The sequence below is a fragment of the Nycticebus coucang genome, chromosome 5 (assembly GCF_027406575.1).
Source record: "Nycticebus coucang isolate mNycCou1 chromosome 5, mNycCou1.pri, whole genome shotgun sequence".
In the NCBI taxonomy this organism is placed as follows: domain Eukaryota; kingdom Metazoa; phylum Chordata; class Mammalia; order Primates; family Lorisidae; genus Nycticebus; species Nycticebus coucang.
Genome location: NC_069784.1, coordinates 10,951,952 through 11,024,040, shown reverse-complemented (window position 1 = coordinate 11,024,040; position 72,089 = coordinate 10,951,952). Strand labels below are relative to the sequence as shown.

The 72,089-nt window shown below is 39.5% G+C and overlaps 1 protein-coding gene across 3 annotated transcripts; it reads right to left on the bottom strand.

Moving 5' to 3' along the window:
- Nucleotides 1-23,218: 23,218 nt before the first annotated feature.
- On the bottom strand, nt 23,219-62,802 carry PTGFR (prostaglandin F receptor). Of its 3 annotated transcripts, none has more exons than XM_053592701.1 (3): nt 62,692-62,802; nt 60,182-61,054; nt 23,219-27,062 (listed from the first exon to the last, which is right to left on the bottom strand). In XM_053592701.1, the coding sequence occupies exons 2-3, from the start codon at nt 60,980-60,982 to the stop codon at nt 26,772-26,774; spliced, it is 1,092 nt and encodes a 363-aa protein (XP_053448676.1). In that variant the 5' UTR covers nt 60,983-61,054; nt 62,692-62,802; the 3' UTR covers nt 23,219-26,771. The 3 variants fall into 3 exon arrangements, with proteins under 3 accessions (XP_053448676.1, XP_053448675.1, XP_053448677.1); XM_053592700.1 differs by having other exon boundaries at nt 62,504-62,755; XM_053592702.1 differs by lacking the exon at nt 62,692-62,802 and adding an exon at nt 62,018-62,052.
- Nucleotides 62,803-72,089: the final 9,287 nt, after the last annotated feature.

Below are 72,089 nucleotides of genomic sequence, written 5' to 3'. Positions count from 1 at the left end.
TACATACCCAGGATGTACATTCTCTCCATGAATGAGCCTTATCTTTCATTCAATGAGTTTCAAGCTCTCCAACATTGCTTGACCAGTACTAGTTTTTGAAAAAATTGGCAAATTCCTACCCTAACCCATTATCCTTCCTTCTGAGTGATAGAGTCTTAGCTGAGCACACTGTCACTTGAAATACACTAAAAAGACCGCCCAACATTCCTCACAGCTACTGAGGACCCTATGACTAAATCCTCGTCGACAGATACCAGTAGAAGTGTTTTGTAGAACTTAAGGAAAATCGCTTGCCTAGAGTTGCCACTGCTAGTTGAGGCCTGTAGGTTTCATAATGCCTTTCTTCCTTCTGCAAAGGAATCAAGACTGAAGCCAGGCAGCATGATGTGATGACCCTGAGGAGGGAAACCACACCTTGCATGGTAAGACAGAAGCAAGAGTTTGGATTCTTAACAAAATGTACTCAATTTTGATATGAGGACAATTAATGACAATTAAGGTTATGGGGGGGAAGCAGAAAGAGGGACGGATGGAGGGGGGTGGGGCCTTGGTGTGTGTCACACTTTATGGGGGCAAGACATGATTGCAAGAGGGACTTTACCTAACAATTGCAATCAGTGTAACCTGGCTTATTGTACCCTCAATGAATCCCCAGCAATAAAAAAAAAAAAAAAAAGAAAACCATGGTGTGGCCCTGCCACACTAACCCTAGTTCACCTATCCCCAGCTTTCTTTTACATGAAAGTAAAACGTCTTTCATCTTATATGAGCCATTATTACTTCGAGAGGTTTTTTTTTTCCTGGTATACACATATTATCAAACCTAACCCAAATTAATACAGTTTGGATTACACACTCCTTAATAGCCAGTTTTGAAAGCTAAACTTAGTTTCCGTCAGCAACAGTAACGCTGATTACTATTGTAAGCCAAAGATTTTCAAGCAAGAACTATTAAACTAATCAAGGGGAGGAGACATTAGCACAATGCCTAAAAGACTTCAAGAGATCACCCCCACCTCATTGGAAACAGTCTCTTCCTTTGCCACCAAATTTTGTGGACTGAGCCCTTCCTCTGGGGATGCGGTGGGGTGAAGTAGAGCTCTTTATTCTGGACAGGACAGTAATGCCACTTGCAGGGAGCCGGGGGAGCAGCATGTCCCAAGCCAAGCTCTCCAGGATTTTTCCTTCTACCTCCTTCCTTGAGTCCTTCTGTGGCCCAACCAGCATGTTCAGCAGGAAATGAGGCACAGCAAGGAGGCCTCGGCCAAGTTTTCACCTTGGCCCGGAGTTGAGTTCCATACTGTGGGGATTGAGTAACGTAACAAATACATTATGAATAGAAGGACCAGGTTTCTAAATGTCAGAGGAAGGACTTATAAATATGAGAAAGGGGGGAGAGGGTAGATTATGCTGATCACAGACTAACAGTTGATGAGAGTCTGTCTTGAGATCTGCTAATAAAGGGCTCTCTTTATATATACACTACACTTATGATACTTATCATGCTATATAATGTCAGCTGTGTATAAGTTCCATTTATCACTCTTTCGATGAGCCACTGAGGATTACATCCATGACTTTCTCTTAGAGTCAATCTTTTATTTCCCTGGTCTCTTTTCTAGAACTCACCTTTATCCCTCCTTTCCATCTTTTCTTTCTTTCTCTCTCTCTCTTTCTCTCTCCCTCTCTCTCTGTCAAATCTATCCAACATTGTCCACCTTGATTGCAAGCTAGCCTGGACTGACTCTTTCTCATCCAGAATTAATTAACCTAACAATATCACACCAAGGACAGAGGTAGGAGTTCAGGTCCTGACTTCACCATTTACAATCTACGTATGGCAGACTCCTTAACTTCTCTGAGCTGGATGTCTTCATATTTAAAACATAGCTCTTAGTCCCTGGAGAAGACCTATCATTTTCCATGTTTCCCCACCCTTAGCTTATGTCCCAGCAACTGACATGGGTGAACTTCTCATGGAGAGCTTTGCTAGTTTCACTTATTGGGAGACACCAATAGAAGACCAGAAGGTCAGAAAAGAGGGAAGCTGGGGGATTTTTCTTCTTCAGTCCTCCTCACAACCCCCAACTTTTGCACCATGAAATTCAGGAAGTGGTTGAATGTATCTAGGACTTCAGCTCTGGTCAAACTCACTGTCCTCCATGGCTCCAGCTTCCACTGAACTCTGGTGACACTTGTCTTGACACTGCCTTTAAGCCCCCTTGAGTCATAATGGTTTGCCACTGCTCGCAGGTTCTAGGACCCTCAGTCTCATTTTTTTGGCTCTCTTTACTTTATTCCTACATATCTGAGTAGAATTCTATTTTCCAACAAGATTCAACAACACAGGAGGATTAAAAATAATGGGTGCAAATTTTTTACTAGAGCACCTTAGCACAAAGCACATAGCTTTTAGTAATAGTATTATAATTGAGAGAAATTCCATTACCTTTCTATATTTTTCATAGAGCAAACCATTTCTACAAGGGTAGGCTTTTAAGCTTATTTTCTTCTTGTGTATGTGAAAAAGGCATGATATCATAAAAAGTCTTTATATGGCACTAATATTTCAGGATAGTCAGCAGTTTTTAATACACATTAATAAAATTACATCTAGGCCAGTTAAATGGAACTACTTATACACATCCCTTTAGCATTAAGGTAAATATTATTTATAAAAGCTTTTAGGATAAGAATCTGTTAAATATATTTCATTCTGCTAGAATATACAAATTTGAATGGCATCTTTATTGAAATATTAGTTATGAAACATTCAAAAGTTAAATAATCATATTCACCAAAATATTTACTGTGGTTTTCCAGCGACCTAGTGCCCTAAATCATGCAGATTTACAAACGCTGAGAATGTGTGTTAGTTGAACAAGCTGCTGCATGACTTCTAGCCAATAATAACCCCACAAATGTATCTGTTCCGTGTAACATACGAGACTAAAAATCAGCTCCCTTGTATTTGAACTTACCATATCCTATCTTGTTCTCTTCTCTACGCCTAACCCTTGCCACACTGCTTACTCATCCCAGCACATGTGAATGCATGAGTGTGAGTGTGTGTGCCCACTCATGGAGCAGTCACCCAACATAGGTTATTTGAAAACTAAGGATTAGTAAAGTCATTAAGTGCTACAAAATGGAGTTTTTCTCCAAGCCTGCATTCCCCCATCACCAGGCCACCTGTGGTACCAGTCTGTGGCCTATTAGGAACCAGGCCACACTGCAAAAGGAGGGTGAGTGACTGAAGCTTCATCTGTGTTTACAGCAGCTCCACTTTGCTCACATCAGCACCTGAGCTCCACCTCCTCTCTGAGGGGGGGCTGGAAGGGGCATTAAGTTCTCACTGGAGCATGAAACCTACTGCACATTGTGCATGTGAAGGGCCCAGGCTACATGCAACATACAAGGGTCTAATGCCTGATGATCAGAGGTGAAGCTGAGGTGGTGATGTCATGCTGGGAGTGGCTGCAAACACTGATCATCACTAGCAAGAGGCTGCATTACAGTGAGTTGGATAATTATTTCATTATGTATTGCAATGCAATAATAATAGAAATAACGTGCACAACAAATAATAAATGTAATGTGCTTCAGTCATCCTGAAACCATCCCCCAATAATGTTTATGGAGAGATTATCTTCTATGAAACTAGTCCCTGGTACCCAAAAAAAGGCTGGGAATCATATTCCAAATGATTTATGAGGGCTGTCCAGAAAAAATCCAGCCATTGAACCATTGTGTGTGTGTGTGGGGGGGGATTCCATAATTTTTTATAGTACATGGCTGGATACTTTCTGGACAGCCCTGGTATTATATTAGCTTTAGAAGTATACCAAACACCATCTTTTGGAATGAGCTAATTTATAAATAAACATTTGCAAAGTACCTACTATGTTTTGTGCAGTGAAGACATGAGGGTGGGTGGGGTTCAGTATTTTGGTGAGAGGGATTGCTATGGACTGAATGTTTATGTCTCCCCAAAATGCATGGGTTGAACTGTAATCTCAAACATGGTGATGTTGGGAGGTGGGGACTTTGGGAGGTGACCAGGTCATGAGTAGAATGAGCACCCTTCTAAGAAAAGACTCCAGACAGCTCCGTCACCCTCAACCATGTGAGGGCACAGAGAGAAGGCAGCCATCTGTGAGTCAGGCAGCAAGCCCTCACCAGACATCCAGTCTGCAGACTTCCAGCCTCAGAACTCTGAGAAATAAGCCTCCATTGTTTATAAACTGTCCAGTTCATGGTACTCTGTTAAAACAGCCTGACTGACTAAAATAGTGGTCAAGGAAGGCCTAAGGAGGGGCCATTCAATCAAGTATCTGGTTGAGAAAATTGGGCCAACCAAAGATCTGTGGAAGGGCACTCCCAGAAGAGAGGCCCCGCACAGCAGCAAGGCTGGCTTACTTGAGGGGCAGAAAGAGAAGCTCCATTCAACTCATCAGAGTGAGCTGAGGTCAAAGGATTCAGGGGCTATATTCCTTGTTAGTGAATGTAACTAACCTCTAAAAGCACAGTAACATTTAATGCCACCTTAGAAACAAAAACAAGGTAACCTAAACATTTGTATCCTCATATTAATTTGAAATATTAAAAAAAAAAGATATAATGACACCTCTTTCATAAGTTCTTATCTGGCAGTGATGACTTGTAACCATACAGATAAGGGTTGAAACTCACCTAAATTACTTTTCAGCTTAATATGAAGCCCCAACTTTCAGGATTGTTGTAGAATTCAAATGAGATTGTATAAGTAAAGCCTTCTCTACCTATTTACTAATTAAAAGAGTATTTTTACATATTTTTCTCTCCATGGCTATGTTCTGGAAGGTGTGGGTTATGTGAAGTCTGAATATTAGACAAACAGAAAGTTATAACTGGTTATTTATGATATGCACACACAAATACATACAGAGTGATAAGAAGATGGATGGATGATAGATGGATACATCCTGACCCAGGGTCTGAATTAAATGGGAGAAAAGTTAATACAATAAGTTAATCAATGGAACTCAAGAATAATCAATTTCTAAAAACATTTATGTAGATAAAATTGTTTAGTCCAGTACCCAACACATAGAAATGATTCAACAAATGCTAACTTTTCTCCCTGCTTTTGAAATACAATGATTTAAATGGGAAAATAAATTCCTGGAATTCCTAGATCCTTCATTTGCTTTAAAAGTTTTTTCCCAAATAAATTAGGAGCAGCTCAATCCCCTTTCACAGACTGATAAGTAGGTCAGTAATATCTTTTCAGGCTACATCCTACACGCCACCATCCCACCATTTCCTCCCCTTATGTCTGAATTTTCAGAGAATCCAGGGAACACATACAACCCAAACATGAAATTCCTCATCTTTCCTTCTCCTGATGATCTATTATCATTCAGCTGTTACCTGTTCTCATTGTTCCCAGAGGCTGTACAGGTGCTGGCAAATAATTATCTATTCTCACCTTCTGGCCCCTGATCGAAGTTCACAGCATTTGAGCTAAGCCTTTGACTTAGCTCTGACAAGGGCAGGCTGCATTCTTAGAAGAAGTATGACCATCCTCAGAATGACAGGTCTACATTGGACCCAGGATTAGATCTTGGTGTCAGTGCCTTCAGATACGTACTGTTTTTCAAGGTCCCCGGTGTCCCAGAGCCACAGAAATCAATTGGTGCAGGAATCTGACCCTTGGGTAGGTCATGGCCACCGCCTTTTTTTTTTGAGTCCTGGGGAAGCCTATAAGACTACTTGATTTTTCCATCTGGAAAAATACACAAGCTTAGTCTGTATTTGTGAAACCAAAAGATCTTTTTCTAGATTTGCTTGATGAGAGAATAACCTCCTGGTGTTCTCACTGTCACCCACACATAAATGGTTTACTCACCCATTCTCTCCACTGCCTTAACTTTCCCAAGAGTAGACACAGATCTCTGACACTTCCCCTCCCCAGAATGAAAGCATCCTCTGTGTTTCAGAGGTGATTTATCTTCCCAAAGGCAGCCAGGAGGTTACCAGGAGTGGTGTTGATCAGAGCCAAATTAGAGCACACCAGTGCAATGTCCCCTAGACGTCCCATGACATGTGCATACTATGTGTGGCATCCTGGCAGAACAATGTCAAGCCAGTGTAATCAACGTTCTTCCAATGGCATTATAATGGACCATTCCCTGAAGAAAATATCCAAAATTTGCTCCATAATGACTAAAATCTTTCTCTTTTCAGGACTATAGCCCAAGCACCTAGAACACAGAATGAGTACGCAATAAATATTTGATGAACAAATGAAAGTTGGCAGGTACTCTGCTGCTAAGGATAATTTCTATCCATATTAAATTCTATTCATTGTTTGATTGAAATTACTAATAGTTGAAAATCTTCGTTCAATCTTCATTCAATGAAGATTCAATGAAAATCTTCATTCAATTTGAACATGAACTTAAAATGTTTATGATTGACATATCTCTGGAACTCTGCATTGTATTTGAATTACTAAGTTGTGCTAATCAGTCTTTTTATGACAGTTCTGAAATGCCTCTTTGTTTTGAATGTGCTCTAAGGATAGAAAGTCATGCTACCCTGGCAGCACTAAAGCAATTTGCAGTAAAAGAAGACTCAGCTTCTCTAGATGAATCTGGAGGAAAGTTTCTTTCAGTGTTGAAAACTCAAACTGTGGCCCACATTTCTTCATGCATAATGAATCATTTGAAGCTAGAATGGCTTGCACAAAATGACTAATCACAGGATTCAAGTTGTTATAATTTTCTCTTCTTGAAAAGGATGCCTGGGTTTTTTAATACCCACAAGAGTAGAGTTGTTGGCTTGTCACCAACTTCTGAAGAGTATGTACCAGCAATAAGAAACGGTACAATATGGGGCTTGTCGGCTGGACCTTTGCAGTCCCAGTACCTCCTCCTTGTCAACAGTGAACGCGCGTGAGACTGTGGTGCCTCAGTGTCCTTACCTCTAAAATGTAAGTAATAATAGTGCATAGGAGAGTCTGCACCGATGTGTCTTTGTTATTATTTTTTAATATCAGAACCCCATTTTACAGAAAGCTTTCCATTTTTAAAATGTGGATTAAAACAATTCATAAAATTATCTGAAGTTTTGGTAGATATTTAGAAATATTTTCCTCCTTTAGTACTTTTACACTATTGGTGGGACTGCAAACTAATATAACCCTTTTGGAAGGAAGTATAGAGAATCCTCAAAGAACTCGAATTAGACCTCCCATTTGATCCTGCAATTCCATTATTAGGCATCTACTCAGAAGAAAAAAAATTATTATAATATAAGGACATTTGCACTTAATTGTTTATCACAGCTCAATTTACAATTACTAGAAGGTGGAAACAATCTAAATGCCCACCAACCCAAGAATGGACTACAAACTATAACATTGTATGTATGTATACCATGGAATACTATTGAGCTATTAAAAAGATGGAGAATTTAAATTTTTTTGTATTAATCTGGATGAAAGTGGAACATATTATTCTTAGTAAATCATCACAAGAATGGAGAAGCGAGAATTCTATGTACTCAATTCTGACATGAGGATAGTTAATGACCTAGTACACAGTGGGTGGGGGCGTGAGGGAAAGGGAGAGCAGAGACAGGGAAGGAGGGGGGGTGGGAGGTCACCGTGTGTGACACACCTTTTGGAGGTGGGGACACAATTATAAGAGGGAGTTACCTAACAAATGCAATCAATGTAATCTGGTTCTTTGTACCCTCAATGAATACTTAACAATAAAAACAAAAATCTCTTTCAAAAAAGACACATTAAAAAAAGCCTTATCTTCCAGAAGAAAAGTTTTTTTCTGTATATAAATAAAGTTAAAAATATAATAGATAAACAATAAAATAATAAGATAAAGAACCATAGGCATTAGAAGGATGGAGAAATTATACTCTTAAACAGGCACTATGGAAGGTTTCGAGACAGTGGTTGTGCCAAGCTGAAGATAGATGCAATTCAACAGATGGAAATGAGGAGAGGGAGTTTTAGGTAAAAGGAAGTGCTTGAGTAAAATCATAGGGATGATGAATTTTTTTTTATAATGCTGAATTTCAGAAATGTTAACTAAAGCAATTTTCCCAGAATTGTAAGGAAGCCAAAAGAGTAACATAAATGGCCCATCTTGGCAGGAAATCTTATTTTACAGAGTAGCCAGGACTGGGATGAATTCAAGAATGCACATGCTGTGTAAAGGCTTACAAATTTAATTTCAAAAAGAAAAAGGAAACACAATGTGAGCTAGTGCAACCACAAACATTCTGAATTCAACCTGCAGAAACTAGAAAGAAAGAGCAAGTGACAAGAAATTAAAGCTCGTAGGAAGGGAAATGAAGGCCAGCTCCTGCACAGCTTTGAGCACCATACTGAAGTTTCTCTCAGAAGAGCTCAATCAGCCACGCTCTTAGAATAGGAGAGGTTGTTAATCCCACACCACTACGGGTGACACCTGCTGTCTGCCAGGGACAGCTCTAGATGCTGGTGACAGAGCAGCGCACAAAGCGAAGATCTCCATCCTCATGAACTGCCAGTGACAGAGGACGGATACACAATGTCAGGTGGGGCCATGAAGAAACTAAAACCACATAAGGAAATAGAAGGCTTGCGGGGAGATGCTATTTTCAGTACAGTGGTTCCCCAAGGCATCTTGCATGAAAGTTGAGAACAGATGTGAAGGAAGGGAAAGAGCACACTGCGCAGAGATCTGGGAGCAGAGCTCCCAAGAAGAACGGCAAGACTCCTGGGGCCACCGTGCAGCTGGTGAGAAGATAAGAAGAAAAAAATTTCCAGTTCAGACAGACCTTGGAAATCACAAAAAAAGACTGCATTGTATTCAAATGACGGTAGGCGTTTGTGGAAGGGTTTTGGCCAGAGAAGGACATTTCAGATTTACTTTATTAAAGACGCCCTTTGGTTGTCGTGTGGAAAAAGGATGGATTGTGGGGAACGGCAGAAGAGGAAGCAGAGAGACAGGAGACTACTATACTATCCAAAGGGAGCATTTATTTAGCACCTACTGTGTGCAGACACTGTATAATCGGTAGAAATTTTAAAATGAGAAAGTGGGATATCCTTGGCCTCTAGGAACAGATAATAAAGGTGGTCGGATCCTGGAGTAAAGCAGGATATCCAGATAAAAAGGAAAGGACCAAATAAAAGGGTAAAAACAAGCTCAACTCTTAAATCCTTTACCTACATCAAGAATGTAAATAGTTGGGTTGTTGGAGATCAGACAAAGAGAAATTGTAAGGAGAGTTCCTTGGAGAGAACTATGTTATAAGTCTCACGTCCCCCAGGGGTTTGTACGCCCCCCGCCTAGTGAAAGGGTTTTCCAAGGGTCTCCTGTGGAAACTTACTTTGTTTCTTTTGCAGTCAGGAGGACACAATGCAGTGATACCGATGCTTTAAAAATGTAAGACAATGGGCGGCGCCTGTGGCTCAGTGAGTAGGGCACTGGCCCCATATGCCAAGGGTGACGGGTTCAAACCCAGCCCCGGCCAAACTGCAACAAAAAAATAGCCGGGCGTTGTGGCGGGCACCTGTAGTCCCAGCTACTCGGGAGGCTGAGGCAAGAGAATCGCCTAAGCCCAAGAGCTGGAGGTTGCTGTGAGCTGTGACGTCACAGCACTCTACCAAGGGCGATGGAGTGAGACTCTGTCTCTAAAAAAAAAAAAATTAGAAACTGGTAGAAAAATTAAAAGAGAAATACTGGTCCCTGGCACTGACCAGGAGTTGTCAGGGGCAAAGGTTTCAAACATAAGTATTTATAGGGGCCTTGCGGGGACCGCCCAAGAGCAAACCCCAGTGGAGAAAACTTTAGATCCTGTCCTATCTAACAGAACCAACTGGAGAGGGTAAAGCCTCAGCATAGACAAGCCTTGCTACCTTTCATGAATTGTTCCCACACTGTTTCTATCTGCTGTTTCATTTAACATTATAGGAACCTTAGTTAAACAAAATGCAACTGATGGATCTACAGACTCAGTTCACAGCACATCTGTGAATACCGGTCCGGCCCTATCTCATCATTTTTGTTCCCTTTTGTCCCTCAAACCTTGATCACCTATCTCTCCCCCATGCCACAGGCATCCAGTGTTGGGCATCTATTTTCCCTCTTTAGTTGTATTTCTGAACCATTTCCACCAATCTCGATGTGTGCAGACATGGTTCCCTTTTACCATTGCGTGGTATCTCATCTCATGAATCGACATTTTATTCATCATTCCCTTTCTAATCATTCATTATCAGTCTAACTTTTTACTATTTCAAAAAGCACTACGGCATACAGACTTATGCATGCCTGTCTATGTGGACGTGAAAAAATTTCTCTGGCAATGTGCCTCCTGGTAGAATTTCTGGGTATTGTAGATATGTTCATACACAATTTCATTAAATACTCTCTTTTTGGCTTTTTCAGAATTATTTTTAACTTATCTCCCTCACTAGCTATATAAGTGTTCATTTACTGCCTCTACCTGGCATCATTTACTTTTTAATTTTTGTTGTTTTAGTGGGTACATGATGCCATCTTATCATCTTTTGGTAAGAATCTGCAATATGCATCTTAAAAGTAATGTTTTTAAATCAAATTAACAAAACTGAAAAAAAAAGAAAAGAAAATCATAGGACTTGCTGTGTGCTAAGCACCTTACAATGAAATTTTCATGTGAAAATCTTACTTAAACCTTAAAACTCATTAATAGTTATGGATTTTTATCTGTATTTTTTAGTGGAAGAGACTGAGGCTCCAGTTAAGGAAATAAATATCTTGACACAAATAGTGTGGCTGGATTCAAATTCACTTTGCTTCCAAACCTCCTATTCTGTTTACAAACGTGTTATTTTCCTCTTTTGATGCCTCAAAACATAAATGAACAGAAAGTAGGTAAGAGGATGCAACTTTTCTTTTTTCTCACCCTTAGTTGTGGGAAGATCACTTTCTATGATAAAAACTAAGCATTCCTTGAGAGATTAGTTTAGCACTGACCTCATCCTATTTTAGGACGTTAAAACCTGAAAGCCTGGCTTAAATCAGGTCTTCAGTACGAAAGGTCTGAGCCAGGCACTGAAGTGGCGGGTATAAATCACTGAAGAGGGGGTGTTAGCAATAATCTAAGGAAATACAGGACTGTTCACTGACAGCACACGTGATCCCTCCTTCAGCTGGTATTAATCAAAGGACTGGTGTTATTTGGATGTCATTCAAATATGGGACACTCCATCCTGAGAGGAGCCGTAGTTCCTGGCTCAAGTATGTGCGCTAAGCCCATGGGGTCTCAGCGATTGCTCAATGCCCACCCCAGGCAGCCAGTGAGTTTGGGATTCTGAGAGATTCCCCAAATGCTATTTACCTAACCCACCCCCATATTACAAACACCAGTTTGGGAGTTCTGTGTGTGTCCCCCTATGTTCATGACCATGACAGGAAGGAATAGCACACGGGGGCCCTAGAGAACCAGCTCCATGTCCGTCACTCTCTGTTCCCTGGGAAGGCACATTAAATCTGCTTTTAATCTGTTGGGAGTCATAATGCCAATCTTTCTTTTTTCTATCACACCAGAAACAGACTTGCTTCTTGAGCATCCTCTCCTTGGTATTGTCATCATGACGTCATCAGCCCTGTGTCATTGCTTGCCAGGTCTCTTTTCTGCCCCAATTTAGAGAAACATGTATCCCCAGAAATGGGAAACTCTCCTGCCCTTCATTTACACTGTCTCTTTCTTGCCTTTCCCTGGAGTCTTAAGCATCATGACACTTGCAGAAACCCTTTGGGTTAACCCAGCACTTGCCAGCACTGTTTGGGAAGCATCGCCCACCTGCTTCCAGGCCTGCTTCTGCTACACCCCTGGGTAGCAGCATCCTGATCCCTCCTGCCAGAGGCCACACTGTTCCCCCAGGAACAGACACATCCAAGTGTCTAATCTGGCTGATTTGCAGACTCCTCCATGAACTTTAATTTGACAAATTTCCACTCACATCAGAAATAGCTTCAGTTCTAGCTTTGCAGCCTCAGGATTTTAGGCCATAACTTGAGTGAATAAACATTTCTGATCATCAAAATAGCTACTTATCCCCAGGGTGACAGTGTTCCTGGCCTAATTTGTGGAGTGAATACTATTTATTAATTATCACTATTTTAATTAGTGCACAGCACTTCTGATTTAGAAATACAAAGCACATTTCAAATGGATTTTTATTGAGTCAATTCATTGAGCCTTCATTTCTACTTTGAGGTCTCCACATCAGATTCTAAAGTATCTAGTACAATACTCCTCCCCTAATGAGTTCTGTAATGAAGGGCGACAGTTAATTAATATGGACGAGGTACATACCAGCTTTGGGTTGTTTTATTAGTGACTAACGTACTTGATTACTCTATACAGAGTAGGAGACTCTGAGACTCTGTATTTTTTAAACTTCTTTAAAATATCATGAACATAGTTAATATCTCCAAAATATCAACCATTTTTATTCTAGGACGCGGTTCAAGAAATGAGTGGCCAATGGTGAAAAGACTTTAGCAAAAGATCTTTCATAATAGTTTGTATTTAGCCAATTCCTGGATGCAAGGAAAAAAAAAAAAAACTCCTCTATTTGCCAAAAGGATTTAACAAAAATCAACAGATTTACAAAGTACTGGGTACAAGTCATCAACACAACAGAGATTTTCTTGGACTATCACTTGCAGAGTATATAGTGGTAGAGTAGAAGAAAGAACATAGCCACACAATTCACTTTTTTTTCTTAATTCGCTTTTTTTTCTTCTAGCAATATGTATCATCTTAAAATTGAACTTAGATTAAAGAAAGGTATTTTAGGAAAAATGATGACAGAGGAAAAGAGAAAAAAACACAGAGAAAAAAACAAGGTGGCATTTCTGATTTTCTTCTAAACTAAAAGAACTAAAAGGGAGTGGAGGGAAAAACCGAGAGGTTGAATATCTAGAAAGCAGCATCACTGGTACAGAACTCAAGGTCAGGACACAGGATGCAATCAGGCTCACGGCAGGTCAGCTTCATTTTAGGAATCTCTGAAACCTCAATCTCTGAAATCTCTCTCTCAGCCTTCATTTTTATTTCATTTGCTATTCCAACAATCCCCTTTATTTCACCAGCTTTTCCAGAATTTTCAATAGGTGTCAGGTTTTTTCCCCTTAAAACTATGAATATCTTGGAGCAGTGCCTGTAGCTCAAAGGAGTAGGGCACCAGCCCCATATGCCAGAGGTGGCAGGTTCAAACCCAGCCCTGGCCAAAAACTGCAAAAAAAAAAAAAAACTATGAATATCTTTTTGGGAGTTGATTACATTGTTGTAAATGGTATATGTGATGTCTGTGAAATCATTTCTTTCATAAATGAGTTTGTATTACTTCTTTCTAGAAAAAGAAAGCCTATTAGTTTATTGAATACTATTAAATATTAAATCCTCTTTTAAATCTATGTTAATATCTTCACTTAGAACCTAGTGCCCCAATTCTCTCCGACATTAACTTGGTTCTATCCTTCATGAAACGCATGGTGATACTAAAGTTCTGCGCTTGACATGATGCCAAATCACATTTCCAGCAGAACCCTAAAATCTTAATTCAGAATCTTTTATTCATGGAGGCCTATCTCATAGTGTCACACAGGCCTTTGGCCTCTATGAGTTCATTTTTTGCAAATTCATGAGATAAATACCAAAGTGCAAAGTTACTAATGCAGTTGCCCTGAGCTCTGTTAATCAAACATGAATCTAGCAGGAAATGTTGTTTAAAATCTAAGTGAAGGCTGTGTTTTAAAGTTTTCTGTGGGGAGAGACTTGGTTCCTTGTTCCCTCACAGTGTCTGCGTGACTCTGGGGCTAAGGGATGGCCGTACTAGTTGACGTTCTGGGACCTTCTTGATGTCTGCACTGCAGCTGTGAAGAGACATACCATCGTAGGTTAGTCACAAGCCACCTGCTCCACTGGCTAACTGAGGTTTCCTACTGCACAGGGGTCAATTTCCTTCCTCTCCATTAAGAAAATGACCCCCTTCTAATTGAAAAATACCAGTCCTGGGGGTTCACCCACCGATGTGACAATGCCACTGTTTTCACTCCTTGCTTGTCTTCTGCTCCAGCCTCATGAGGAGGAGTTAACACAAGTCAGAAAGAAGTGCAGTCATTTTGGGTCCTTCAAAAACCCGAAATTGCCTAATAGGCTGACGTAAGTCATTTTACTTCTCCCAGTAATTGAAAATAGCAAGGCACCATGGCTGGATATGATAATACAATTGTGAGAAAGATTTTCTTTTGGCTGGCCTAGATTATTTTTACGTTTAACTGTCTATAACATTTAATTCTTGATATTTCCAAGGATAGCCTAACAGAATGTAAAAAGATATCAAACAAGTCTATAAATCAACTAGTTAGCCTGAGAGAAACGTGTTACACCCTGCTATTTTTTCCATTTTCTTTGCTTCATATTCTAGTTCGGTGGTAAAATCTACACGATGTCTTCCCACTGGGCAGCTCGCAGGTATGACTGACCCTGGTAACCCGGTTTCTTGATCTAGCAGGCTCGGGCTCACTCTACAGATTTCCACAACTCACTCATGCTTGGACTTATTTAACTTGCTGTTGGAAAAGCAATTGGAAGAATCTGAGATGGCTAAGAAAGGACTGTGACATTTTCACGTTTGTATGAGATACGAGTTTTATTCAGGACAGGAGAAATTTCTTAAACCTGGGTCAGGGTGGGAGAATTTTGCTTCTCGGCTGGTTTCCACATGACACCTTCTCACTTAATGACCGTCTCAGACATTCAAGGGTGAAACCACATGAAGCACTTCCTTGCAAAGTGAGCACAAAGGATATAGTTCTCTTAAGAAACAAACGAGTAAATATTGGACAACAAAGCAAAAGTGTAAACGTTACTTCATTTAGTCCCCCCAACAATTTTATTTGCTCCTTCCTGTTTAACCCCCTCTCTGGTGAATATGATTGACATTTCAGAAGCCTGTAAGCTACCAAGAATGCACAGCAGTTGAGCGGCACCTGTGGCTCAAAAGATTAGGACACCAGCCCCATATACCAGAGGTGGTGAGTTCAAACCCAGCCCCGGCCAAAAAAACAAAAAAGCACAGTAGTATCAATGATTCTTTTCTGTTTCATGGCTTTCTGCTCTAGAACTTTCCTTATTTGATTAGCATATAAGGTAACAGTATTCAGAAAAAAAAATCACAAATTATAGCTCACAACAGCAAAAAATTATGTTCTGCTCCTCATCAAAGACCGTTTCCCAAAATAGTGTTAAGGAATTTCAAGAAGTAGGCCAAGCAAAATGTTTTTAGCCTCACTACCATCTTTTCAAGACCTTAAACAAGGTTAAACTGGTTTACCTATTGTAGATGTTTTTTGCCTATTGTAGATTTTGACGTTCCCTTAAGATGATTTAGAATGACTTTCTCAAATGTTTTTGGCCAGAGAAAATTTTCTTAAACAGTATCAATTTAGTCTTTCAAATACTAACATTTCAAAGATGCTAGGATATGAGTACAGGAATTCTGAAGGCCCAAAAGACCCATGTTGCAGAGAGAATGTGCGTATTGCGCTACTGTCTTCCCAGTGCACAAGCAGACCTCCAAACACCCGGGCCTGAGTGATTTCCCTAACCCCACCTTCTGCTTCCCGCCCCAAATGCTAAACTAATCAATGCTATGTGATTTTTTTTTTTCTCTACACAACCATTTGTACCCGCGAAAGAAAGTGGTACAGATAGTTTTAAAAACTGGATTTGCAAACTTTTCATGTCACACTTGAATGCCACACAGTCTGTTACTCACAGAGCAGTCATTCAACCTTCCAATGACACAAATTAAATTCGGATCTCCCTGGAGAGACATGATTTGCTCAGATGTCTCCTCTATCGCCCACCGACATTGCATCAGCGCAATTCTCCTGGGTTGGGTTTGTTTTGGTTTTTTTTGGAGGGAGGTGTTGTTGTTTTGTTTTTTGTTTGGGGCTTTTTGCTAACAAATCTTTATATCATTAACAGCACAGTTATGATGTGATAAAGCACAAAGCATTTATCTTTGTCTTATCAGAAACTGACAAGACACTTTTTCTTTACTTCAGCTTCGTTGTAAAATACTGTCCCATGGAGGGGGGTTGAGGAGTATGAAATATTTACCTAGTACAATGTCTGGAATAGGGTATGCCCCCCAATTATATTCCCTACCCACTTTCCCCACACACATAGGGCTTTCTACACACATTCCCTGTTGCCCCTTTGCAGTGGTATAGAAGCACATTTGCATGACTAATATCAGTAGAGTTTCTGTCCCCAAAACTTCTTAAAGCAAATTATAAACTGGAAATAAATATCTGGTTTTTTAAAGTACACTTATCCTGATTATTTCTTTATTAATATGCTTGTAATACAGATTAAAGGTTGTTAGATATATTTCTGTAAAAACAAAAATTTAATGAGGAGTATTTAGGGGGTATGCATATTAAATATACAATACTTCAGTCACTTTTTAATAACATTAGACAAACAAAATTCTTAATTATGTTTTCAATGTCAAGCTCTATAAACTAGGGCTCCTAAATTATACCATCATATTTTTTAAAAATGTCATGGCAGCAGTGTAACCTGGGTTGTAGGAGGCTAATATTTTTTGATAAGTTTATGAAATCTAAAACTCCAGGCAAGAGAATATGATTTTTACAACTAGTGAGGCCTCAACATTGTCAAATCCGATCAAAGTACAAACACAGTCATTGGTTAAATGTCCCTGATAATGACAGAAGGAGATTCAGAAATAGAGAGGGGAAAGGGCTTCCTAGGCTGATTGGACTCTCCAGAAAGAATCTCCACTAAAGACAAGATAAGGAAAGACTTTGTCTGCCATGCTAAGTAGTTTGGCCCTTATTTTGAAGGCAAGGAAGAACAAACATTTGAAAGCAAGTAAAACAGTTATCCTTGTCATCATTATTTTTTTGGAAGAAAATTCTAAACCTGGTGCCAAGAGTCAAAATCATGACCCTTGGAGAACAGAGTGGTAAGAAAAAAAACAAGTAGGAAGCTACACATCAATGAAGTATGATGATACTGACGTGTCTGGACTCAACACTATCTAGCACCTCTCAATAAAGCAACAATGTACGCACAGCTTCACACAGTCAGAATAAGGAATGGCTTGATCCACAAATAAAAACACATCATTAGGCAAGTGGAGGTCTAACCACAGACTGCTTCTCAAATGGTGTCGATATTTTAATAACATTCTTATCTACTTGCAAAATTTACTCAAAAGGACAGTTAAAATGTTGAATTTCAGGAGGCAATCATAGCCTTATAAAGAATTACCGGGAATTCTCAAGAGATTTACATGATTCCAGAGGTAATATTGAAATATCAGGATAGATCATCTTCCATTCTTGAAATCTGTAGAGATTTTTCTTCTGAGGCTTCCAAACATTAAAATCCTCTCCCCCTCCTCCCAAAGTTATTCTCCTTCCCAAATCAGGAATATGGAAAGTTTCTAAGCAAAGGATAGCAGTGCCAGCCCACAGGCTAAGTGGTTAATGCTGCTTGGTTAGTTCAAAATGAAGTCCTGTCTTAATTTGAATTGAATGACAATCCATCATAAGTTCTTTTGTTGTGTTTGAGATATATTTATAATTTAGTTGTGCACAAGTCACAAAGCAGCTTACATCAGTAGAGGACTAAAACTTTATCTTCATAAGCACACAGTGTAGTCTAACAGCATGTCTAAGGGACATGGGAGACACATACCAATTTATTCTATAGTTGAACAGAAAAGACATCAGAAAGTACATTCACTACACAAATCCCAGCTCCTGCTCACCCCAAGGCCTTGGCACATGGGGCTATTCTTGGAAAACTCTTCCTGATCATCACAAGTTTCTAATTAGTGTGATTAATAAGAATAGGTACTATAAGTCAGAAAAAGGATAAAAAATTCTGGAGCAATACCTAAAGCTTCTAGAGAATTCTACTTCATGGGAAATGCCATTATTTCCTAAGACATCTCTGAAAACATCACTAAAGGATAATTTTAATATCTGCCTAACCACAATTTGGGAAGCAAATAGCTATGTAGCACTTCTAACTTCAGCTTCTTTAATTCTCAAGATGTTTTCAAGCTGCTTTGTATTTCCTTTTGAGCAGTCCGTGAGAACATAGCTAATCTTACAAACCAAAATCATAAAGTGATGACAAATGTCACAATCTGAAGATGATGCTGCACAAATGGTGTCGAACACTCTTTCTTATTGCCATTTTCAACTTTCCAAATACCTTATTTTACAAGTTGGAATATTTGGCACTGAGATTCAGAATGGTACATTTAAAGAAGTGGCTACTTAACACATTTTTTCTATATTTATGTTTGATATTATTTTCTGTGTATACATTCTGTCAATGACATAATTTTCTTAGAAAGGTGAACAACTTTCCTGAGTGAGACTCTGTCTTGAAAATGCACAGTCTGGCCTTTTGCTTCTGTAGGGTTTCTTTTCTTTTTAATTTATTACCTTAGAAATAGCATTTACTTGGACTTGTATAAAAGATTCTGTATCATTAAGGCCTTTAAAATGGGATTTTGTATTCAAATATTTTATTGAGCTTTGATCCATTTATCCTCAACTGTCACTCTAATTGTTTTGAATAAAATCCATCATAATTGATTTACTTGTCCCAGAAGAAAAGGATTACTATCATATTTTATTTGGAAAATAGAGATGTAGTATCCCACTGAAAAGCCAAGAAGTCCTGAAAGATTCATTGTACCCAAGTCAGAAATTATTTTAAGACCAACTTGACTCAAAAAGAGTGGAAAATACAAGGATCAAAGAAGATTATAAACATTATAAGCTTAGGGAGGAAAATGTAAAATTAATCCAAATGGCCTTGAACATTTTCTTTAAAAAAAGCTTTAGTTAGAATAATAAAATGTAAGCAACAGTCCCAGAGACTAGTATGGAAATTTTTGCCTGTGTGTGTGTCTATATGGTGACAAAATCCTTTTGAAACTTGTAAGAGATTTGAGACCAGCTTACCTCTGGTGCCCTTAAGTCTCCTTTGGTTTTATACGTACAATTTTGACTGTCAATCTGTGTCAGCTGTGTCCTTCTATCCCCTTGATGTGCAGCTTTTACATTTTTCAGATCCAGCTTGTTTAGAGTTGGGGCAAAAAAAAAAGATAAATTAGAAAAAGAATGAACGTGCTAGTACTACAATAGTGGCACAACTTTGCCTTGTGAAAAAGTCTGAGGCTCTTTGGATGTTTCCTATCATGCCATGTTGCTGGTTAGCCTGACTGATTTGACCAGCAGTTTTCAAAGTGTGTTCCTCAGGCTAACACTGCCCAGGATCTTGGCAAAAATATAACTTCTCTGGCTCCACCTCATGCCTACTGAATCAATCACTAGAGTGGGGGCTAGCAATTTGGTTTAGAAAATTCTCCATGTGGGGCACCTGTACTCAATGGTCAGGGCACCAGCTAAGTACACCAGGGCTGGTGGGTTCAAACCCAGCCCCGGCCTTCTAAACAACCAACCACAAAAAAAAAAAGAGAGAGAGAGAGAGACAGGCATTGTGGCAGCTGCCTATAGTCCCAGCTACTTGAGAGGCTGAGACAAGAGAATTGCTTGAGCCCAAGATTTTGAGGTTGCTGTGAGCTATGACACTATAGCACTCTACAGAGGGCAACAAAGTGAGACTCTGTCTCAATTGAAAAAAAAAAAAAAAAAGAATATTATCCGTGTAAAGTAAATGAATGCTAATGTTTGAAAATCACTACATAGGCTATTGGGCTAATGAATCTGAATTAACAGGCTCAATCCCTGTGTGGCCCAGTTACTGTAGCTTTGTCTCAATGTCACCAACTAGTACACGCTTGTTGGAGACTCAATTTTGTCTATCCAAAATTTATATGTTGAACTTTTAAAACCCAGTTTGCTTTTTGGTAGAGGTCTTTACAGGGATAACTTAATAAGGTCACTAGAGTGGGTCCTAGTCCAGTGTAACTGGTGTCATCATGTGAAAAGAAGATTGAAAAATAGACACACACAGAGGAAAGACCATCTAAAGACGAAGGAAGAAGACGGCCCTCTACTAGACAAGAAGGGAGGCCTCAGAACGAATCACCTTATCTTCAGATTTCTAGCCTCCAGAATTGTAAGGAATTCTATGCCTGTTGTTCTAAGTCACCCGGCCTCTGGTACTTTGGTACGATAGTTCCAGCAAACTAATGCAACTCCTAACTGACCCACTTAACCATCTGGAAATGTTATGCTGCTGGTCACTGCAGACATCTGGCAAAAAGGGAAAAAGGTAGCACATAAAATTACGTTCTTTACTAGAAAAATTGGTAATAAATCCTAGTGTTGTTGAATGCTAAGGTTAGTATTATTTTTATTATTTGATGGCCCTGGCTAGCATTTCCCAGTCTGATTAATAATAGAGGCCAAGTAAATTCAATATTTCAAAAAGACCAGTGAAAACCTACCCAAGATAAGATTTCAAGAATGTAACTCAAAAAATATCAGAGTCTATTGGCTATACATTTGGGGAGAAAAAAATCAATGCCTCCTATAAGATAGCAAGAAATTAAAAAAAAAAAAAAACTAGAAAATCTAAGGATAAAAAATAAAACTCTAATTTTAGAAAATTACAAAGCAAATATATTTATAATATTTGAGGAGGAAAAATATTTGTAAATAAGAAACAAATCGAAGAATCCATAAAAGAATAGTCTGCCTAAGCAAAATATAAAATTCATATGTAGGGAAAGACATTTGCTGGTCAGAGTAACACGGCAATCTTCAAATATTGGCAACATATTTAAAAATTCAAAGGTTAATATCCTTAATACACATAGTTCTCCTGAAAGTTATTAAGAGAAAATTAACACATTAAAAATGGACAAATCTCAGGAACCAGGCAGAAGAAGTGCAAATCACTAACAAATGTATGAAAAGATGCTCAACGTCCCATTAGCAACGGGAAATACAACTAAAGAACAGCTCAAATAGGATTTATTTCTGCCAAGCAGACTGCTGAAATGCACAACAGGTGATTTCAGGAATCAAACATTTTCTCTTAAAAGAGAATTTGAGTTCACACTGCACATTTTAGCAGTACATACCAGCATTGAAAATGAGCATGCCTTAATCTAGAGATGCTAAAACCCATAAATAAACCTAAGAACATACATATTGAAATAGCATTGGAATTGGAAACAAAATCAGCTCCATCAATAAAGAAATTGTTATTTAATTATGGTGCATATGCATTATATAATACTATTTAGTTGTTAAAAAGAATATTCTTACATACTGCCATGGATTGACTATGATAAAAGGTTACAAAACATTATGTCTAGCACAAATTTGATTTTTAAAACTAAAACTAAGTAAGTATATGCTAAAGTGTAGGATGGCCTCATTTCACAGGGGAAATTAGCACTCTACCAACAACAGAATGCACCTTGCTAACTTAGGATTTTACAAATCGGATATTAAAAAGAATTCAAATAAATTTAAATATAAAACTCTAAGACCGAGTTCTCGTGTTTTTGTTAAAGTGAGAATTTAAAGTGCATTTAAAATGCAAGATATAGTTCCTTCCGATTTCAATAATTCTGCTGCTCTACTATAAGATAAAGTGAAATTTCATTATTCTTTCATAAACTATCTAAATTGACAACTGAAAATATTAAATGTGAGATTGATAGCATAAAAGGCATCAAATTATTTTCTCATAATCACATATTGTTTTTGGTTGATATTTACACAGGACAACTAAGCCAGAAATTCTGTACAATAACCCCCTATAGAACCTTAAAACAAAATACTTAGTGTAAATGAACTTACATTTCAAGATTGCTAAGATTTGATTTTTAGTCTAATTTCTAACTTATGTCATGTACTTTTCATGTTTGGGTTCAAAATGGAAGGTCTATGCCTCTCTGGAGAAGACGAAATGTACAGTTGAATCCTGTTCCGGGGCTGTTGCTCTATTTCAGGTTGTCTGACGTGTTGATAGAATTCGTTGATTTAGGGCAGCGGTTCGCAACCCTTTTTTAACAATAAAAATACATTGCGGCATTAGGAAGGCTGAGAAGCGCTGGTTTAGGGTATCTCAAGGTAAACACACTCTGTCAGACAGAAATTAAAAATACAAAAGCAAAAATACCTTTTAGTCATTTTCACATCTTCAAAAAGCAATTATTTCAGACCTAACAACTAAGCAGTGTTTGAACTGGGCAGAAATACTTCAGCCTCCTGAATTTCTAAGAGTCTTTTTATTCTGTAGTGTTTTCATCATCTAAATTTCTATTTATTATAAGCAGCGTTGTGGCATTCATTCTGCCTAACTTTATAAATTACAAGAGCATGTTTATCGGTACCTAACAAGATTGAGTCATAAATGGGTTTCTGTCATGATGTTTCTAAATCAAAATAATAATTTTAAAAGCATAGGTCCTATTTAAATGCTATTACAAAGGCAAGAATTAAAAAAAAAAGAAAAGGTTTACCTTATGGGGAAACCATGAGAGCTGTCTACCAATTTTCAATTTCCCTCATGCAGTACCTTAGCATTGAACTCACCTGTTCTCCCTGAAGTTAGTGGGGCCATATTGTTTGTGTCAGCTGGAGAAGTGCGAGCCAATGTGTATTTCCTCCAGGCAAAAGCACTAACAGCCTGTGTGTGATTCACCACGCTCTGCGCCTTTCACTCCAGCACAGGAACGTGGCATAGAAAGACTGTTGCATTGTCACCTAAGTTTTCTGAGGGATCACAATGAGCAGAGCTCTTTTCAGAGTGGACAGGAGCCAAGGGTGAGGTCCAGCCCTCTGTGAAGCTTACGGCACCGAGATGTGGGGGTTGTTTGTCATACCAGACACATCTAGGCTGTTCCAAGTGGTACACCTAGGTCAGGCTTTGATTCCTATCTGAGTTATGACTTGCTCAGGTAAGGCAAGACTCAGGTTAAAGAAAGAGGGCAGATGTCACAAAAGAGAGGGTAGGCGAGGGAAAGCAAAAAGTGACCCTGGAAAGCAAGATGAAATCCTTCCTATCTAATTGCAGATAAAAACGGCAGTTTAGGTTCAAAAGTTCCAAGTTTTATATGACCTACTGAAAAATAACCACTCTTGATAAACATTAATCCAAGTTTATTATAAACTCGTTTATTTGGAGTTTTAAGCTAGTTAAAGCACTAAAACTGTATGAGTTGCATACCAACACAAGCAACAAAATATACATATATCATTGAATATCTTATACAATCCAACAAGTACAAAGAGCAGAAAACACATTTATTCACAAGACAAAAACACATTTTATCTACTATTACAATGTTTCGGTAACAAGTTGAAGTACAACATTATTTACCAGGTGGTGAGATCTTTGACACCTAGATGAAGACATAATAAATTGTATATTCCCAACCTTTATATTCTGACTCTAAACATTTCATTGATTCAGAGCAATGATGGTATACAGGTGAAGCTAATAACAGTTTTCACAGAACAAATTCACTATTTAACAAGTGCTCTTATCTGGGTTCTAACTCAAATTAGGCACAAAACGACCACAGGTTTTTCTTTTTATGTATGAAGTGAGCAAACAAGACCACCCAATACGTAATAACTCTGTCTGTATGTGCCTTTATTAACTTTTAGATATTTTCCTCTTTAGATATGTTGATAATTAGAAGCAACTTTTCTAGAAAAAAATAATGTAAGGGCATATTTTTATCACTTAGTTAAATCCATTGGTAAAAGATCTGATGTTTTTGGATGTACTCACAACTAATTACGAGTTAGAATTACTTGTCTCTGTATTGATAATCATAAAAACCCATGTGTAGGGGGGTTTCGTCTCAATTTTTAAAAACTCACAAACACCTGGAAAAAGCAGGGCACTGTTTAATTCATTTCCCCAGTATAATGTAATTCCCCAGAAATCACATACTCAAATAGTATGTGAAGTTGCTTCCATACAACTTTACCCAATTTGAAGACTAATCCAGTTACTCTGGAGGTTTAATTAAGAGTTTTCAAACAGAGCTTAAAACACTCACATTGGCAAACTTGTTGAAACTGTATGTACTATTTCCAGAAATCTGAACAAATATTACTTCACATTGAACGTTTATGTGAAAGTTATCGATAGACGCTTCACTCTGTTATTCGTTATACAGTAAGTTACCAAACTACATGCACCGTGTATAATAACAGAAATAAAATTCTGAAGTCAGGTATGCACATGGTTGAGTTCACTTTCTCTAACTTGGTTTTCCTTGGAAGAGAAGGCTAAAATAATGCAAACACATATTCTTTCACTGATTTTTTTCTTCAACCTTGAATGTCACTTTCTTGGGTTTAACATCATTTTAAGACCAATTTGTCCCAAACCTATGCTCGGATAACGTAGACGGCCCTTCTAGGAAAGGCCCAGAGTAACTCCTCTCTCCCTCCCCAAAGCTTTGCATGCTCTCATATTCTCACACATGATCACGTCACAACAGCACAGCCAGGGCGACATCCCGGCAATAGGACAAGAATTCTGCCATGCATTTAGGAGTCTCCAGGAGAAGAGGCTTGGGGCTGTCGGAGGATAAGTTTCTCCTCCGTGCGTCTCCCCAGTCAAAATCCACGGACACGCTCTCTGCACCATCCTCTCCAGCACGATGAGGAATTGCGGAGATTTGGTTCCTCCTGCCTTAGTACCCAGGACACCAACACTACCAAGTAGCTGTACAAAATAAATACCTGCTCGGAAAGCAAATCACCTACCTGAAAGTTCTAAGCTTGAAGTGCTCTTGAGACACAAGAGAAAATTTATGTAATGCAACAGCAGTTGTCAACTGCAACCCTTTTTTAAGTATATTCATTGGAGATAAATATACACACACATACATGCTTATATACAAACATACACACACACATTTATACTACAATAACCAATCAAGGTCGCTTTAAATTAAAATGCTCAAAACTTTGCAATTTCATGTTCACTTGATACAAAGAAACTATTACCTATAGTTTAATCTGGCAAGTATTTGTCAGTTGTCTGCTATTCAGATGTGTTCTATATATAATAACCTAAATTTGTGTGACTAATCATTTACTGATCTTAAATTAAGAATATCATGCGCCAGTGTCTATGTATTTCTCTTCTTTAAACTCAACAAAAAAAACCTGACTCCTTTTAAATATTCAACGAGGGTATTTTCTTCATTTCTTTTCACTTACTTGATAGAATGTATCAAAATTCACAGAAGTTAATAACAACTTCCAATGTAAATAAACAATCAAAAGCAGAAGTTTGCGAACTTGATAATTTAAGTCTATTTGAATTGCACATATTTCCTAGAGAATCTGAAATCAGCCTAACAGGGAAGATAAATTTTAAAATGAATCCAAGTTAATAAAAGCAAAGAACTCTTACACAGAAATGTATTTTCCTACTGTAAAGCAGAGCTGCCTACCTTATTCTGTGATGGATCTAGAAAATTTTAAATGAATACTAATATCCTTTGGGTTGAATTATACAAAGAAAAAGTCTGAAATATCATAGGGAAATTTGGGGAGAGATTACTAAGCATTTAAGTAATCCCCGAGGGCTCATTTAAGCAGCACGTATTCTAAATGATCTCCAAATGCTTGGCTCATTGCTAATCTTTACCCCCTTGATTCTGGTAGCAAAGGATTCAGAAGATGCAATTTTATAGATTTATTGAATGTACTTGCAACAGAATTTTCTGATATCCATGTGTGTGTGTGTGTATAAAGCAGAAACACTATCTTTAGATAGTCTTCAAATTTATATATTGACCGTGTTTCTTTGGCACAAATCTGTGTTCTCCGACCCAAATGATGACTCTGGGTAAAGCACCTCCGCGAGTGTTCCTCCTGCCCCTCCCTGGGGTTTGGGTTCTGTGTTTTTGCTTTACCCACGGGAGGGATTGCTTCTCAGAACCTGCCACAAGGCAAGTTGCCTAAGTGCTGACATAGATCTGTGGTTTCTCTTAACCTTTACTGGGTACTAGGGCATTAACATTTTGAGAGGAAGAAGGAATTATTTGAAAACCGAAAATCTATAACTTACCCAAAAAAACCCTTCAAACCACAATTGACTTTCATAATAATAAATGCAAGCTGTCATATTTGTCAACTATGACAAGCACGGGCCTGTTCTAAACAGGTTCGCAAGATCAGGCAACCTGTCAGCCAGACCTGCACCTGCAGAGATTGGCAGAATGACGCTGCAGTGAATCCCGGGTGTCATGACCAAGCAGTTATGTATTGACTGAGGCTAATAGTGAGGGATAAAAACAGACCAGATCCAACACCGAGGAGGCACCATTCATTGAGCCTAATCTATAAGGAAGAGCTACACAGCAGTGACCCCTACAGAGCTGTTTCCCTGTACAAATAAATACATTAGGCCTCAACAGATTCACCCAAAGCATGAATAACACAGATAAGCTGAAAAATGCTTTCCTATTTGACACCCATGACATTATTTCACTAGGTCTACCTCCAGTTGACAAAGCAAGTGAACATATACAATTATAATGATCATTGAGCAAATTTCAGGAGCTGAATCTGACCAAAATACCCCCAAACTACATGCTGAGGTCTGAATTTTCCAGTTAGGCTCTAGGTTTTCATCTAGTTAACTGAAACATTGTCAACCATTTCTCAGTTGCGCTCTAACCCTACACTGACTTACCGCCCTATTTAACTAAGTGCTTGCTGATTTATTTTCTCTGAAACTGGTGACTCAGAAATAGCTGCAACCTTTAAGGAATTTTTAATGGAGCTTAGCTCCCAGATCTGTAAGCTGATGACCTGCACACCACAGCAGCGCCTGGCAAGCTTGTAGAGATTCTGAAGTACAGCCTTCCGTAGAAGAATATACACCCAGGGGTCTAAGATCTGATTCCATGTCGCCATCCGGAGTGCAAACAGAGTTGTTTCACAAGTTTTCGGGTAATTATTTCCATTTATTCCAATATTGGCCATTGTCACCTAAGGGAAAAACAAAACAGAGAAATCAGTTGATACAGAACGTTTGTTCACTCCTATACTTTTTAAATTTAACCAGCTGTGCTACATGACACTCTTTCTACCACCCACAAAATGATGTTACTTTGCAAAATACTAACAAAAAGAAATGAATGGTAGCAGAAACATTGACGCAGACATTTGAATCCTTTGAATACAAAGTGACAATCAGAACTACAAAAATGACATGTATGATAAGTTAAATGTGCACAAATGGAATTGCCCACGAGAGCACAACATCGGTATCAGTCCTTGTACATTGTACTCAGTAAGTGGTTCGTTATTTTTATTCATTCAGTTATTTCCAGAAGCACAACTAGTCATCAGAGAAACAAGGCTAGAGTGTTGTGGCATCTGCCTTGTTCTCAGCAACCTCCAACTCCTGGGTTCAAGCAATCCTCCTGCCTCGCCCCCTGAAAAGCTAAGACTACAGGCGCCCTCCACAATGCCCAGCAAACGTTTCTATTTGTAGAAGAGACAGTCCTGGAGCCTCGCTCTTGCTCAGATTGGTTCAGACTCCTGAACTTAAGGGATCTTCCTTGATCAGCTTCCCAGAGTGCTAGGATTACAGGCGCAAGCAATCGTGCCCGGCCAATCAGAGAAACATTTGACCATCCATTACAAGAATCTGGTATTTAGGGGCGCTTTAAATGTTTCTAAAAATTTTTAAATAGCAGCATCCACTAGTGAAGAATCTCGAGGTAGTTTATTGGCACTTAAATTGATCAGGATCTTATAGGCCAGGCAGATCCCTTGAGAAATGCTTCTTTCCCTCAGGGTTCAATTCCTGGGGAAATAACATACAAAATGAAGCCCTAAACATTGTGTAGCTAAATAATATAAAAATAAAAATGTCATTCCCTGCACACTAGTACCTGTGTCAGATATAGAATCTTATAACACTGCTCTCCAAATTATGCAACAGGATTGAGGCAGCACACCTATATGAGTCCAAGTCCTCTTACAGGAAAGCAGGGCCAAAGCTTGATTGGCAGGTGGATTGAGATATTGTCACTTTATTTTCTTTATTCATCAAATATGTGTCAACCATCTGCTGTATGCCAGGCAGTATGTTAGGCCTTAGGATACAATGGCAAACAGAGCAGACACTGCACCTGCCTTCTGGAATTTACGATCTGTTTGTAAGAAACTTTTGTTGTTGCTCAAAGATGAACGAACATTCCTCTTGCCTCACGAGTATTAAATGTATGCATCGCTATGGATGACTAGGTGTATTCCTGGGGATCTCACAGCCCAGCCAAGACACAGCTCTGTCGAGAAGGGAACAAACATACTCAGTATAATTACATGAAACAGCTTTACAGATGTGCAAATTTGATGTGCCTGATTTACATGGCACACACTTCTCTGATTCTCCTCCACCCCCTGCAGATAGTAGTGTGGTCACCGCTGTGAAAAGACCTTGAGTTCTCCTCTGAGGGAGCCCACGGCCCAGGCTTCTCTCCATACGCCAAGGCAGTGCCCAGGCACTTAGGATCACGTTCTCTCCTGCCTTCAACCCACAACCCTTGAAAAGAGATTATTCCACAGCCTGAGTTGAGAGGAACCCTAAGTGTTTAACTGCCAATAAAGATGTGAGGGGACTATTTCTGTAAAGAAAATATCATTAATGTATTATTCATAATAAAGACATTGATAATAGCATACTGTTAATGATTTCAGGACAACCCAGGTATCGAACAAAAGACAAATTACAGTATTTTCACATAATTCAGTGTCAACCCATAATTCAGGGTCAACTTTTGAAAATCAAGTTAACAAACTATGATTGTTGGATACAAATCAAAAAATAAAAAAAACCCAAATATGTAATTTTGTGCATCAAAAAGGCCTACACTGTATACCTGTGTTTTCATTGGTTAATTCTAATAATAAGCTGTGTAACTGCAGAGGATTTCTATTTGCTCCTTTAGTTTGTCTCTAATTTCCTAATTTTTCAGATAGATCATGCGTTGTTTTGTGTGTATGTATCTTTTTTCCCCAAGACATGTGGAAACATACTACTTAGATAAAGAATTGGAACCAACAGTAGATTATTTATGTGCATGTACGTGGATATGAATGAGGCCTCACAGGAAGTCTCAGAGAATTACTAGGAAAACTGAATCCCTCGTCAGACTGGCCAGAGACTTACAGGAGCTGGGTCGGCACGAGAATGTCTGCAAGGCAGATCCACAGAAGCCATTCTCCCCGGACTCAGGCGATAGTCACCTCCCGAGCCTTGAGAGTGGTTTCCTCTGATAAGGCCCATGCAAAGTGGCTTTCCAGGTAGCTGTGTACAGATTCTCATCACACACAGCCTTTGAATCAGTCCCTAAGAGTTACCTAGAACCCAGACCTCAGGGAATATACCGTGGAACCTCCACAGCTGACCACCTCTCTACACTGACCACCTCCTTAAGTTGACCTCATTTTCATAGACCGCACATGCACCGCCTGTGCTCACATATATCCGCTCAGTAGCCCTCATTCTTTATGTTGACCACCTCCGTGTGTTGACGAGTTTGTTACCTTCCCTCAGGTGATCAATTTTCAGAACTGTGTGTTGTTCTCTAAAATATCTTCCTTGGGACCTTGGCACATTACAGTTGTTCATCGTTGTTAATGAGCAGAATTCTAAGCGCGACATGGAGAGGACCAAGTATTTGAATATCCTATGGAAAAATTAATTAATTCACCCGACACCTCTAAGACGCTAAACACCAAGATAAGAGGGAAATAATGAGTGAAAGCAGCATATAGAAAAGAGAAACTACGTTCATTGCCAGGTTGCAGAGAGCAAAAGGAGTAGGTAATACAATAAAATGTCCACTCCTTTGGGCCACCACGAACAATTAGATAATATGAATTGTGAAGGTCAACAAAATTCATGAACCTGCCAGGATACTTTACTCATGATAACATAGCCCATGTTTCCTAAAGTTTTATTCTGGAAGTTAGTCCATCATCCCCTGCCCTATGTTTATGAATCTGTTGGCCTTAACTGGGACTCCAGGGGCCATTTGCAATTAAAAGCAATGGTGAATTCAAGGATTATGCTTCTCTTCCTAGGCGTATTCATAAAAATAAATCAATATAGCAGTAATAGTTTTTGAGTGTCTGCTGTATAATAATGACAAGTAAAAGGTGCCAAAGGCGTGTCTGTTGACTACCACATGATCACAGATGGAATTGTGCGGTCTTTCTAGTGCATCAAAACTTCAGATATTCAGACTTGACTCGTTTTGAATGTACGATAATTCTGCCATAGTTTGAATTTCTCCTTGGTACTCCTTTAAAAAAAATTTAAGTGAATATATCATCGAAATCCTTTCTGGGGAAAAGTCCAAATTCTATTTTATCAACATTTATTTTCATATGAATAAAATCTATGAAATTACACATGGCTCACACACGTTATGGAAGCAGATATTTTCAGATATTTCACATGTAATTCATCTCACTCCAAGGAGTAGATCGTCCACTCTCTGTCATGATGAAAGACTAGTTTAGGGACAGGTTCTTTGGGGAATGAATATGTACACAGCCATACAAGTCATTGACTTACAAGTTATCACCCCTTATAACATTACCATACAAAAACTAATCTATAAGTTTAGCACTTGAATAACCACAGAGATGGAAGGCTAATTGTGATTAAGTAATTGCAATCATGCCTTACTGTGTAATGAAAAAGATTCATCTGGAGGCTTTGCCAACAGATTACTCCATGAGGTCTCCATGTTCAGAGAAGTTTAATTTAGGTGTTAGTTGGGATACTAGCATCTAAAAAACTATGTATAAATGATTAATTTTGAAACGTCACAGCACCTATGAGTATTTGCAAATGATAGATTTCATTTCAATTTAACTTCAATGCCAATTTGGGAAAAGTCATACTATACTTATGCTAAATTCATCTCATGTAACAGGTTACTTTTAGAATTAAATGTATATGCAGTGATTTAAGTCTATAGATTTTATTTTTGAAAGAGAATATTTTAAATATGCAATAATTACAAGAAACTTCATGAAAAAGAATGTATTCTGTGCAACTCCAGAATAATATGCTTTTAAAAAAACTTTTTAAAATAGAATGTACAGGCTCTGACAGGAGATATGTTTTTAGCTATGAACTTTTCCCATACCTACATGGGTGAAGAGAGAATTATAATGCTGCAATTGTTTTCTATTTATTGAATACTGTCCATGGCCCGAACTTTTAATTACTACATTTGACTTCCCAGGGGTCCTGTAGTTTGTTTGCTGAATAATCTCACCACGATTGCCCAGGAGAGTAAAGAAAGCTTTCTGCAGAGTGGGAGACACTTAGAGAGGCCCTGGCCTAGAGGAACAGAGACCTCACAGCAACCAGGCTCCTGGAAGGAGAGCTTGGAGTCCGCAGCGATGTCAAGAGACTGGCCTTTCCTGGTCCAGGCCCCCCTCAGCTCTAGCCACTATCTCTACCCACTGAGGCAGTGGGAGGGACGGAAGGAGACAGCAGTACAGAACTAAAGCTCGGCCCTGTTGTAAAAATGCCTGAAGAAGCTCTTTTCTTGTTCCTATCAGATTAATACAGCTATATTCCCCTTGCCCTGGAGACAGGCACAGGATGATAAGGCAAGAATCACCAAGCAAGGTTTATGCATCTCCAGGTCAGAGGGGTCCTGGAAACTTAGTCCAAATTTCCCTGCCCAAAGCTAGATCTCCACTAACTGATTATGTGCCCATGTAATCACCACCACCATGCCCCAAGTTCCTGTGTGTAAAAGCAGAAGCATGATTGAAGGGGTTCTGAGAACAGAGAAAAACAAAACGTGCCTCATTTATTATGCATACAGAGCAGAGGCTCCATAACTCCCCATAAGAAGGTAAAATCACAGATCTTACAAGACACGCGGTGGCTTTATGTCACCTAGTCTTCTTCACAAAGAAGAACCTCCTTATAGATGTCATTTGGTATCCGCTGTGAAAACTCGGCACTACTCCCGAGGGAATTTGTTCTGTTTGACCTAGTGAGCTCTTTTATCAGGGGTTAAAATTTATCTGACATCTCCTAGTTTTGTTCTCCAGAGAATCGTGGGATGAGTCCTCTGATTAAATGCCAGCCTCTCACGTTTTAAAAATACTAGTCTTTTGTATTTGTCCATTCCTTCAACTGCTCTTCACACAACGTGATTTGCAAACCTCTGGGTATCTCCCTCTTATACTCCAGTTTTTCATTTTTACTTTAAAAAAACACACTGGTAAGAAATGACATTAACACTCTACCCATGGCCCAATGAACACAAAGCTCAGGGGAATGACATTCCTGTGATTTGGACAAACTGCTCCCATCTGTGTCCCCGGGACCCTATTAGTGGCTTTTCCTTTGCACATTCCCTTGGGAAATGATCCTAGCTCACAGGCCATTCCAGGAAATCAGCCTACTAATTTCACTCCTTGGGAATACATAGAGTAAACAGACCTTCACTTTCCCCTGCTTATTTTTCAAATTATTCAAATATTTTGATGTATGGATTATATCATTTTTATACATGAATATGCAGAGTTACAGCCACATATCTGCATGGACTTAGCTTGAGGCTATAAATATCCAATCTGGAGCCCTGGACATCAAGCCTGAGCCAGCCCCACACACGCTGCTGGTCCACTTTCCTGAAGCCTCTCCAGTCTGTGCCCTGCTTCCACTGCCCTCTCTTCTTGAGCACCACATCACTTAAAAACCAGAATTATATCACAGGCTTCTAATTGGTTTTCCAGATCCTACATATGTATTTATTTTTCTTATTTTGACTGGCTTATTCTAGTTATCAAATACTACGTAAATGCCAAAAACATGTCATTTTCCCTGTCCTTCCCTCACTAGGAATGGCCTGTCTAAATCCTGCCTGCCTTCCTACGCCCTCCCCCCACCCAGGACGCCCTCCAGATCTCCCTTAGCTCAGGAATCGTTCATTCTACTCTCTTGCCCTGCTCAGCACCGCTGCTTCAGCAGTAACAGACATAGCATCGGTGTCACCTGTAGAACACATCACAACGAGGTCGTGTCAGGAGAGGTGTGACAGTCCCTCTTACTGCAAGTGAGTGTCTTCAAGGTAGAAGCCACGTCCTTAACTTTCTCACGTCCTCCTCCTCCGCTTCGTACTGGATAATTGGGAAGAGACTAACAGTGGAAGTGGCAAAGACAAAAAGTAGGAGGATTAGGCAGGAAGCAGGCCAGACGGACCCCAGGTCTAAAGAGCCAAGGATGGACGGTGAGAAACAAAAGAAAAAGAAAAAGAAGGCTTATGTGAACTTTTGTTTCAAGGAATACCTCAGACTCTTTGAGACCTTAAATCTCTAGTCGGCCCCAAAGTGCCTCTTATGATTAAAGAACCTGGTGAAGTTAAACTGTGTTTTAATTTTTCTAACTCTTTCAAGGTGATATACCAGATATCTCCCCAGAAGCCTTTGCTGTCCTCATTGGAGATCCCCAGAGCAGATGGGGAGAAGAGACTCAGAGGCAGAGACACCCACCTGGGCCAGATCAGACGTGTTTGGGAGCTTGGGATAGGGGACATTCGAGGTGCTACAACATAGATGTCTCTGCCGGGGGGGACTTAGTTAAAGGACTTTCGCCTTCCCGGCATCTTCTGCCTAGTAGGTTACAGAGTCAGCCCTGTTAAATCAAAGTCACTGGCTCATCGATTACTTTGATTTCATGTTAAAGACGCTTTGGCCCGCCTACTGATACTGACATTGAATATGCCTGTCAGTGTGGGACACCTCCAGCCCCACGGTGAAAGCTTGAACACAGTGGAGATGGTAAAGACACACTGTACCCCAGTCTATCTTCAGGAAATGGGAAAAGGGAAGGGGAAATCCAGGTTGGCACCCTATCCATTTCAACTCGTTTCATCCTCAGAAAACCCCAGGGTAGTTGCCATTTTTCAGACATTGCCAATAAGAAAGCCAAATCACAGAAGATGAAATAGGGAAAGGGCAGAGGAGCGCTATCTGTCCCAGAATGGAAAGATAGTTTTCAAGAAGCATAAAATGATACACAAAATAAGACAATGCTCAGTACTTTTTCTTTTGCTTCCTTTTTCCTATCTACCCCATAATGAGTGGTGTGATGTTCATTTTATGAGTCTCTTTTCTCTCATCCTTTACCCTGGTCTTCAGATGTCATTTTAGACCTGTTATTTACTAGTTTTTAAGCTAAATTGACATATTCAACTAACTGTTACCCTTATTCCATCATTTCTGCTCTTTGGCAATGACAGACATTTTAAAAATTAGTAGACAAAAAGTTCAAAGTTATAGAAGAAGAAAACACATGCATGAAAATATGTGCATGTATGTGCTGTGCCTTGTGACAAAAAGAATTTGAGGCATTTTAGTTTGTAAAATGACTTTCGCCATCCCGGCATCTTCTGCCTAGTAGGTTACAGAGTCAGCCCTGTTAAATCAAAGTCACTGGCTCATCGATTACTTTGATTTCATGTTAAAGACGCTTTGGCCCGCCTACTGATACTGACATTGAATATGCCTGTCAGTGTGGGACACCTCCAGCCCCACGGGGACCCATTGTAAACTCTGGGTCTTTCCAGTTCTGACTCAAATCCACGGTTAGGCTAAGAAAAGTTACACTCCAAATATTGGCCATGATAGATGGAAAAGATATTTTTATCCCAATCAAGAAAGGTTTATCTAAACCATCATAAATAATCATTAGCCTGTCATCTATGAGAAAATGAGAAAAGAACTACCTGGAAATTAATTGTAATATTGAAGGTACACAATTTCAGGAACAAAAGACTACTTTATTTGACTCCTAGCAACATGATTTTTAATAGAAAAATCAGATTTTACTAGTAAGGTGTTTCAGTAAATCACCTATATTTTTCCAGAGAGAGATTTCCAACTAGAACCACTGGCTTATTATTACAGTAGTTTGGAAAGATTTCCCAAAGCATTTTCAAAGTCGTAGTATACTAACTTATTATTTAGGGAAAATTTTTTAGTGAAACAAGTATCCCTTAAAAAATAAAAGATACCCATAAATTTTACAGAAATTTACCAACCTCAAACTACAGATAAAATGCAAAGTTCCTTGAAGACAAACAAATGGAGACACTCAGAGCACACAGCTGGAAACACATAGGGAGGAGCTGGGCCAGAATTAATAAGCGGCATCTACTTAACTCCAAAGCCTACTGAGTACACTCAACAACGAAATCAACATGTGCTTCTGATCAGGAAAAGCTCTGCCCTGGGTGATCACCTAGTTGATTTCATTAAAAATAATTCAGTTTCATGGTGGTACTGAGTCAATCGGGTTGTTTAGTCCTAAAACTACAACAATTTGGGGTGTTTTACTTGTAAATTTCTGAACCTATGTCTTTGGAATTACATTTTTAATTTTTCTTCAGCATATCTAAGCAAATGGAAATGCATCTTTCTTAGTTGTTCAGTTCCAAATTCCTTTTCTCCTCAAATCTAGCACCACTACATCCCACATGATTTTCTCTCAACATTTTCTATGTATTCTCCATTCTTCACCTGTTTCAGAAACACATGTCATGGCATGTTTGGGGAGATCCAATGACATTGTTGTGTTCCATTAATTGCCTCTTCCCTAAGACCACAGAAAGGCTATCATTTGCTGGTATATTTGCATAATACTGGTCATCAAAAATTCATAGTAAATTCTTTTGTTAGTTTAATTTCCAATTAGAAGTCCATCAATCATTGGCTAACAATCAAACAATTTTACTACAGCATGCAAACTTGCTGTCTTCATAAAATGTGGATTCCCAAACATCCAATTTTTAAATACAAGCAAATATTTAGGTTAAGCTCATGTTCTTTCTAAAAAAAAAAAGAATGCTAATCATTTTGAATCATTTTATCTTACCTAAAAATTCATAGTTGGTAGCTTGAATTATACTTGCTGCCCTTATGGCTGAAGTCTATGGCTTGTGGTAAAATATAAGGAAAAACCTTGAGAATTTGTTAAAGTGGCATACTAGGAAGAAAACTTCAGCCATGCTGACCATCTGTCTTTTATATATCACGTATCATATGAAGGCCCAGGCAGACCTGCCTTCTATGAAACAGGTGGAGTCCTCCATAGTTTACGGATAAGTCACAGTTAGTTCTGCCATGAGCACAGGGGTGTTCCATCCCTTGTAATGAGTGACTGTAGCCTACTCTGAGCTGTCTTCTTGATTCACTATTGGCCCAAAACTTTGCCACAAAAGCTCCTCATTCCTGTTACTCTCCCTAGTCGCAAAGTTCCTGAGAGGGAACCTCTAAGCCTTCAGAATTTCCTATGTGACAGGAGTGTCTTTATTGTTCGTGATGGACAACTTGAACCATACCTGAGTTTATACTAATAAAGTGACTGAGGGCATACTTGAGATAATTGAAAGATGGGAATTGGCCATGCTTGAAAGACCAACCCTATAATTGGAGCACTGAACTGCACGCTATCAGCTTGTCCTACAGAGTGAATTCAACGGCATGGTCAATGATCCATCAATTAGGCCTATATGATGAAACCCAGTTAAAGACTCTGGAAACCTAAGGCTCACGTGTGCTTCCCTGGTTGGTGATACATTGATGTAATGGAACGAGAAAACATGCTAAGGGCATGGAAGGTTAGTGTCTGGAATCTTCCCAGACCTCATCATATGAGTCTCTTCTTTGGGCTGGTCTTATTTTACATTCTCTGTAATAAAATTGTAAATGTAAGTATAATGCTTTTCTGAGTTCTGCAAGTCACTCTAGCAAATTATTAAACCTGAGGAAGTAGTGGCAACCCTTGAATTTGTAGCCAATTTTTAGAAGTGTATTTTGAGAATTCCCAAACTTGTAGCTGATACTTAAAGTTAGGGAGGTCTTGGGAAGGACTGCGGCTTTCATCTGTGAAATATGAACTAACTCCAAATAGTTAGTGTCAGAATTGCTTTACAGGTCCCTGGCACGGAGTACACCTTTGATCATGGCAGTCTCACAAAGGTTAGTGAGGCTAGAGGCGGCATCCGAAAGCCCGGGGCTGCTTCAGTTCATGCATCGTGAGATTCATCTGCCATGTTGGAATTGGGAGTTGGGCTGCACTTTCATGTCATTCAGAAGCAGTTGGAGGATGTATGTGAACTTTTGTTTAAGCCAAGGTGGTTTTCTAAGGTCATATACACTAATAGTAATTAAAAAAAAAAAAAAACCCACTAATCCTGAGCTACAGAAGTCCAAAATCCTGATAGTCATGGCATCTGGTTTGCATCTTAGAGAAGAATTGACCTTATTAAACACACTCAGATTGGAAAGCACATCACAAGGAGAAAGGAGGTGGTATAAGCCTAAAATGGCATTTATTACAAGTTTATGGAAAAGAAATCAGTATGAGGAAAAGATGAGGTCGTTCAAGGAAGGAGAGACAAAAAAAGAAAGTTTATAAATCAACAATTAAATCAAAAGACAAGAAACGCATTTGTAAAAGCAACTCTAGTCTCATAACTGGCAGGTAAGAACCTGCTCCGCTACACCCAGAGACCACCAGAGACTACAGCACCTCTGAACCCAGCATGGTTTGGGTCAAGAACTTTCTTCCCTTAGTCATTTGTCATAAAGTCTTCCCTTTGATCATTACATAGATTAAACACAGATGAAGTGTCTCTCGCCAGTAAAGCGTCCCTCGGAAGGCGTGGGCACTCTTTCGTTCACAGGGCTCTTTGCAACAGAGCTGGTACTGTTCATGCCCTCCCCAAACAAACTACAAATTCCTCTAGAGTTAGAATCCCATTTTAATCACATTTATATACCCGTGTAGCACATGTGTAAGCACTCGATGAATTTTTTCTTTTATTACCACTGAGTTTTCCTGGAGTACCAAATGGAATCACAGTGATAACAGTAATAATAATGATCACGCAACGTCTTTTACCAGATGCTTGCCAGATCATGTGAAAACTCACATTACTGATTAAATCAGTGATAGAGTCAGTAGGACTGTCTGTATTTTACAGAGGGACTTTACCTAACAAATGCAATCAGTGTAACCTGGCTTATTGTACCCTCAATGAATCCCCAACAATAAAAAAAAAAAAAATGGAAAAAAAAAAAAGTGAAGCTCACAAAGATTTTTCATAATTTGCCAAAGGACACATGGCTACTGTGTTCAACACACTCAGGTAGTTAGAAATTTCTGCATGCTGGAATAGGCTCTATAAATTCATCTACTTATACGAAGAGGCTCAAATACAGACTAAGGAGATCAATGCTTTCCTCTCCTGCAGATGGTTGCAGTATAGACAAATGTTGTGGAGTCCCCAGGGATGAGGATGCTCCCTGACACAGGTAACATGAATCAGGATTCCTTGGCATGATAAATACTGTAGGTGAATACAGAACCCATGTGGGAGACCCAGAACTGGGAATAAATGTCAATCCTTTCTTCTTAGGAACAGAGCTAGAGAACAAAGCACCTTGATTCAATTCTCCTTAAATCAGAATTTTTGAGGCTATTTACAATAGAGTCATCTCTCTTTTTCTCAAAGATTAATCTCTGAAGAGTACTCAATTTTTTTAATATTTTAAGACCTGTAGAAAAACTTTGCAAAATGAAATGATATGCTCTGTTCATGTTTCACACAGTTTAAACAGTGGGAGGATGAAAAAATGTTTTGTTTTTTTTTTTATTGTAGAAGCTAATGCTAACTAAACCACAAACAAGGGATGTCTAAACTCCTAGCCCATGGTCCATTCAAAATGTAGCGTATGTTCTCCTATAAATTGATATACATGTGTAACTTTCATATGATAATAATAAAAGCAGTAATAGCTACATGTTCCTCTTTTATATTAAAATAACTATTAGGGAACTTCAAAGCTCTTTTCTCTCAGGTCAAGAAGCCATTTGCAACTAAAACAGAGTCAACTAAGGTTTTTTTGTGTATAAATCTATGCAAAACCAAAACCAAAAGAATTAATAATAAGAGTAATAAACATAGCCCAATAACTTCATCTCAAGTGAAAGAAAAATGCAGGTAGACTCAACCAAAGGAATGCAGTGATTGCAAAATGCTCTTTGGCAAATCAGCAGAGAGGGTAGACTGAGATTATTAGCCAAATAGACTAGATAAGGTATAACTATGTTTTCATTTCCACGAATGGATTAATAAATCATGGTATATGTACACCATGGAATATTATGCAGCCTTAAAGAAAGATGGAGACTTTACCTCTTTCATGTTTACATGGATGGAGCTGGAGCATATTCTTCTTAGTAAAGTATCTCAAGAATGGAAGAAAAAGTATCCAATGTATTCAGCCCTACTATGAAACTAATTTATGGCTTTCACGTGAAAGCTATAACCCAATTATAACCTAAGAATAGGGAGAAGGGAGAGAGGGAGGGGAGGGGTGGGGGGAGGATGGGTGGAGGGAGGGTGATTGGTGGAATTACACCTACAGTGCATCTTACAAGGGTAACCTTGTGAAACTTACAGGACGTAGAGTGTAAATGTCTCAACACAATAACTAAGAAAATGCCAGGAAGGCTACATTAACCAATATGATGAAAATATTTCAAATGGTCTATAAAACCAGTGTATGGTGCCCCATGATTGCATTAATGTACACAGCTATGATTTAATAATAAATTTTAAAAAAGAAACAAAATTTTTTTTGTTTTAGAATATAATTATATCTTATGCCATAGGGAAAATTATTTTGCAAGTATTTTCTTTGTTACTCACAAGCTAATTTTTATTTAATAATGATCTCTTATTTGCTTTACTTTTCATTATAAATTACAGAAAATTAACCTACTTATTGATTATGCATCAGATGAAATGTCCAGCAAAAAACTTTCTGCTATATCATGCTTCATTATAATCCCTTCTTTACCTAGCAGGCAAAGTGATTTTTTTAAAATCATGCATTATACCTTTTCTTTCCCTTGTTAAGAAACCCTCCAACACCCTCCAAGCAAATTTTAATCCAAATTCACCATGGCTTACCAAGTCCTAGAGACGAGACCATGAGACCCTATGGTCCTCTGTATATTCAAATCCTGCTACCTTCCCCTGTGCTCCCCTTGCTCCTGTTAACAACGTTTCCTGTGTCTCTCTTTATAGGAAGGTCATACCCACCATTGGTTTCCCCTCTGCCCAGCCACACTGCCCCAGTATCTTCTGGTGGCTGGCTCCTTCCTGTTACCCAGGGCCATTATCATGAGGACGTCCTTGACCATTCAGTCTAAAACAGCCCTAGTACACACCCAGTCACAGGACTTACCACTCTTTGAAATCATCCTGTTAATTGACTTGTTTACTTACTATATCTCCTTCTCCACATCACCCCATGCCCCTGCAGCCTTCACCTTCAGAAGAAAAGGGACATTGCCTGACTTGTCCAGGACCTTAGATCTGGCACCTGGAGCCATATCTGACACAAGGAAAGTGCAGAGAAGTACTGAATAATCAAATGAGTATTTCTAAACACATTTATGTTTGTGGATCTGTTTTAATTGATTTTTGTGGTGAATTTTTTTCTAAGCACTGATATTTGACTCTTTACAAATCAAGAACTATAGTATCCACCAGCAGTTATTACGCTGAATAGGACCACAAATGGCAGAGTCCAGACAACAAAACCACCAGATTGTGCAAGGTGCTTGGGATAAACTGGCTGTTCAGGGAGGAATGAAATCTTCAGGATAAAAGTTTGCTTCCTTGTAATCAAAATTCTGAAAGTGGCTCTTCACCCTCTGGCTTTCCTCAAAGCCTGACTGGTCCCCTCCCAACTCTTAGCAATGACTTCTCTCCCCAGTACGAGGCTTTTTATGACAGAAGAGAAAAAAACACTTCACAAAGGGTAAAACAAAATCTGTACAAAATCTAGGTTATTTTTAACATTCAATGCCAACTAACAGCTGTCATTTTTTTTTTATTTTATAGAGACAGAGTCTCCCTTTACCACCCTCAGTAGAGTGCCATGCCATCACAGGATTCACAGCAACCTCCAGCTCTTGGGCTTCGCGATTCTCCTGCCTCAGCCTCCCAAGCAGCTGGGACTACGAGCGTCATTTAGAAGTTTTAAAATGACCCAGATAAATTAGGAGTCATTGAGGTTGGTGACAGGGGAAGGCAGGAGATTCAGGATACTGTCAAGGCCTTGGGAGGGAGAAGAAAATTGAAAATTAATTTTTTAAATGATGATTGAAGGCATCCTTTCTAGGAAATTTGCTCTAAGATTACTCTTAATCAGGCCTGTGTCAGCATAGCACCTGAGTGCCAAAAAATCTTTCTTTTACTCATGTAATATCTTTCTCCATAAATCACGACCAACTGAGTATATTTGATTTTTCTTCTTGTAAGTATGTTCTTCCCTATGAATTTAGAATTAAATCTGAACATCTTTTAAGTAAAATTTCAGACATAATGTATGGTTAATGATGTGCTGTCCCTGGTACTAAACACAAGTGTTTATCCAGTGTTCCAAGATTTACACGTCAGTTAAACTCTCTGAACATACATGCTCATGTCATTTCAAATGTTTTCCGAGGAGTTACACAATGGAAAACGGAATAAAGATGCAATGGCTAACATCGGTGAAGCACTTAGAGCCTTGTGTGGGAGGAACCATGCAAGTATTTTTTAAATTGATTCCTTAATTCTTACATTATTTTTTTTAAAAAAATCTCTAAATAAGAACTTTAAATGTAATTATACTTATGTGTTAAAAAAGCATCACTCCTTCTTTTTCAAAAAATAACATTTTAAAAATAAAATCCTTATGTAACATTCATATGGATCTAATGACCACAGCTATAAGCTGGTTGCTGCTTGTCTCTTTTATTCACTAATTGCACTTGTGATGAAAGGATTCTAAAGGATGAGCTGTATTTTCCTTGAACCTTTCCAAGCAGTATGCCAGGCACCGCAGGGAACAGAGCAGAAACTTGTGACACTCGCTTTTTCACTAAGGAGCTCCCTATCCTCTCGAGAGATGAAAAAGTTGCTAAACAAACATTACAAATTCTAGGATTATATAGAATTATTAAGATATTTTGTCCATAGAAAGAGAGATAAATGCAAGATAAAATGATCAGAGTTCGTTTCATGGAGACTATTACAAAAGTAAGTAAAGACAAGTCAAGAATTTCAGTACTGCAATTACTTTAATAAAAAGAAATTCGGATTTGAATCAGTGTAATGTGCTATAGTAACATGTTCTCCCTAGAGAGATGATTTTTAAAAACTAGCCATGTATATATGTGTCTACAGTTTATATCAAACCATGTAACTTGGGCATTTTATTTAAGAAACTTTGGATTTTCTACTTTGGGAGGGAAAAATGTTTAGTTACTTAACGAGCAATTACATGTGAGCATTCTGGTTTTACTTACAACAGCAATATTTAATAAACTGTATTAAACTTTCTTACCGTCATGATAACATGGTAGTCCCCCTCCCTTCTTTGGTCTGTCACTAAGAAGGGAGGGGCCTACGGCTGAGTTTCTTTTCCTACCGACCTTAAAAGAAGCCTCCTGTTCCCCACAGATTACAGTAACCTTCAGTGGACTCAAAAATAAGGCTAATTTCAAAAGAGAGAATTTCATCCTTCAAGCTGTAATATTTTGCAAGTGCTTGGGGGGTTGTGGGGGCAAGAAGGAGCAGAGAACTTGCTCAGCGTTCACTCTGCTCCCTGCCTGAGTGCACAGGACATCAGACGCATCACTGCAATGGGCATTTGTAGCTGCTTGCTGCTTGTCTCTTTATACCGTTTAGTAAATAAATAATCTCTGGGTGAGTTGGGTTGGTTTGAATTTGAGATTTTGGTAACCACATAAAACAAACCCAGAAGTCTGAGAGAAAGGTTGAACCAATGCTGCGGTTACATTTCAATGTCAATTCACACTCCACAGGGGCCTTGGGGACAAAGGTGTTGCTACAGGTGAAACGGTCATTCATTCATCTTTACAGCCCAACACGGAATGGCTTGCAAAATAGACCAGGTGGAAACTCATGCTAATCTAAAACTATTTAAATAAGCAGACTGATTTTTCTATTGTGACCATTTTTCTTATGAGGACAACCTAAGGAGGGCTATTAGGAGAAAGTTAATAGCACACGATGAAAGTCACTCCTACACAGATTGCTGTCTTCTGCATTACTATATATATAATAGTATATGATATACTATATATCATTATAGAAGAACATAAAAACTAAAAATGTATCAGAAACTAATTCTCTGTTCACTGGAATGAATATGAGTATAATGATAGAATACATCCATCACTTCTTTTTTATAGCAATTTGAAAATAAGTTTTTGTACTAGGAAATGAGGAATAAGAAGGCATTCATATTGTTCTTTCTATATGCAACTTAGTCCAGCTTTCCCCCATAGATGCATTTATAATTTAGGCAGATCCAGAGGATATGTTAGGTTGGAAGAATATTATCTTAAGTTTCCTCCTAATGCACAGGTCTTGAGCAATTACCAAAACTAAACAGCCCTAGATGAGGGATAGGCGATTACAAACTCTAAGATTGGGCAGATATACTTTTTTTTTTGGCAGTTTTTGGCTGGGGCTGGGTTTGAACCCACCACCTCTGGCATATGGGGCTGGCACCCTACTCCTTTGACCCACAGGCGCCGCCCCAGATATACCTTTAAAAAGGGTACTTTAGCCACAATCTTCCTTCCACGACTCCCTGGAATGCAACTTCACGCTACCTAAATTAGCAGAACCAAAACAACTACCAGAATACAGACAGGACAATGGAAGTAGGAAAGTTACTCCCCACATTACATTTTTTAATGTCAGAATGAATGTCAGAATTCTGGAGTACCAACAAAGAGGTATGGAGGGGATGAGAAAGAAGGAAAGAAAAATTTCAACTTGTTCTGTTTAAACGATATGATGATTCTGTGTTGCATTCATAAGAATGACACAGCAAGTTTCTTACTCTATACCCAGAGAACACACATCTCACCAGACCAATTTTGAAAATCAACTCAGTAAAAAGAATTGATTATACCATTCATATTAGTATCCTGTGAACAAAACGACTGAATGATAAAAATATACATACTAAGCTAATTTTTCATTTTCAGGGCAGCCTTCAGATTCACACAGAATACTATAAGAAATGTAAGTTTGACAGTAGCAATGGCCCCCTTTGGTTTAATAAGATGATTTGAACTTCATATTTTGCTTCCTTCCTGTCCAAATTCCCATTAGAATGTCAAGTTAGAAGCAACACATATACGTAGCAACATTGTCAAAGGCATGGCAAAAAGTTGAGGGTGTGTCAGAGATAGATGACAGGGGAGACTCTGAGCCACATGAAGTTCTCTGAAGTTCTAAAGAAAGGAACCATGACATTTATTCTCTGGCTGTGCCTGGTACAGGAAAGGTGGCATGGCTGCCTTCCATTCCTGAGGGCCATGAGGTTCAGACGGAGGGCAGTGCCCCAGTAGCTGTGGACTACACGGACCCTCAGAGAAAGAAACTACACAGCAAAACCGTGATGTTCCCAGGCACACACCGGAGGAAAGACACAATTACAAAATTTCAAAACACAAAGAAAGTGAGTTTTTGTACTAGGATTTCCAACTTGTTGAGGCAATTTTTATAGACCTTTTTGCAGAAAAGAATACCTGAATAGATAAATATACAAATAGTAAATGAAGCAATTCTGATATACTTGTAATAAGTATTTTCTAAGGGGAGAAAAAAGTAGAAAGAGTAGAAACAGAAAAAAAATTCCCCAAAGTTAAGAAACAAATTAGGTTAAAAGCATCCCCTGAGTACAACCAAAAAATAATAAAAGAATTCCCACACTAAAATAAATTCCAAGGATAATCCTATAAGTAACCATGTAGGAAGGAAAACAATGATAGTTTTGGGACATTCTTTATAGAACTAATGAAGAAGGCAAAGTATAGTAAGGTTGACAAAGTTTTCAAGGGAAAATAATTTTGATGCAAAATTCAATAGCCAGAAAAATTTTGACCAAGAGAAGTGTATTTTTTTTTTTTTTTTTGGCTGGGGCCGGGTTCACCACCTCCGGCATATGGGGCCAGCGCCCTACTCCTTTGAGTCACAGGTGCCTCCTGTGTATTTCTTTTTTTTTAAGACAGAGTCTTACTCTGTCACCCTGGTTAGAGTGCTGTGGTGTCTTAGTTCACAGCAACTTGAAACTCTTAAGCGATTCTCTTGCCTCAGCCTCCCAAGAAGCTGGGACTAAGGGACTATTTTTAGAGACAGGATCTCACTCTTGCTCAGGCTGGTCTCAAACTCCTGAGCTCAGGTGATCCACCCGCCACAGCCTCCCAGACTGCTTGTAATGGTCATTAAATAGAAAGCAGATAAAAGGAAAGACAAGAGAAGAAAATAATGGATGAAGAGGTTAAGAGTCAATCTGGTCCCAACTCCTTACCCTTCAATCTTCAATCTCAGAGACCTTAGTCAAGTCATGACCTTCTCAATGTTCGTGTAATTGTGGCATTAGTAAAGCTTGGTCTGCATCAAATGGTTATTATAAAAATTCAATAAAAGACTATATATAAAAATACGTGCTAAACTAACGAGCTCTATTTAAATATAAATAGGTATTACTTATGTTACACAGTATTAGTAATTTTTATTATTATTCCTCGAATAAAAGTACTTCTTGAATAATGATATTTACACCTATGCTTGATTGCATCATAATTCACACCAACCTCAAACTCTTGGGCTCAAATGATCCTCTTGCCTGAGCCTCCTGAGTAGCTGGGCCTACAGGCAACACCACAATGACAGGCTATTTATAGATGCCAGGTCTCACACTTGCTCTCCAACTCCAGAGTTCAAGCCATCCACCCGCCTCAGCCTCCCGTAGTGCTAAGATTACAGGTTTGAGCCACTGTGCCTAGCCCCCAAGAGAAGTGTAGTTTCAAACATACAATTTTGAAGGCAAGTCTTCTCCTTAGTCTCCACCTTAAAAGTCTTAAACTTATACTTCAGCAGATACAGAAATCAATCAAAATAACAAACTTTAGAAATGAGAGGTATATATTAACCAGTGCGATGTAAGGCATTCCTAGTTCTATATGAAATCAGCACATTGTACCCCATAAACGCCTTAATGTATACATGATCGATGTGTTTATGATTTAATAAAAAAATTGAAATGAGATGATACGATCAAAAAGAAATGATAGGCATAACAATGCCAATAAAATAAATGACAGTCAAATGCTACATCATTTTAAGTTATTTATAGCATGGTTGTGAAAATTATTACATTTAAAATTTTTTTTTTTGAAAACTCTGTGACAGGTCCTGCACTAGGCTTTGCAAATGCAGTGATCAGCAAAACGGCCAACGGCCATATGTGCTTGGAGAACTTCTGAACATGTATAAAACAATTTTAAAAAGTGGAGAGATGAATTAAGACAAAATAACAATCCAAATCTAAAATCCAAGTTCAGTGCCCCCATAGAACCAACCTTCACTCAAGTCACAGCTCTAAACTCTGGACTAGAAACCAAACAGAAATATTACCCGAAGACTCAGGAGAGCAGCCCAAAGCGTGCCCATTCCAGAGGCAGGTCGATGCCTGGAGAGGGATGAGGGCCTGTTTTAGAGTCTGCAGTCTGAGAGCGCACCCCAGTCTGTGCCAGTCAGAGTAGCAAAAACTCTGATACTGAAACCACAGTCTTTCTAGTCTGGATAACCAAAGGACAGAGTTCTCCTGAAAACCAGGGAGTCAGAGAAGGAAACCCCAATGTTATGGGACTATGATCGAACCTTGGGCTGAGCCTTGAACCTTGCTTGTGTGGGATAGACTCCATGCAGCCTAGCTAAAGATAATTTTCTTTTTCTTTTTTAGAGACTGTCTCACTCTGTCACCCAGGCTAGAGTACAAAGGCATGATCACAGGTCACTGCAACCTGGAACCCCTGGGCTCAAATGACCCCCCTCCCTTAGCCTCCTGAGTAGCTGGGACTACAGATGCCTACCACCATACTCGGCTAATATGTTTTATTTATTTATTTTGTGTGTGTGGAAATAGGGTTTTCTACATTGCCCAGGAAATTCAATAATATTCAACAAAGATGCAGATAAACATTACTTGCACCCATGAACACATAAACAAAACGTGGTGTACCCACACAAAGGAATATTATTCAGCTATGGGAAGGAATGATGTGATACACGCTACAACATGGGTGGACTTTGAAAATATTACCCCAAGTGAAGGATACAGATAGGAAAAGCCAACTATTGTAAGATTCCATCTCTATGAAATGCCCAGTAGAGGCAAATCCAGAAAACCAGATAGGAGATTAGTGGTCGCCAGGAATTTCATCAAGTGACTGCTAATAGCCATGGGGTTTCTTTTTTTGAGCTGCTAAAAATGTTCTAGAGGAGAAGATGGTGTTGGTACCAGCACCACAAACACACGAAATACCGCTGAATTGTACGCTATCGCCAAAATGACCCAAATGGTACATTTTATTTCACATGGGTTTTGCCACAATAAAAAATAAATAATATATTTACCAATATCAGTGCTTTCTTGTAATGAAAGAAAATAATATTTTATTTACAGTAGAAACATAAGCTTTAAAATCTAAGGATAAACCCAATGCAGCACACTATTATGAAGAAAACTTAAAATTTTTATTCAAAATGTGACTTTGATAATAATAAATCATGACTGAGAAAAGGAACACACTATATTGTAATTGATAAATTTAATTGCAGTCTAAATAAAATGTAAAGATGATGATAATTGTAAGTAAAGCTAGAGATAGATCATCAGGATGGGACTAAGATTTCAGAAAAATCAAACTATATGTAAGAATTTTATATATATCTACTAGGTATATATACCCAGAAGACCAAAAATCACATCATAACAAAGATATTTCTACCAGAATGTTTATTGCAGCCCAATTCATAATTGCTAAGTCATGGAAAAAAAACCTAAGTGCCCGTCGATCCACGAATGGATCAATAAATTGTGGTATATGTACACCATGGAATATTATGCAGCCTTAAAGAAAGATGGAGACTTTACCTCTTTTGTGTTTACATGGATGGAACTAGCAAATATTCTTCTTAGTAAAGTATCCCATGAATGGAAGAAAAAGTATCCAGTGTACTCAGCCCTACTATGAAACTAATTTATGGCTTTCACATGAAAGCTATAACCCAGTTATAACCTAAGAATAGGGGGAAGGGGGAGAGACAGAGGAGGGAGGGGGGAGGATAGGTGGAGGGAGGGTAATTGGTGGGACCACACCTATGGTGCATCTTACAAGGGTACATGTGAAACTTACTAAATGTAGAATATAAATGTCTTAACATAATAACTAAGAAAATGTCAGGAAGGCTATGTTAACCAGTGTGATGAAAATACGTCAAGTGGTCTATAAAACTAGTGTATGGTGCCCCATGATTGCATTAATGTACACAGCTATGATTTAATAAATAAATTTTTTTAAAAAAGTAATTTTATATATAATAAAGGCAGGAATTCCATACAGTTGTAGAAAGATAATTCAATAAATAATTTAGGGGCAACTGGCTGGCCACTCAAAAGAAATTTCAGATAATTAACTTGTAAATCAAACCAAAATAAACTGTAAATGTATTAAAGACACAAATACAAAAAAAAGAACATGCATGCTACAAGAAAAAAGAGATGAATGCTAATATCACCTTAGCCCGAGTAAAGATTTCTCAAACATGAAACAGAAAGCAGTAACCGCAAAAAAAACTATTAATTTTCCACTTTTATAAACTAAACGCTAAATTAAAACACAAACAATAAACCTGGAAACAGTTATTTTGGAAGCAATTGATTTTGTAATTAATTTTATATATCAGAATTATGTCTTCTTTGCTGGCTAAAGAAAATCATTTCGAAAAATACAAATATTCATACACTTACAAACAGACAAGAGATGATGCCCAACAAATTGTGAAACGGAAATGTTTAACCACTCTATTAATCGAAAACTTAAAATAATTCTTTGATGGTTTTTTTCCCTTATTACATGGTTAGAAAGATGGATGTAGCCAGGATGATTATCTCTGGATAGTGGAATCTGAAAGATTTTTTAAAAATTGAATTTATAGTTTACTTTTTTTTTACAATGAAATTTTATAGCTAAAGAAAACATTGTGTCTTTTTAAATAGCTTGGGGAACAGAACACATAAAATTTTATATTCCTCAATAAGGAAAAGAGGTCTGTGAAAATAGAGGGAGGTCTGTCTGGCCCTTCCCCCAGAGCTCCTGAACCATGAGCGCACCTCCCCGCACCCACCCTGCCCCCAGCTGGCTGCTGCTCTCCGGCGTGGCCTACTCCGCCCCCCACTCCTGCATTCGTCTCTTTGTCATCCCTGGGACTTTTCTTTTTCCTTCCATTTTCTGGTCTCCTGTTGTGAACATAAATGCAAGAAGCACAATAAAGGAATATGTCATGGTGATGACAGACCCCAATGCTGCTGCTGCTGCTGCTGCTGCTGCAACCACGTAATTCCTGCATGCTTAGCACTTACTGAGCCAGTTACCTCCCTGACGGCTCCCAAGCAGAGTCACGAAAACACTAAGAGTTACACGACCCTGTATTACACGGGGCAGAGAGTGGAAAGGACACACATGCAGAGACTGGACAGAAAGTGCAAAGGTCACAGACAAACTATAGGAACCTTAGAATTTGTCTTGGGAACATTTTCCCAGGTCACACCTCTATCCCCATCCCTTCCCTCCACCTGGACAGACCTGGCCTTTTTCCCAACAAAGTCTGCTGAGAGAATACATCAGTGAGTAAATCGTTAACTGTGAAGTGAAAGCATATATGAATTTTTATTATTCGCGTTCACAGTAATTTAATTATTTTTCTTTATTTTTGGTCCTCTTTCTAAAACTTTCTTGACTTAAATTCTTAGAAAGTGTTAGTTACTTTTGTAATGCTTCATTTCACATGCAATTCACTTATTTTCCATATCCTGGGTCATTTCCTTATCAAAAGATAGTATAAAAGACTAATTTGATTTATTAATCTGACTTAAGTTTTTTACGACTCATGTTTCATTACTTGAAAAATCTTTTGGTATTTAATATTATTACAACCTGCTGTATTCTAATTTTCTAAAGCCTGGCTAAAATACTAAGGAGTTTCTCATTTGTACACTTTTCTGTCTCTAGGAATTACACACATCATTATATCTTTTCTCATCTGTTTTTACAGCTTATATTACTTGACTTTGGATCACACTAATTTCCATTAATTTTTCTTTCTAAATTGCATCCCATAGAAATTTTTTTCTCTTTTATAAATCAAAAATAATCTTTTCATCCACATTCACAACAGAATACCTGCTCTTGTGTTAAAACAAAAGATAGATTCTTCATATTTCAATTCCCCACATCTCTTTTCATTTTCCATAAATACTATTGTTCCAGACCATCACTATTAGGAATAGTCAAACCACTGTGATTGTTATTCTAGCAGCTGACACATGGTAGGTGCCCAGTAAATATTTCTCAAACTAATACACAGAGAAGCACTAGTGGAGCTCCCTCCTCTAACTCCCATTACTCATTTAATAAGTAATTTTAAAATGCTTTCAACCATCTTATTGAAAAAATTTATAGCTGGTGGCATCATTATTTAATAACAACAATAATACTAATCATATAATGACAAAAGCATATGATAACATGGTAATTATTGTACCTCAGACACTATTTTAAGTGCTTTTTATATATTAATTTACTTAATTCTCACAACAACCCTGTAAAAAGAGGACCACTATGACACTTACTTTGCAAGAAGAAATCAAAGCACAGAGTCGTTATGGTCACATGACCAGAAAGCAGAAGAAACAGGACTTGAACCCAGTCTCCTGACCACTACACTATGCTGTCTCTCCAAGGGCTAAGATCTTATGTCTTTTATTTCAACGAAGTTATAGGCTCCTTGAGTGAAGAGCTTTATGTTTTGCTGCCTAGCACTACTCACAATTCTGAGCACAGTACCTTGTGATTTCAATAATTTTTTACTAATTTTCACTTGGTTCTAATTTATTTATACATTAGTAACTTATATATTATAATTATTAGGATATTTGAATTAGAATAAGGGGCAAAAGATGAGTAGGTAACATCTTCACTTTTAAAAAGGTAGTGAAACACAGTGCCTATACCTTGTGATCTCAGTCACTTTTTACTAATTTTAACCTGATTCTAATTTCTTTATACATTATTAACTTATAGATTATAATTAGTAGGATATTTGAATTAGAATAAGAGGCAAAAGATTAGCAGGCAACATCTTCACTGCTAAAGACATAGTGAAATCAGCAGCAAGGTGCAACTTCACATGGAAACGTTCAAGGAAGTTTTCTGAAGCCATGAGCTTCTTCTCCCTTTTTCCCACTGTGCAGCCCTTCCAGAGAGAGGAGAAAATGAAAAACATCTGAACTAAACATAGAGGATGATTTTTAATTGAGATAGTAGATGCCAATATACTTCTTGAGTATTTTCGGATTTTGTTATGCATTTACTATGTGCCAATCAATCACTTGTGAGATTTTTAGGGACATCAACTCATTTACTAGTACCTCCAAGTCAGTACCATTATTCTAATCACAAACGGCATGATTAGCTGACAGTAACTCTAAGGCCATAGCTAAACAGTGGTGACGCTGAGATCTGTGTCCCCAGACTGTACTCTGAATAACTACACTATTCTCAAGGGAACTGATTTGGGACTGTGCACAAAAATCTAAACTAGTTCCTTTCATACAATCCAATTGTCTCTGTGTCCTTCACCATCACAAACAGCCATACTCTATTTCAGCCTTCCATAGTCTGCATTTTATTTGGCTACTTAGTAACTGGAAGGGGTGAGAAGAACCACCTCCCTGTCTACATAAAACCACAGCTGTACCCTGCCCTGTGGCATTAGCACTCTCACACCCAGGACATAGACCAGGCAGGATGACAGGTTTACACAAGCTCTGAACGGTGTATTTACAAGTATCAAAAGGCAAACTTCTCCTTCTGGGTGAAGTCCTCTCTGAATACAGATAAATGACATTGATGTACCAGGTAAAATCGATGTGGCTATAAATGTCTTCCAAAGTAAATATAAATGGAATTCATTTTGTGTATCTCGTATAAGGATAAGTCTAAGCAAATGGATTAAAACTGGCAACCCAAAGAGATTGGGGGCACAGCAACATCTTGAATTGTTCTTCAAATGTTTTGAGGCTTAACAAAAAGCCCAAAACATATTAAGCCAGAAGATTTTTATATCCATGAGGGTATGAATTCAATCCACTGTGCTGATTCGTTTACTCTCAAATCATTCAAGTAATGTTTTGTAAGTGCCTCCTCAGGGTCCATATCTTTGGGCATTTTTATAACTCTCTCTCCTTAAAAACAGGAAGTATGTTTTCCCAAGAGTAAACAAACTTAAAGTACTCAGACAACCATGCTCAACCAACGGAACAGATTTTTGTGTAAATTCTCAACATACCAGTGTTGCTTTTTAATTGATTGACCTTTACTCAGCCAATTTTACACCACACTCCCAAGGAGGGAGACAGTATTATATTCAAATGAATTCACTTTCATATATATAGCCTACATAGCCCACCATATGTGTCAAATTACACGCTAAACCTATGTGTAATACACTTGATGTGTAGACAGTATATGAACAAATGGATTTCTGGAAGAAAGTCCTCAGGTACTTTCTGCAGGCAATAGACTTTGAAACTAAGGTCTGCACATGGAAAGCTTTCTGGGGGTATGAGGAGGATTGGGTAGGAGAGGAGCGGCAGAACAGACAAGGAAAGTCCTCTGCAGATGCATGTCCCTTGGACCCCACATCTGCTTGTCACTGCACAGACTGACCCCAGCCATAGGGACAGAACCCAGGCACGGCAGTTTCTTCAGCTGGAGGAAATTTCCCTGAGCAAGATTCACCCAAAGGAAGATCTGGGAGGGGTACACAGTGCCCACTACGCAGGCCTGTCGGATTTTTCTGAGAATTAGTCTTCCATGAATATAAAACCTACTTAGTCTCTAGTCTCTTTAACAATATGAACTGAGGCGTACGCATTCACTCCATCAGCTGGTAAAGACACGACATAAGCAAATCTGTCTTTCAGACGAATTCCAACATTTACCATAAAGGTTTCATTTTAGCACTATGAACATGCAAGTTCATGTCATCACTTGCATAACTTCTAGACATCTTCACTCAAAACAACTTTCTCCTCTTGTCCCTGACGTGATTCCCTCAAAGATAAAATGCTAGTAAAAAAAAAAAATACATTATTAATAAATTGTGTGATTATAGAGAAAAAAGACAGGGATACAGTCTGTGGGGCAAAATGAATCCACATTTCTGTTGCCTGATTATACCCTGTGCTTTCGATACCTCCTATTCAGTACTTGGTTCATTAGTATTCATTCAACAAACACTGATTAGTGGCCCACTATTTTTAGAAACTAAACTACAAACTAACAACACAGAAGCAAGCCACCAAGGAGCAGAGAGACAACAGAGAAGCGATAAATAAAGAAAAATCATCCTGTGGTATATGTACACCATGGAATATTATGCAGCCTTAAAAAACATGGAGACTTTACCATGTTTATGTTTACATGGATGGAGCTGGAACATATTCTTCTTAGCAAAGTATCTCAAGAATGTAAGAAAAAGAATCCAATGTACGCAGCCCTACTATGAAACCAATTTATAAACACCCACACTTTCATATGAAAGCTATAACCCAACTACAGCCCAAGATGAAGGGGGAGAGGAGGGGGAAGGATGGGTGGAGGGAGGGTAATGAGTCGGACCACATCTATGGTGCATTTTACAAGGGTATATGTCAAATCTACTAACTCTAGAATATTAATGTCTTAACACAATAATTAAGAAAGTGTGGTAACAGCTATGTTAACCAGTTTGATGTAAGCATTTCAAACTGTATATAAAACCAGCACATTGTACCCCATCAATGCATTAATGTACATAGCTATGACTTAATAAAAAAAAAAAGAAAAATCATCATCATATCATAAAATAAAATACCAAGTCTAGATTACCCATGAAATTCCTCTAGATGCTGACAAACTCCTAAATTCTAGCCCATGTTTCCAATCTTAAAATGTCTAAGATTCTCTAGGACTCCACTCCCATCTGATGTTCTCGGGAATCTGCTAACCAGAAGCTTGCCCCCTCTCAGAACTCTGTAATACAAATCACAATTAGAAGTATTAAAAGTACTCCTGGAGCTATGACAGAGGTCCTGAGTTCCTCGGCAGAATGACTCCAAATCAGATAGGAGTACAGTCATTAACAGGGCCCTCCTTCACATGAGGTTCATTCAGCAAATATTTATCCACCCCAACTATGTGCCAGGCACTGGTCTAGAAACTGAGGAAATGGCAGTCAGCATGGTTCCCTCTTCCAAGGAGCTTACATGCTAGGGGCAAAAGCCAAACAAGCAAATAAAAAAGAAGCATGTACTGTGTTATCAGATACTACTAAACGCTATGAGAGAAATAAGGCAGAGGAAGGGAAGGGAAGAGAAGAGAAAAGTACGTTTCAAGATAGCCCAAATGGAGGAGGAGATATTGGAGTAACCAAAGCATTAGGGAGAGAGAGACAAGGGTGTCAGGGGGAGACGGTTCCAGGCAAGAGAATGACAAAGACTGGGGACAACAATGTGCTCCCAAATCTCCCAAGACAGCCGCTCTGCCAGCTGCAGCCCTTGGCCCCTGCCACCTACTTCATGCCCACCCCATCAGGAGGAAGCAGCCTGAATCCCCATTATTTAACCTACATAAACATATCTCTAAGGTGTGGACATGAATGTTGAGCTGTGTGGGTCTAAGTTGTGCAAGAACTTCCTAGAAGTAGAACCCAGGTGACATCAGGTCCTGTATCCAGACAATGTCAAGGCTGCTTCCATATTCCAAAGAAAGGAACACGCCCAAAATAAGCTAAAACAATTTATGACAACATTGCCTCCAAAATTACCAGAGCTCCAAGAATAAACCCAAAAGACCTAGATTCCAAGATCCAATGGAACAATATAAAAGAGCCCCTTGCATTTTAGAACGCCACCCTTTATAAGCCCTCTAACTTGGTATAATCAGATCCAGGGCCGGATTGGTTAAGTTTTTTAATTTGAGTAATAATAACAATTATGTGCATGTGTGTGTGTATATATAGACAACACATAATTGTTAAATTATTACTCAAATTAAAACATTAACATATATACACATATATGTGTATATACAAAAAATTATATATACACATATATAAGTATATACTTGTGGACATACTTATACATGTACACACTTATGTATTTACATATTTATAAATTTTCCACATTTTCTCGTCACCTAAACATGAATCTCCATCCATTCGTCATCCTTTGGGTGTTGAGGCGTGCACTTAAGACACACACACAGATTCCTATTACCCCACTCTGAAACATGACAATCAAGGTCAGCCTTTCAAAGAAAACCACCTTCGCCAATATCAAAATGCCCATGATGTCATGTTCTCCATCCCTTGCCATTAGCCCCCTAAGCTGTGGTCATTACAATGCCAATATTGTTAGTAATTTCACTCAAAGTTCAATTAGCCAGTTACTTGATCTATATCTGACAAACACCTTAGTGACCAAATAATGTTTAACTATGTTGACTGGAAATATTAACATAAGGGTAACCTTAGGAAAAACTCAAACTCCACACATGCAAGAGAGCACACTTCTTAGGGAAAGACACCTGTGTATATTTCTTTTCCCAATAAAAAAGATTCTCTGTCCATGAAGAGAAGGTAAAGCAATGACCTTCTAGTAAAAAACAGATGAGGCTTAGTAATGTCCAAAGTCTACAGTTGCTGATGAGGGAACAGATTAAAGTTACCATTAGGTTCCTGCATTTGTTTAACTCTTCTACAAAATCAGAATCCATATTCTGGTCAATCATTTCCAATCTCCTGCCATCCACACTACATAAGTTTCAGTCAACCAGTCAACAAGTATTTATTGCTCTGCCAAACAGGCGAGATACACGTAGCAATCACAATTAATTCCCTTTAGAGTTACGTACGCTAGAAATGGAGCACTAAAGTAAATCATTACCTGTAGAAAGGCAGAAACGAAGATCATGAAGAAAACATTTCTTGAAAATGCTGATAAATGTCTTTTTTCCCTCACAATGAAAACATCAAATGAATGTCTTCAAGATTTACCTACAAGGAAAAGTGATTCACCTAGCATACATGAGACAATTTTATAATTGCTGTTTCACTTAGAAAGATTTTTGGAATTAGATTGTTGTTCTATGGAACTGTAAACTAATACGGCCTACCTTCTGTAATTTCCTACATTTTTAAGTTGAGATTGTAATTAAATGAATGTATAGGAGTTAACCATGTTTTAAAACTATGAAACTCAGATACTGTAAAAGTTAAAAGTCCTTAACAAGTTAAGTTTTAAACAAATTTCATGTTTATACTATATTTCTAAATGTCATTTCCTGGGTGGGGGGAAGCACCTTTTTCCCCTTTGGGAAAACAAAGCACACTAAAATTCGTTAAAGCTACAGGGAATTTTTTTTTTTTTTTTTTTTTGTAGAGACAGAGTCTCACTTTATGGCCCTCAGTAGAGTGCCGTGGCGTCACACGGCTCACAGCAACCTCCAGCTCTTGGGCTTACATGATTCTCTTGCCTCAGCCTCCCGAGTAGCTGGGACTACAGGCGCCCGCCACAACGCCCGGCTATTTTTTTGTTGCAGTTTGGCCGGGGCTGGGTTTGCACCCGCCACCCTCGGCATATGGGGCCGGCGCCCTACTCACTGAGCCACAGGCGCCGCCCAGCCACAGGGAATTTTTAAGGCAGTGACATTTATTCTGTATGATATTGTGATGAACCACACATGTCATTATACATTTCAAAACCCACAGAATGTAAAACATCAAAATAGGCCCCTACTGTAAACTACAGACTTTAGTAAACAATCATGTACCAACGTTGGTTCATCAGTTGTAACAAAAATGCCAAAACCCTTTATAATAAGGGTGATTGGGGGTGGTGGTGGTATGTAAACTCTCCGTGATTTACACTCACTTCCCTGTAAATCTAAAACTACCTGAAAAAAATAAAATAGTCCTGATTCATCTATGTAAACATAAGAGGTAAAGTCTCCATCTTTTTTTAATGCTGCAGAATATTCTATGGTATACATATACCACAATTTATTAATCCATTCATGGGTCGATCACAACTATAGCCCAGGATGAAGGAGGGAAGGGGTGGGGGATGGAAGCAAGGGGGGTGATTGGATAGAGGGAGGGTTAATGGTGAGACCACATTTATGAAGCATACTGCAAGGCTACAAGTCAAATCTATCAAGTATTGAACACGAATGTCTTAACACTGTGATTAAGTAAATGAGGTGAAAGCTATGTTAATTAGTAGGATGTAAGCACTCCAATTGGTACAAATAATCAACACATTGAATCCTACAGAGGCATAAATGTATTCATGATCTATGTATTTATGACTTAATAAAAAAGAAAGAAAGAAAATAAGTCTATCATAAAAGGAATATTAAAATGGTCATTAATAAAACACGCCCTTCCACATGAATTCCGATGGTTCTAGAAATTATGCCGTTCCTGGTAAGTTCTAACACACTGCATCCTGTCAGACAGACGCCATCACCAGCAACTTATTGGTTTCCTCCTTTGAGCCTATGCCCCTCCACCTTTTAATCTGAGACTTGAAACTGACAGTGAACCCAAGTCAAAGTGTTTTCAGATGTTCATTCAAACGACAAAGCCAACAATTCTCCCCTATCAGTCACACAGAAAATATGGTGTAAAGCAGCCCATGGACTGGCAAGTTGCTATCATCTGTTGTATACCTGTAGGGTTCTAAAAGCTGCTTGCAGAGGTATTTTAAAAAGTAAGAAGCTTTTAATGTGCAAAGTGGGTGGGAGAATGATGGTGCCATCATGAACATCTGTCAAAATCCTCCGAGATGTTGGGGGTTGAGGAGAAATGTTTCCCCTGTGGTGTTAGTATTGGGTGTTACTGTGGCGTTCTGAAGCCTGAGGTCTTTTCCCGGAGTTCCATTTATAACTGTCTGATGACCTTGACTTAATCCTCAAGGCACCTGTACACAGACTGCAAGTGCTATAAATCTTTTAGTCAGAAATTGCCATGAAGGCACAAGTCTCCACAAAAGAACTTAGGAATGCAAAGAACGCTCAAAACAACGCGAAGTATCAGCCCGGCTGGGAATCTCGGGGGTGCACTTACTACACAACTAACAGAGCAATAAGTGCACACGCAAAAGCATTTTAGAAATGTTGATACATCGGTGTCATAAATGGATCAGTAATTCATAGTTAAAGAGAAAGTAGAAATCAGAAAATGTTTTGTAAAAATAAAACTATATTTCCACTGTGACTTGCATTTGAAAAGTTTCCTTACACATTTTCAGCCACTACGTTTCTTACTTTGTACTCCCTTTACAACCCCCAAATTAATTTCAATTCACTTGGTAGATTCACTTTTTATTTTGAAATACTACTGTATTTCAAAATTTAACCAAGGAAAACAAAGCATTACCCTCAGGAAACTCCTTTTGTCAAGTTGCATAAATTAAATTCCTCAAAATGAACAGGGAGGGGGTTCCAGTGTTGTTAGAACTGGTCTCTGTTATTCGATTCAAACTTCATCCCGTACACAAAAATCAGCCTCGTTGGGCTCACCTGCGGTCTCCTAAACTGACTCACCCTTGGGGGACCCGCTCTCACCCTGGGTGGGTTTTAAAGATCTGGCCAACTCAAGAACAACATGAAAAAAATATTCAAGTGATTTAACAATTCAAGAAGCCAAATTCAGATTGTGAGGCATTCATATGAGTAGAAATAAAGAAATATTAGAAAAGCAGAACTCTCTTCGTAAAATGAAATTAACTTTGTCTGCAGCAGCAGCTCTCACAAACTTTGAAATTACCTGGATTGTTTGGTTAAGCTTGTTCTAGACGCCTGTGGTAAGGGAGGGGCATTTGGGGCAGTGGACCTATTTGATGTTTAGGAACATTCCCTTAGCAGTCAGCAACTTCGTTCTACTACATACGCCCACAATCTTTTCCTTTCCTCTACCTTTGTCTCGTTTCCACCTTTGTATCACCTGCCTCACTATCTCTGGGTGCCTACCCACGTCCCCACTGCTGCAGAAAAAGGAATGAAAACAATCTTTGCTCTCACTTGCTTCTTACAGAAGAAATGTTTTCTCTTTCATGCCATGGAATCACTCCTTCCTCCATAAAATTAAATGTTGAGAAGAGTTAAAAATCATACTTGTCTACTACAAGGAAGAGGTTTTGTCTTCTATCTAGCAGGCAATAGTAATGACCTACATTTGGTGCCTTCATTTCCATATAAAAATATCAACCTGCTGGCTAAATTAAAAAAAATAAAAACTAGCAGCATAGTTCCTGGATTAGTGAAATAATGACATCTTCACTTGAACTATCCAACTATCTCAACTCATCACCACCCTTTGCTAATTGAGGACTGGTCATTACCTGTTTAGAAGAAGCTGGTAGATTACGCCTCATCTACAGGTTAAAAGTCTGTGTCACATTCTACTAAGACTCACTGGAGTCTGTCCTAATGTTGTGTTACAGTTGGTCCCTTTTGTTCACATTTTAAAAACTGGTCCTACTGAATAGTTTCTTCTATTGAAACTACTTTGCACTGCAAGCAGGTAACACTGTGGTTAGAATTGTTTAGCAACACATTTCTTTCAATTCAGGGCTTATGTGAAAATAACCACGTGTGTCATACATAGCTTCCTTCTAAGCCAGAGTTGAGTGCTGGAATGAATGTTTGGTCAGAGTAAATGCTCACATTGAAAAGAGTGAACTCACAGACTACCAACTTTGCAAAACACAAAAACTTTGAACTGAATATGGATAAACCCAAGAAAGCCCAAACTGTCAAAACTTTAGACTCTTACCAGAAACGGACTCCAGCAAACACAGGAGACGCACATGATAGCCAGGAGCTGGATGACCATTTCAAAGTGATGAGACCTGCCTTGTCTGTGCTGCTGACTTTTAAATTTAACTCTTAAAAGTGTAATTCCTGTGATGGCATTGCATAATAGTGACACACCAAGGGCTAAGAGCCCCAGAAAGGAAAAAAGCAGAAGATAAAATCTATCTTCCCAGTCTTTGATGTGCTCTGTGTTATAGAAGCACCAGGTCCTTGATGCCTGAATTTTATAGTCTCGATGTCCAAGGATGGGCAGCAAAGCTATAAAAACTGCAAACAAGCACACTCCACTCAACATCATTTTCACATGTTTGGATGTAATTTTGGTAGAATGAAATATTGGTTTGGTGACTCCAATGCACCGCTCGATGGCCATTGCACTGCCCAGTAACAGTGGGCACAGGCCAGAGAACACCATGCAGATACCAAAAACGCTGCAAAGGACGTTGGACTGGTCGAAGCGGATCCAGTCCTTATCGGACGCGTACACAAACACGGCTATGGCTCCATTAATGAGATGGCCAAAGAAGTCTGTGATGACCAGGCCACTGGCCAGCAGCAGGAAGGACGCCTTGGACTTCTGTCTGAATCTCTGATACGCCTTCATGAGGATGGCAATGGCAAGGCTGTTTGACAAGATTCCCACAGTCATGAAGATTATTGAAAAGTAGACGGAAAGCCTGTTTTCTGGTGTCTGGCAGGTTGTATTTGAAAGGAGCCCAGCTGCAGGAGACTCTGACTGTTTGGAATTGTTCATGGACATTGTTGTAGAGATAAGAGCTGGCCACTTAAGTCATCTCCCTCTCAAAACTGTGCAGCCGTGCAGCGCAAACATCTGGAGCATAAAGAGAGAGGAATGATGAAGATCGCATCACTGCTCATCTGACATTTATGACTGAAGCGCCCCAGCCCCCCGTGGTGCGACCGGTTTTATCTGGCCTATGGTAAGGGAGGTTGCATCACGCTGAGAGCAGCACACATCTGCTGCGGCTCCACATTGCATTTTCAAGGTTCGGAAGCTGCCCGAATTGAGACCCTTGGTTAACCTCTGAGGCGTCTCTCTGCAAGTGGCACCTTCTAAATGTCTTCCTGACACTTCACTGACACCTTGAACCTTTCAGATTTTACAAAACCTCCAACAAGACTAGATTTAAACCCATTAAAGCTTTAAATATCAAACTAGCCTACTGTAATAACCAGAAGCCCTTTCAAAGTTTCTGCTCTTTTCTGGGGTGTGTTTTGTTCTCAAACTGCAGATTACCCCTTAGTTGAACTACCTGTTGTCAGGCAGATAGAATCTTCTCCAACCTTTGGAAGGAGACGAGCAATTTCACTGATGATAAATGGCGCTTTCCTGAATGCACTTCTAAAGCCTAAACCAAGTCATAGCAAACTACACACGCCCTGGATGCAAGGGAGGCAGAGTCGTGAGTCTGTCCTCAGGTTTTCGGGTCCAGCTGTCACCGTGCAGAAACCCTGGTTCGCGCGATGGGTAAGGGGTCGGGCCTCACTCCGCGCACCTCTGCCTAGACCCTGTCAAGTTGCGCTTTGGAGTAGCAACCTCCAAGGGTAAATATTTATTGATCACCCCTTCCCCGGGGGTGGGGAGGAGGCCCCTGAGTCACAGACGCTTGGTACACACGACCACAGCCACCCTTGCCCCGAGCTAACTGAATTGGCGTTTCAGAGCAGCTTTCCGGGAGGCTGGGAGTTCCTGAGCCAGCCTTTCCTGGGACCATCCCGGGAGTGACCGCCTGGGCTGCCCCGAGGGCAGCCGCCGCCTCCGGGTCTTACTCACAATTCATTCGACTTTCGCCGGTTACTACCCCAGCCGCCCCCAGGCCTGGCTTTGCAACTTCCTCTCCAAACCTATAACTCCCTGAAACTTTCTGCAATTACTCAAACCCGGGAGAGCTGTTTTCCCTCCCACCCGTGGAGGCGCCAATGGCCAGCACCGGCCAGGGAGAGAAACTCGGGTGTCGCCTGCAGGGAACCTCGCGGCGCAAAGGGGGTCTCTCCTCTCTCCTCTCTCTGTCCATTCCCTCCTCTGAGCCCTTCCCATCCAGTCCCCATCTGCACAGTTTAGAATGGGGACGGGTCGGCCGAGTACCCTTCTGGCTCTATGGGTCTCCCCAGCGTGGGAATCTAAGCGCAGCCTAAGCGCCCTCCCGCTCGGCCGGCCGCAGCTCTCGCTGGCGTCCAGCGGGAGAGAGAGGCTGAACCTGGGTCGCGCGGAGCATCCGGACGCCGAAGCCTGGGGATCCAGCCTCTGGAAGGTGGTTACCTTGGCATCTCCGGCCACCAACCGGGCTGGCTGCAAAGCAGAAAAGCGCGTCCCTGTGTGCGCCATGGCGCGCCAGACCCCGCGTCGCCGGCGCAGCTTCCCCGGGCTCAGCGCCGCGCTCCTGCTCCGGCCCCGGCTGGCGTCCGGCCTCTGGTCCCCTCAGCACGCCCCTTCCCCTCGCGCCGAACCTGCCAGCTGGGCAGCTCGGATCCCTCTGCACCTCGCTGCGCTCGCAGCCTGGGCGGGATGGAGCGCGCGGTGACCTCCGCCCTTTCTTCTCGCTCCTCTCCGCCCCTTTTCCACCGGCCCAGAGCAGAACCCGGAGAGACTAGGGCACCGCGCCCGGACGCTACGGCTATCCCATTAGCGACGGGGCTGCCCTCTCGGCCTTCTGACGACTAGGCGAGGGAAAGTTCTGTTTCAAACTGATTTAACGGGAAAGGGGCCATCTCCCAGGATGGAAGATGGGAGTCAGAGCTGAAGACAGATTAGGGGAAGCGCCTGGGGCTGTCAGATTGTCGCCTGCGGACTGAACTCATTCCAAGTCCAGCTCCAAACACAAATCAGGTAGGAAGGGGCTGTTATTTGAGGGAAGGCTTTGTGGCGGATACTCCAGGGAGTTAAAAACAGGTCTGCAAGCCAAGAGTTGTAAATGGAAACACTCACAGCCTTAGGGCTCCCCGGCACACGGGGAACTGGACTGTTTCCAGCTTTCCAAGGAACGTGAGGAGGGAGGGGGGCGAGACGTCTGCTTTAAGAACACCTGCAGATGGGGATATAACATTTCATTGATTTTTTTTTTTTGAGTCCGTTGTCCGTTGGTGAGAAACATTCTAGTGATGTGTGTGAGTACACCCAAAGGGATGTGAATCTAAAAAAAAAATTGTGGAGATGATTTTATAAGGAAGAAAAGACTCACTTTTTCATTAGGATTGTGATTTGAGCCCATTTTTATATGACAATAGCTTTTCGCCACATATCTTTTGATCCATACCAGCTAATGGTGTCTCATTTTTCTAGCTAAACTTCTTATGAATCTATTACTGACTTTTGCTTTTTATTTAAGTAAAACGTTACCACCTCATATATACAAAACCAATGCCACAGATTTTTCCAGTCTAAAATCAGAAGGGGCTTCTAAATTCCTGAAAATGAGAAAGGATTGTATAATGCAAAAGGGAGATAAAATAAATTAACCATTAACTGTAGAAAAAAAAATGAACGTAGTTTTCTCCTGTGGTGTGTATTGAGATATGATCATGATTTGTAAAATGAACTATTATTCAGGTATGGAAAGGGATTTAAACATTTTCGTTAGTCAAACATCCTGGTTGGTGGGGAAATATTATACTCGCATGGCCAGTAGCCAAAAACCAACTATGTATAGGCCACTATGAAAATGTGAATTGCACACAACACTGTTCTTTCACTTAGTAATAACATTTAACCATATTCCATTGCAATCATCAGTTTACTGATGTCTCTCCCACTAACATGCCCATTGAAATTCTGCAAAGGTCTTGGTCATCTCTTTATCCTTACCTAGGACAACGTCCGCCACTCACCAAATGTTGTTTGAATGATGGCTGCTGTAGGGAGCATTTCTGGATTTCAGAAAAACTCTCAAGATGTCACTGGAACACCTCACTTAATATCAGCTGCTCTAGGTCCTGGGAAGAAGAGAGGGAGAAAGAAATTGACATTAATGTAATGTCAGATCATAACATTTGTTATGTAATATATTCAAAAGTAGCACAGCTTGCATGGTTGCTTGTGAGAAGGGCACACTCTCATAGAACTATTCGTTTGCACATTCGTTTAACAAATTCATTAAGCCAATGGTTCTCAACCTTCCTAATGCCATGATGTATTTTCATTGTTACCAAGGGGTCGCAACCCACCTGCTGCATTAAGCACCTGCATTGTGCCGGGTTCTGTTACTAAGGAGGCAGAGATACAGCTACATGCAAAAAGCATCCAAGCACCTGCTCTGATGTGGCTTCTATGCTGGAAAAAAACACCTATTCCACACATGTGGAATGCATGCCCAAAAGGTCAATGAGGTTTAGATGTGGAGAATTCCCCCTTTGTGTTCAATAGCGCCAACGCTGTTGAACAGATGCCCACCTATCTACAAGGAGCTAACGTGATGGGTGTGTGCTTGGCAATCACCTTCCTTCAGGATTCAAGGAAGGACACTTTGTTCAAAAGGTGCCACTATATCTAAAGTCAGAAGAACAGGAGCTCTGTGTCACCGAGGTTGAAATAAAAACATCTTAAAAGTCAAATGGAGTTTTAAAAGTTTTTATAGTTTAAATAAAATTGCCTGGAAATGCTTTGTTGGAATTTACCATCAAGGTTAACAGTGAAAACATGCCCCAGTTTGGCATTAATAAAAATAATAACAATGACTTTTGTATTTTCGTTGTTATTATGTAACTATGTGGTACATAAAAGGTAATATATGTGATGCCTTCGTAAGTTGTAGATTGTAAAATAAACACCCATGACCTGATTTAAGAACTGCATTTATTTCCTAGGGCTTCTGTAACAAAAAAACACAAACTAGGGGTGGCTTAAACCCGTAGTCCTCAACCTTTTTGGCACCAAGGACCGGTTTCATGAAAGATAATTTTTCCAAACACAGCAGGTTGGGGTGGGGGTAGGGAGACATTAGATCCTCACAAGATTCTTACATGTGCAGTGTGTAGTAGGGTTTGTGACCCTGTGAGAGTCTAATGCCACCCTGATCTGACGGGGGCAGAGCTCAGGTGGCGAGGTGAGCAACGGGGAGCACCTGTAAACCCGGATGAAACTTTGCTTGCCCCCCACCCCCCATTCACCTTGTGCTGTACCAGTGGGGGCCACAGGCTTAAACAACAGAAGTTTATTATTTTATAATCTAGAAGCTGGAAATCTGAAATCAAAGTGTCAGAAGAGTAAGTTCCTTCTGAGAGCTATGACAGAAATCTTTTCTGTGCCTTCTGCCCAGATTTCAGTGATTTCCTGCCAGTCTTTAATGTTCTTAGGCTTGTGGATAAGACACTCCAATTCTGCCTTCGTTTTCACAAACATTCTCCCTGTGCTTGGGTCTTCACATGGCTGTCTTTTGATAAGGACCTCAGGTCCACCCCACTCCAATGTGATCTGATCTAATTATATCTGATCTACCCTGTTTCCAAACCAGGTCATATTCTGAGATACAAGGGGTGAGGACGTCACGGAATCTATTTAGGGGAGAGACACTGCCTATACTAGATCATGGCCAATAATAACATCCATGTGTGTGCCTCGCGCTCCATTCCATTTCTCTCATCCCATCCCTCCCCCAAATAAACACTACCCTGAATTGTGTGTCATTAGTCCATTATGGTTTCATCTTGTTTTATCACATTAATATACAAATGAACCAAGGTATCACTTAATTTTTCTTGGTCTATAACTTAATCTTTTGCAACTTGCTTGTTACATGCAAAATTTTCAAAATCCATGGGTATCAATATATGCAGTAATAGTTCTTTCATTTTCAAAATTTAATAATATTTGAATGTTTGAATATTCAAATATTTGAAATAGTATTCTGGCTTAGTTACTAGGTCTATTTCCCCAGTTTCTTGTTCTTATGAAATATTCATATAGGAGTTTCATTCTATATACCAGAGTGAAATCATGGAGTTCAACTTTACAAGATAATGCTAAACTATTGCATCAAGTCACATTCCCTCAAGCTGTGTATATGAAGTCCCCTTCATCTACATTCATGACAATATTGGAAATTGTCTAGATTTTTAATTTTTCCCAACCAAATGGTTGTAAATCATTTCGAATTGTAGACCTAAATGACATTGCCCTTGGCATTCACGTTTCTTCTTCTATGAAACGTCTGTTCAACTCTTTTGTCCAATTTTTTATTGGGTCATCTTCTTATTATTGATTATTCGTGTGTTCTTGATACTAGTGATCTCTAAGTTATATGTCTGGCCAGTATCTTTTTCCAAATCACAGCTTGCCTTTCCATTTTCCTTGTTCTGTCTTTTTTAACAATTGCTTCTTTTAATGTAATCAATTTGAATATTTTAAGTAGCATCTTTTGTGTTATAGCATTTTTGTATTGCATTTTAAAAGTCCTTCCAGACCCCAGATTATAAAGTTATTCTATTATGTTTTCTAAATATTTTATCTAAATATAATATTTCATGCTAAATGTTATAGCATTTTTGTATTGCATTTTAAAAGTCCTTCCAGATCCCAGATTATAAAGATATTCTATTATATTTTCTAAATATTTTATCACCCATTCACATTTAAGTCTTTAATCCTAAAATAATAAATTTTTAATATAATATGAGGCAGGAATTTAGGGGTTTTTTTCCTCCACATGGATAACCAATTTCTGTGGTGCCATTAATACATTAAAAATAATGTATTATAATAATACATTAGCAAATAACATGTTGTAATATGTCAAAATAATTAACATATTATAATAATTAATAATGTATTTCATGTGTATTATACTTATTAATAGTATATTATAATATATTATTATAATAATTAATAATATAATAACAAATATACAATAATAACTCTATATGGATTGAATTTTATCCCCCCAACATTTATATGTTGCAGTATTAATGCTCAATACTTCTGTAATTTCATTCAGAGGTAGGCCCTTTAAAGAGGTACTGCAGTTAAAATGAGGTAATTAAAACAACAGTAACAGCAATCAAAAAATAGCCAGGCATTGTGGAGGCTGCCTGCAGTCCCAGCTACTCAGGAGGCTGAGGCAAGAGAATCACTTGAGCCCAAGAGTTGGAGGTTGCTGTGAGTTGGAGTGCTGTTGTGACGCCACAGCACTCTACTGAGGGCAACATAGTGAGACTCTATCTGAAAAAAATAAATAAGTAAAATAAGGTCATTATAGTGTGTCCTAATCCACATAATGAGTAATTTCCTTTTAAGAAAGGGACCTTTGCAGACACATCCACATAGGAAGAACATGACATGCGCATGAAGATGGCCATCCACAAGCCAAAGAAAGAGGGCTGGAATACATTTTCCCTCGTGGCCTTCAGAAGGAACCAAACTGCTAACTCCTAACTTCAGAATTCCAGCCTCCAGACTGTGAGACAATACCTTTTCTGTTTGTTATTCACGGTTTAACCCACCTAGTTTGTGCACTTTGCTACGGCAGCCCTAGCAAACTTAAACACCCTGCCTTCCCCACTTACTCAGAATATGCTTCTCTCATATACCAAGTTTCCATATGTGCTGGGAAAACCATCAGGTTTTGAGTGCCTACCATATAGTAGAAACTATACTAGACGCTTTAATTATATTACAACAGTTAAGCCTCTGAATGGCCCTGTGAAGTCCAAGTGCACATCACCTCTCAATTACAGGAATGACCTCCTCCTCACTGTCCCATCTAGTCTGATTCCACTGCTCTCCAGGCTGTTGAGTGCAAGCTCCAATGCAAGTTGACCAAGCTCACGTTCAAACCCTTCCCCTTACAACAAGTTCTGTCCTTAAGAAGTTGTTTAATTCCTTTATGCCTTGGTTTCCTAATTTTAATGCAAAAAATAATACTATCTGCTTCACAGACTTTTTATAACAAATTAACTGAGTACTTTGAAGAGGACCTGAAGCTACACTTGGCAGGTATTATGATATCTTTATAAAATTCAAGTGGAGCCATACTTGTCCTCAACTTACAACCTGAAATGGAGCTTCAGTTCTTAAGAGTGTTATATGTATTTTTAAGCATAAATTAGGTTTAGGAAAGCTGTTAAACAATTGTTAAACAGAATTGTTTATTGTAGAAAATTTACATATACTAACGGGTATTGTGAAGCTCCTATTAGGGAGAGAATGTTCCCTGGGCCCGACTGAACTCTGGTCCCACTGGAAAGGACATGTGGGAGGCTCTGTCACCACCCTCAGAATAATCTCTGAATTCTTTAATTTCTCTCCCCTAGAACTCCATGCCTCAGTAACACTGACATTCTCAGCTCCTGAAACTTTTCTCTTTCCTTTCATGCACCAAATTCCCTCCATCTTCAACATCTTCTTCCAACCCTGTATACGTGGCCTGACTCCTATTCAGTCTTCAGGGCTCAGTACCCCACAAGTTACTGTGCCTTCTGTAGCCCACACTGACTGCTGGTCTGACAATGCCATTGCGTCTCCAGCACAATCACATACTATGATACGTGCTGAGCAGAGAATGTGTGAATAAATGAATAAGAAAATCAAGTAGAAACCTTGCAGATGTGGAAACCTAAGCACAAAGAGCTTAAGCAACTTGCTGGTTAGAACAGCAAGAGCGTGGGACAAAGCTGTTTCTCTGACCACAAAACCCAGGCTCTTACCAAGTCCTCACACTGCCTCTGGCTCTAATAAAACATCAAGTCCTATCCTCTACACATGAGGTTGTTGCTGATAACTCTACCCCTAGAAGGACAAATGTCTGTATTGTTTTCATTTAGTGCAGAAGGTTTTTCAATAATACATCAACATTCTTTCACAATATGCCTGACCAATAGTGCACTTTTTTTTTAACTCTTCATGCAGGAGCACAATATAAAGTCTGGGAGGTGTAAAGCAGGAACTATTGGGAGGAGGCTGAACAGAAAGATAATCTTCATGAGTTTCCTACCCTGTGCCCAGGACCATGACAGGCCCTTTTAATGACTATATTAAAGGTTTATACAAAAGAGAGAGAAGGGGGCAGTGCCTGTGGTTCAAAGGGGTAGGGTGCTGGCCCCATATGCCGGAGGTGCCGGGTTCAAACCCAGCCCTGGCCAAAAACTGCAAAAAAAGAGAGAGAGAGAAGGAAACTGAAGCTCAGAGAGTGTAACTTAGCTGCCCAAGGTCACATAGCTGTGGCGAAAGTGAGACACAGCCCAAACCATGAAGTGCTGAGCTCTCTCTGCTTCAGTCAGGGAGAAAGGGGCAGTTCAGACTCTCCTAAACCTCCTCCCTACTCCCCCACACCGCATCAGCCAGGACCCTGCTCCTGGTCACTCCCTCCAGAGCCCTCAATGCCTGTTGCTATGTGTTAGTTATCCTACAAATCTGATGAACTATTAAAGTTGGCAAAGCCTGATGCAAAGGGTATTGAAGATGCAGAGATGGTGCTGCCCCAATTTCTTCCCCCAAGAAACTTATCATCTAGTGTGACTTGCTAGGTCTTATTAACAACTCTTATTTGTTACTTTCCTTCCTAACTTAACTTGGTCCATTTCCAGGCTCCCATTTGCTCTTTATCTCCCTGACTTATTTGACTTCAACATTGAACATGGACATCTAGATCCATTCAACCAAGAAATAAATTTAACCTGCACAGTTAACTCTTTGTAATGGCCCTGAGCAAGTGAGAGAATACATAAGGCATTTAGTCTTCAACAGGGGTAAAAATAATAGGCAGGAGTTTGCCGCACGGAAGGAAATGGACCAGATGCAGCAACAGAAAGAAGGTTCTAGAGCAAGAACGAGACAGTGCCATGGACACAAATGCAACCACCCGCATTTAGTTTGTTCGTGCTTGTGTATTGAAAGATGTAAAGTTTGCATCTATTGAGTACCATGTCTCCTGTGCCATGCTAAAGGCTTTGCATGAGCTACTCAGTTAACTGTCACAGAATCTATGAGAAAAAGCAAAACCATAATCCCCACTTAGCATGTCAGGGAACTGAGGCACAGAGAGAGTAAGTGGTTAAATCGCATAACAAAAGAAGAGGAACACAGCCAGCCTCAGGTCTGTGCAGGTCCCAAGCCCTAGGACCTTATGCCCCAGCCCACACGGCCTCACCAAGGACAAGAAGTGGCCAAGACTCCCCTGCACACTGGACCTGGACTCAAAGGAGCATCCTCGTATCCGCAGCTGTTATGGCACATTCTTTTGTGGCTAAATGATCATCAGGTGTCATCTGGCTCTCTGGCTGTATGCCATCCATACTTGTCTGCAATCTTCACTTTAGTGCAGTTCACTTTAGTGAACCACCCGCATCTAAATCCAAGGCAAATCCGAACCTGCCATGAAGGGTGACCATGTCATCCTTGGAAAAGGAAAGAAAATCATCTCTTTAAAAACCATTAAAACTTAGTCTCTGAAACTATAATTCAAGTAAACGAAGCTTAAAGGGAAAATATATTGATAACTCACTGTTCCCCTTACTCCATACAAAGGGAAAATAGTTTCCCTGAAGGATGGAGCCTCACAGCTGTGTAAACAATAACATGGAAAGAGCTGAGCTTGAGAGCAGAGCTGACTTCTTGCTCAGCTCAGATGGGCTCCATCCCTCTGCAGCTGCTAGCATGAGATTCTTAATAATTTTATTTTTGAATCTGTGTTATGGCACAGTGGAGCATCCATCTCCCAGGGTCTTGGAACCACCTGCTGGTGCATAGCTCTGCCTCCCTGGGAGGATCTCCCTGGGACCAGTTCTTAGTCACTCATTTTCCCTTCCCAACCCCAGAGCCCATGTCCCCCTGCAAGTGTCCCCCTCACACACCCACCCAGTGACTGCTGCCACTCTGCACCAGGGGAGGGATCTGGTCTCAAACTTGGATGTGGTTGAGCACAGACACCTGTGCATCTCACAGGGGGGACAGGGGCTGCCATTCTCCAAATGAGACATGTCTGAGGAGGAAGCAATGAGCCTCTCACCCACTCTCATCTGGGTACTGAGCGCTCCAGCTCAGAGCTTTAAGGGTATTTAAGGATTTGCCATCTCCTGTGGGGTGGGGCAATGGGCCATCTGGCTGGACTCCCCTGCCTCAACCTCTGCATGGTGGGCAGGTGGGAGAGCAACCCAGTAGCCATCATGCCTAAACAAAATCAGATGTCCCCCAAATCACAGAGTGAGATCCTTATGTGCCTATGAGGGTCTGTGCTGACCTCACAAGCACCGTAGGCCCTGAGTACCCTCGGAGTCAGCTCAATGCCTTGGGGAATCCCCCCATCTTCTTTCCAGCCTTCCTGGTTCTGTCTTGAGTTTGTCTGTTCTGACTAGCTAGAGACACCCTCCCCAGACAAGCAACAAAATATAAATTGTGTAATTTCAGTGATTCTGTATGCAAGTGAAAACTCTGCTATCTGCATTTAAATTGGCAGTGCAAAATATAAAGATGAACAATAAAATTCATGCTAATAATTTCACATTTTAATCTTATTTCCTTAGAAAGTAAAGAAGCAGAAAATAAAAAAAAAAAATCCTGACTAGTCAAGAGACCACAAAATAAAGGAAACAGCTGTATGTTCTAATATTTTACCAGCACTTCTTTTCCCTGTTTTTCACATTTTTCCCTTGTCTTTCCCACACTGAACACAGCGTGGGTCTCAGACATCTGCATATTATGTGTCTTTTATCATAGTGTTCAGCCTATGTGAGTAGTGAGTGAATAAACAACCGTAGCAATTTTTCCTTTCTGTATGTCACATAAAACATTCCATCCGCTAAACTAACAAAGAGGACGTGTCCTTCTTAAATTTGCATCTTCTGTAAAACATAGGACAGTTTCTTTGTTGGTGTTCATTAACCTGTGTTGAATAATGATATACCTTTGTATTTTTCCCTTG

Bases quoted from the DNA above. Each gene is read 5' to 3' on its own strand.
- PTGFR (XM_053592701.1), bottom strand. From the start codon at position 60,982: ATGTCCATGAACAATTCCAAACAGTCAGAGTCTCCTGCAGCTGGGCTC. The intron at 27,063-60,181 runs GTAAGAGTCTAA...TTTTTCCCTTAG, and splicing joins TTTGCTGGAGTCCGTTTCTG to GTGACAATGGCCAATATTGG.